The 71,618-nt window shown below is 47.7% G+C and overlaps 1 protein-coding gene across 2 annotated transcripts; it reads right to left on the bottom strand.

The window, feature by feature from the left end:
• Positions 1-38,667: 38,667 nt before the first annotated feature.
• On the bottom strand, positions 38,668-52,601 carry TMEM218 (transmembrane protein 218). Of its 2 annotated transcripts, XM_065417217.1 has the most exons (4): positions 52,557-52,601; positions 51,614-51,724; positions 50,457-50,559; positions 38,668-39,482 (listed from the first exon to the last, which is right to left on the bottom strand). In XM_065417217.1, the coding sequence occupies exons 2-4, from the start codon at positions 51,721-51,723 to the stop codon at positions 39,348-39,350; spliced, it is 348 nt and encodes a 115-aa protein (XP_065273289.1). In that variant the 5' UTR covers position 51,724; positions 52,557-52,601; the 3' UTR covers positions 38,668-39,347. The 2 variants fall into 2 exon arrangements, with proteins under 2 accessions (XP_065273289.1, XP_065273288.1); XM_065417216.1 differs by lacking the exon at positions 52,557-52,601 and having other exon boundaries at positions 51,614-51,744.
• Positions 52,602-71,618: the final 19,017 nt, after the last annotated feature.

Genomic DNA, 71,618 nt, shown 5'->3' with positions numbered 1-71,618 from the left:
AGGGGTTGTTCGCTCTTGGGACTGAGAGGGACCAGACATCAATCCAGGTTCTCCCCATCTTTCTAAACAAGTCTCTCATATTTCAAACTTGTAAGTAAAAAAGCCAGGCAAGGCGTCTTAGTTTTACTTTGTTTTCTCAACTTGTAAATGTACCTTTTACTAGAGTGGTTATTTTTGTTTGCTGTACTTTGAACCTGAGACTAGAGGGGGGTCCTCTGAGCTCTTTAAGTTTGGTTACCCTGTAAAGTTATTTTCCATACTGATTTTACAGAGATGATTTTTACCTTTTTCTTTAATTAAAAGCCTTCTTTTTAAGAACCTGATTGATTTTTCCTTGTTTTTAGATCCAAGGGAGTTGGATCTGTATTCACCAGGAGTTTGATGAAAGGAAGGAGGGGGGAAAGGTCAATTTCTCCTTGTTTTAAGATCCAAGGGGTTTGGATCTGTATTCACCAGGGAATTGGTGAAAGGTTTCTCAAAGCTTCCCAGGGAAGGGAATTAGCTTGTGGGAAATGGTGGCAGCGGACCAGATCTAAGCTGGTAGTTAAGCTTAGAAGTCTTCATGCAGGCCCCCACACTTGTACCCTAAAGTTCAAAGTGGGGATACAGCCTTGACAGGCCCTGTAAGTGTAGCCATGGTTTTAGTTTCAGTTTGCACAGTCAGTGCAAACAAGCCAGTTCTCACCCCCTTCCAGCAGCAAAAAGGGTTGTTGGTTTCTTTTGTACCTTAACTTCTACTTCCTTCTGTTGCTGGGGCAGCACAGACATCCCATCCTCGTCGCCACGTTGTTATATCCTTGGGGGCAACAATTTTAGGAAGAAATCACTGGAGACACAGAGAGCTGTAAAACTTGAAAGCAGCCATTTATTGCCACTCACTGAACTAACCAAAAACCAGCCAAAACTGGCTGGGCTATCCCCTAATAATCTAACTCAGTTGCCATAGCAACACAAGATTCTATTACCACGACAACCAAATACACAACATAAATGATCATAATGGCCCATCCTGGCCTTGATCTATAAAACCCCCACTATTCTTCCACCTGCCTTCAGACAGAGGGAAGATGGGAACGGTCCCAAGATGTCCCTGGTGAAACCTACTCAACTCCCTTGGCAGGTGTTCTGTGGAGAAGGAGGCCGAGTGGCCTTGGGTTTTCAGGCCACGGTGCCCTATGCTGTTATTTCACGGGGTCTTCAGGGAGCCCACTGGCACTGGGGAGCTTGTCAATTTGCCATCATTTCCCATTGCTCTAGCTTTTTACAAGTGAAAAGGCACCTGGGATCTTACACCCAGAGATTACAAATCCCCTGATCTCACATGAGCCTCCCTCTTCTCACCCCAAGGGAGCAGCACGAAACCCTGGGACTGTCTCAGCAGAGCTGTGGCTAGGCTGCCTGGGAACTCCAGGCAAGAATTAAATAAAGCAAAGCTAATCCCCGGTGGCCTGTGAGGGGTTTTGGCTGAAGAGCCACCACTAAGCAGCTGACACTCAGGACCCTGATCCAAGGATGGTACAGCCAATGGAAGGACACCCATTCACTGCAATGGGCTTTGGATCAGGTCCTAAGTCCTCATCCCTCCTGGCATTCCAGTGCCGGAGCACAGCAGGGACCTGGGTCGAACCACAGTCTAAGAGGAAGGCAATGCTGGCTGGCAAGGGGAGCTGTGCCCCGCTCTTGGGGTGGAAGTGGTGTGCAGTGTATTCATCTCTGCCCCTGCACCCTCAGAAACTGAATCCATCCCCTGGGACATGCAACTCACTCTCTCTGGGACTGAGCATGAAGGCCACCCAGCAACCCCAGCCAATTCAGAACCTTTCAGACAGAGTAGGCAGGTATGCACTCCTCATGCAAGCATACTACCTTTGGCTCTGGTAACCAGGCCAACCTCAGATACTATTCAAGGTCCTAAGGCCCTGAATGGACCTAGCTATCAGTGACCACCTCGCACCACACATGCCATTGTAACACTTAAGTGTGGCAGATTCACTTCAGCAGATGGTCAATTGGGTCAAAGTCGTGGGGTCCCGGCAGCTCTTTTCAGGTGAAGGCACATGGCTGTGAACTTCATTCCCCCTCCCCCCACCCCCAAAATCTGGCCTTATCACCATTGGGGCACTATGCAAGAGCCAGCTCTTTGTGTGGGCTTTGTGTAGCAGAGCTTCGCAGGCTCCCCATCAATATACTCAGGCTGCTCCCTGTCTAAGTGATGAAGATGGAGCTGCAGGAGAAGAGCAGAGAACAAGGCTCTGGCTACAGGGCTTTGGTGTAAGGTGTGCAGGTACCAACAATGCCGTAACTATAATAATAAAAGCAGTCAGAGCCAGCGACTGGGGGTCAGGACTTATGGATTCAATGCCTACCTCTGCACTTAAAGTTCCTCAGCTGAAAGTCACCCATTAGTATCAGATCTACGGAAATATCAGCAGTGACATTTGAAATTCTGTAGAGCTGAGGCTGTTACATTTTCATGAAAGTGGGTCGATTTAGTGACAAGCCTTCAAAAGTTGTGACAAAAAATCACAGCTCACCTTAATTATTGTTACATGGGTGTGATGCATAAACCTCATCCAGCCATGCTCAGTCACAAACATGGGCATAGGATTAATAAATTAAATACTCAGGGACAAATATTTTAAAAAACCTAAAAACTGCGCATGCACACACACACACACACACACACAAAGCCTCAATATCAGGTATATCCATCAGGGGCCTGTGGAAATCAGTTATGTGCACAGGGGGCATATATCCATGGAAACATGTCTTTCAGGTCTGCAGGTCATCTGCCAGGTTTTTATTGTTTGGCAAAAAGTTGTTTGTGATCCAAGTGGAGACACTGTGGAGACACATCAGGAGCAGAGCATATATCAGTGGAGACTAGATACCCCAGAAACTTTCCTAGTCCTTTTCCTTAGAGATTGGAGACATCTACAATGTAAGCCAAAAAACCAGACAGCCCCCTCTAAGGCGGACACTCAGATCAGTTTGGTATTTTTTGAGATACGGATGGGTCACTGAATTGAAGACAAATCAAACTGCCTTGTGACCTACACAGACCACTTCTCCTTGGCACCATTGTTTTAGCTGTTAAGAACATAAGAATGACCATACTGGGTAAATATCCTGTCTTCCGACACTGGCCAGTGCCAGATGCTTCAGAAGGAATAAACAGAACAGGGAAATGTATTGAATGACCCATTCCCTTTTGTCTAGTCCCAGTTTCTGGCAGCCAGAGATTTAGGGACATCCAGAGCATGGGTTTGCATCCTGACCATCTTGGCTAATAGCCATTGGTGGACCTATCCTCCATGAACTTAGCTAATTCTTTTTGAACCCAGTTATACTTTTGGCCTTCACAACATTCTCTGGCAACGAGTTCCACAGGTTGACTGGGTGTTGTGTGAAGAAATACTTTCGTATGTTTGTTTTAAACCTGCTGTCTATTATTTTCATCAAGTGACCCCTGGTTCATGTGTTATGTGCAGGAGTAAATAACACTGCATTACTCACTTTTGCCACACCATTTGTGATTTTATAGACCTCTATCATATCCCCCCTTAGTCATCTCTTTTCCAAGCTGAACAGTCCCAATCTTTTAAATCTCTCATTATATGGAAGCTGTTCCATACCCCAATCATTTTTGTTGCCCTTCTCTGTACCTTTTTCCAGTTCTAAAATATCTTTTTTGAGATGGGGCAACCACATCTGCATACAGTATTCAAGATGTGGGTGTACCATGGATTTACATAGTAGAATTATGATATTTTCTGTCTCCTTATCTATCCCTGTCCTAATCGTTCCTAACACTGTTTGCTTTTTTGACTGCCTGTGACGAACTGGGACTGTTCTTAATGTGTTCTTTGAATGCTGAGTGGGGAGTGTTGGCCTGGGAAGGTTGTAGGGGAATTTGGCTGGGACGGTCTGCATTGGGGGATGGGAGACTGGCCTTGAGGGAGGATACCTGAGCATGTAACGTGAGAACCCAGGAAGGGGGTTGGAGGCCAGGTGACACCTCTGCCCGGGGAAACTGGACAAAGGCTGGGGGAGGAGCCGGGAAGAGGCGGGGTGAGAGACGCTGGAGGGAGTTAGAGTTTCAGGAGCTGGCTGGTGTAATGGAGGGGAGCCCCGACAGGGCTCTGACCCCCAATGGGGCTGTGGTGCCCCTGGGACCCCAAGATAGACCTAACTGGGGGGGGGGTCCTGTTGTCTGTACCTGCAAGACCTGTCTTGGACTGTGTTCCTGTCGTCTAAATAAACCTGCTGCTTTACTGGCTGGCTGAGAGTCATGGTGAATCGCAGGAAGCCAGGGGTGCAGGGCCTTGTCTCCCCCCACACTCCGTGACACTGCCGCTGCACATTGAGCAGATGTTTTCAGAGAACTATCCATGATGATATCACAATTTCTTTTCTGAGTGGTAACAGCTAATTCAGACCCCACCATTTTGTATGCATAGTAGAGATTATGTTTTCCAATGTGCAGCACGTTGCAGATTTTTCATACTGAAGTGTCAGAAGGGCATCCCTGTGTCTAGGCAGTTCCTGAAACCCAAGGGATCTAGATAGTCCCACCCATCCAGAACTGACCTTAGCACCATCAACAACAGATTTTGTCAACCAGTTTTTGAAGTAAGGAGCCCATATTAGGTGGAAGGGCTGCAGAGTCAAGGACTTGCAGGCTTTACAGCTTGTGACGATGTCTCCACTACAAGCTAATCTTCATAAGGGAGTTTCTTTCTCTTTGAGAGTTGACAGTGGAGTGGTTTCTACTTTGAAATAAAGAGTAAAATCGTCCATAGTCTTTTTTCCAGATGCCCTGCTTTCCTTTCTCCTCCGTTCTCCAGGAGAATTACGGTAGCAAAATCCTTTCCACAGTTCCCAGCACGATGTCCATGTCACCTAGATGATGTATGGGATGATGATTCAGCACTGCAGTCTGCGAGTACCATACCCCAGAGACCTCCCCTTCCTTCGCTCTGATCCTTAATGCTCTGCACATCAAGCCTGGTTTCCTAAGCAGGATTTAGTGCTGCTTTCTGAGGTAACACGGTTCACGTTACTGGGCCTGCTGACAAAGAAAAGTACTTACCCCAGCACAGCTGGGCTCCTCTGCTGCAAAGCACTCAAACAACCAGGGGTGGTCTGGGCTCTCGCTGCCGCTGAAGCGGGAGCCATACAAGATGGAGCTAAGATTCTTACCCACCTTCTCATGAGCTATGTTTTACAAACTAAGGGCTTGTCTATACTTACGCGGTAGTTCGGCGGCTGGCAATCGAACTTCCGGGTTCGATTTATCCCGTCTTGTCTGGACGCGATAAATCGAACCCGGAAGTGCTCGCCGTCGACTCCAGTAATCCTGCTCCGCGAGAGCAGTACGCGGAGTCGATGGGGGAGCCTGCCTGCCTGCGTCTGGACCGCGGTAAGTTCGAACTAAGGTACGTCGACTTCAGCTACGTTATTCACGTAGCTGAAGTTGCGTACCTTAGTTCGAATTGGGGGGTTAGTGTAGACCAGGCCTAAGGTTGAGATGTGCAAAGCATTCTAGGGAATTTAGGGCCAACTTTTCAGAAGGGCTCAGGGTCAAACTTTCCAGATCTCAGCACCACACCCAGGGCCAGATACTCAAAAGAACTCAGCACCCAACATGCAGAGCTCCTTGAAAATCTAGTCGTAGTGCCTAAATCCCCTAGACTGCTGTGAAAAGCCCAAACTGACCTCTGAGACTTGATAAAGAGACAGTCATTTTGCTACATTAGAAAGTTGACTCACCTATTTAGGCACATGCGTCCATATGTAATTTTCTCTTCTACCAATAAACCTCTGATTTTTCTAGCATGGTTATTCTCCTTTTTTATGTACCTGTGCTGATATAAGCAAACCTCCAGCTGCAATCCCACAATGCAACATTCCTTTCCCAAACAATCCGTCTGGAAGCCCTTTTGAACTTCACTGCCTAGGCGTCACCGTGACCGTAAGTCCACGCTTTTAAATGCCCAGCTCGGTATTCACAGCCACGTCCATTCCAAAAACCTGCTACCTTTTTGTTGAAAGAGTGGCTCCTAGCTCCTGGCTTGTGCTGCGGCTTGGTCCCGATGGTAGGTGCTCATTGCCCTTACACTGTAGGAAGAGGGGTGTGTGAAGGCCCAACGACTGCTCTCCTGCAGGACCAAGGCTCTCTGCAGTGACTTGGCGAGACTAGGGCGCGCAGGGAGGAGTCCCAGTGCCATGCAAGGGAAAGGAGCTGAGGAAGAGACACCAGAAGGTGAAGCGGAACAATATGCATTCTAGAGCTGCCCACGTGGGGCAGGAAAGGATCCTGGCTAACTCAGGGGCCTTGTTAGATGCAGAATCAGGGCTGCTAGGTGCTAAAGCTTGGAGAGAAAGGAGGAGGTTCGTGCCTCTGGGGTGCATGGAGGGAGCAGTCCCTGGGGGAGTTTGCTGCTCAGGTTATGTGTGATACATAAGCCCCTGGGCTCTGGAAAGTCTTTCACCTTTACAAAACTCAAGCTGGCTGGAGCCATAGGCTCTCTCCTGCATTAACAGCCCCTTCGTGTTGCTCTGGTTGCACAAAGGAGCTGGAAGCTAGCTGAGAATTCCTGCAGCATGTACCCAGCCCTTGCATGACTCCCCCATGGCATAGGGGGCAGGGAGGGAGTGGGGAGGAGGTATGGCCGGAGGATGGTATTCTTCAGCGAACCTCAGCTGGCCTGCAGTCCCTTGCTGGTAGGGTCGCCAACAGTCCTGTATTACAAGGGACATCCTTATTTTTCATCTCTGTACAACAAGATCAGGAGTTGCTGAGTTACCCTGGCAAATGTCAGTGAGTACTGTATTATTGTTATTATTAATAATAATTATGATGATAACAATAATTTTGAGAGGAGGGGTGGGGTGAGGTGCTAAGAAAACAATCCCCTATTTTTGAAAAACAGTGTCGGAAGCCCTACGTGCTGGCAAAGGTTTAAGGAAGCCACATTTGGGGAAAAGACTGGGGACACTTGCTGTTGCATAAACATTTATGCAAATTAGTTCATTTGTATATTTGCAAATAATTTGGTGAGCTTGTCTGGATTCAAACTCACAATCTATAGGAGACAGGCTCAGTAGCCCATTAGCAATGCCCTGACACCGCTAAGATCCAGTGAGTGATAACCAGGGAGCCTAGAAATCCCGTTTGCCACGGAAAAATACGGAAAAACATAGAATTGGCATTTTAACAGAGAATTTTTAGTTTTTGCATTTTGTGAAAAAATAAAAACATATATTAACTATTAACTATATTTTACTGAAAGTACCAGTGTCACTTATTCAGTGCACACAACCTTCCCATCTTGGGGTTGATTTTTGAATGCACTTTAAATTTACAATGGCACCCCATTTATCTGATGCTATCCAGATCGGATAATCAAAAATTGGGACAATCAGGAGAATTGGCAAAGAGCTTTCTATCCCTTATTTTAAGATGGGTGGGGGGCCTCCGGCTGCCAGCCCCAGGCAGCTGGTCATTTGGTTAATACAGAGAGCCAGATAATGGAGGTGCGGATAAACGGGGTGCTACTGTATATCAATAAAGCATGTTCGACTGACACCTATATATATTGTGGCTAGGGAAACTAAAGTTCAGCATTTCATTTGGAAAGAGTCCAGCAGAGGGCAACAAAAATGATTAGGGGGCTGGAGTACATGACATATGAGGAGAGGCGGAGGGAACTGGGATTGTTTAGTCTGCAGAAGAGAAGAATGAGGGGGGATTTGATAGCTGCTTTCAACTATCTGAAAGGGGGTTCCAAAGGGGATGGATCTAGACTGTTCTCAGTGATACCTGATGACAGAACAAGGAGTAATGGTCTCAAGTTGCAGTGGGGGAGGTTTAGGTTGGATATTAGGAAAAACTTTTTCACTAGGAGGGTGGTGAAGCACTGGAATGGGTTACCTAGGGAGGTGGTGGAATCTCCTTCCTTAGAGGCTTTTAAGGTCAGGCTTGATAAAGCCCTGGCTGGGATGATTTAGTTGGGAATTGGTCCTGCTTTGAGCAGGGGGTTGGACTAAATGACGTCCTGAGGTCCCTTCCAACCCTGATTCTATGCTTCTATGATTTTAATCATGGAAAAACACAGATTTTTATGTTTTCTACAGGATAATTTTGGTTATTTTTAATCACGGAAAACTAGGATCCCTGGTGATAACTTAAGATGGAGTCTCCAAGACAGACAGATATAACTTAGAGAATTTTTTCACTTCAAGGTCCCAGAAACAAAGGCAAGGTTTTCATCTCGAGGCCAAAAGACCAAAAACATCAAGACACTTGATCACAGCCTTGGATAGACCAAGAGACTACCTACACTTGACCAGAGCTCATACGCACCCCCCACAAACTCTGAAAAAAAAAAGTGTTCAAAAAATATTAAGGTTGCAAAGTCAAGCGCTCAAAAGTTAGGAAATGCCAGAATGAAGGTTGCCCATGTAACCTCCGTTCAGTCCCTCTGTGCATAGGCATTATGATGCACTCTTTTATGACACCATCACATACTATTTTTAGTCCTACAGGGTGTGGACTTAGGATCTTAACATCCATAGCACCACCTTCAATTCCTACAGCGAAAAGAGAAACTGGGAGATGAGCTAGGCTGTTATCATCGGTGTGAACCAATCCTTAGTGGGGATCCAACATACAATTCGTCAGCTGGTTATACACCTGCTTGTGGAATATTGGCTATCAGCATTCCGGGGTTCTTGCCCGTTTTTGTCAGTGGGCTGTGGTCAAGTGGTAGGAACAAAGAAATTAAGAGCTAGGCAATAGTCACTGTGGCATAGCGGTTAGAATTCTATGCTCCTGAAAAATTATTGTAATGAGTCCCACAATGGGGGTCGTTTTTTATCAGCCAGAACAGAATAAACATGAGCCCAGTGCTGATGTGACAAATGTGACATCTGGAGGAGTTTGGAACAAACACAGAAACCTTAAATAAGCTTTTCAATTGAGCGCATTATGAGGACATTTGTTAAACACGGAGCCTCCCCTTTTTACTATGTCAAAGAGCTCTTCGAATAGTCACACTGCAAACCCATACTTAACAGTGTGAGGGCTTCATTTCACATGCTAATTGCTGGTTCACATTAGCCAATTGTTTCGAAGATAACATTTATGGGACACGCACAGCGTGTTTGGAATATTTATCATGCTTCATAATATTCCTCCCTCCCGAGTTCCTATAGCTCCCACAGATTTTAGTGGAGTTTAATATATATTTTCTATGGGTAATACAAATCACTGGCCTTGACAACCAGTCTTTTTATAACTTGTGTGTCTTCCCAATAGTCCTATTTGTCTGGTGGAGGCAAGGGAGAATGTGTCATACATTTTTGCAGGCGTCCTAGTGCAAGAAATGTTAGCAATATAATTTCAGCAAATTGTTCCCGGAGTCCTTGGAAGGCTTCACATTCTGCACATCCTACAGCATCGCTATCGCCTAAGGCCCTGCTCCTGCAAAGGGGCATGCCCCCATGGAGTCCTGGGGAGTTCGGTGAGGCTCCTCAGGAGCATGAGGATTCATAGATTCATAGATTCTAGGACTGGAAGGGACCTCGAGAGGTCATCGAGTCCAGTCCCCTGCCCGCATGGCAGGACCAAATACTGTCTAGACCATCCCTGATAGACATTTATCTAACCTACTCTTAAATATCTCCAGAGATGGAGATTCTACAACCTCCCTAGGCAATTTATTCCAGTGTTTAACCACCCTGACAGTTAGGAACTTTTTCCTAATGTCCAACCTAGACCTCCCTTGCTGCAGTTTAAGCCCATTGCTTCTTGTCCTATCCTCAGAGGCTAAGGTGAACAAGTTTTCTCCCTCCTCCTTATGACACCCTTTTAGATACCTGAAAACTGCTATCATGTCCCCTCTCAGTCTTCTCTTTTCCAAACTAAACAAACCCAATTCTTTCAGCCTTCCTTCATAGGTCATGTTCTCAAGACCTTTAATCATTCTTGTTGCTCTTCTCTGGACCCTTTCCAATTTCTCCACATCTTTCTTGAAATGCGGTGCCCAGAACTGGACACAATACTCCAGCTGAGGCCTAACCAGAGCAGAGTAGAGCGGAAGAATGACTTCTCGTGTCTTGCTCACAACACACCTGTTAATACATCCCAGAATCATGTTTACTTTTTTTGCAACAGCATCACACTGTTGACTCATATTTAGCTTGTGGTCCACTATAACCCCTAGATCCCTTTCTGCCGTACTCCTTCCTAGACAGTCTCTTCCCATTCTGTATGTGTGAAACTGATTTTTCCTTCCTAAGTGGAGCACTTTGCATTTGTCTTTGTTAAACTTCATCCTGTTTAACTCAGACCATTTCTCCAATTTGTCCAGATCATTTTGAATTATGACCCTGTCCTCCAAAGCAGTTGCAATCCCTCCCAGTTTGGTATCATCCGCAAACTTAATAAGGATCAGTGCTGGCAGATCTCTGCAGGCCTGCTGCCCAACACTGGATCTGCTACTTGAGTTTCAGTGGCAATCTCCAACTGCCTGCTGCCTCAGCACCCACAAGAGAAAGCAGCTCCATGAAGAGAAGAACTTAGGGCCAGTCCTGGGCTGTGTCTGAGCGGTGTTCTGTGAAGCTTTGTGGTGGAGAAGGGCAACAGCGGCCTCAAGAATCTTTTGTGCCCCCCAGTCCTGGTGCAGATGGGCTACAGGGGTGGTCCCTGGCATAGGCTGCCAACAGTCCTGAAGGGATGTTATGGCATCTGGGGTTGTCAGAGCACAAGGATGCCATGACCTCACATCCTTCCCCACTCCCATGCCCCCTGTGCTAGGGGCAGGGAAGAAGCAGGCCTACATCACCAGAGGATTTCTCCTACCCAGGATGGGGAACTCCTGTAGGCCTAGGTTGCCAAAGAAATGGCTTTTGGTTCAGCCCTTTACTTGTCCTCAGGGCTGTGGTGTTTTTTGTCTGAGGAAATGAATGGGGGGAAAAATTCTCATCCAAACCATGGAAAGGCCACAAACCTATACTGTTTGCACATGTGCCCTCAGGACCATTTGTTACCTGAGAGTCACAGCATGGTTGGAACAAGCCAGAGAAGAGGAACATCTCAGAAGCCCGTACGCTATTGGAGGCTTGGATCACAGGACTATCCTTGACAGTGTAGCAGGGTGGTCACCCGCTCCTGCCCTGAGGGGTTTAAAACAGCCCAGGAGAGGGCTGTGGCTGGGGCAAGCAGCTCCCAGGCTGATTGGGGAAGCAGGCACAGCTGGGGGCCACGCCCCAAACAGACCTCAGCTAGCCCTTATAAAAGGCTGAGCCAGAGGCTAAAAGAGAGTCTCCTCTAGCTGTGGAGGGAGATGGGTCTGGCTGCTGGGGAGTGTACCAGGGTACCTGAGGTGGAGCAGGGCTGGGGAAAGGCGGGAGGAGCTGGGGAGCTCCTGCCTGGCAACTCCCCAGGCTGCCAGCCTTGTGCAAGGCCAAATAGGTACTGGGGTTGCAGGGGCAGCCCAAGGATAGGCGGAGGCAGCAGGTCCAAACCCCCCTTGCCTGTGATGAGTGGCTTGTACACTGAAGTCTGCCCCAGTGAACGGGGGCTAGATGGTGATGGCAGGCTGCATTAGAAGAAAATGGCTTATGAATCAGCTGGTAAAAGGTGGAAGACGTGCTGCATAGAAAGGGACAATGAGAAGCCAGTAAAACTAGATGTATAGAGTTAGTCTGCACAATAGTTCAAATAACTCGGTTCAGTGTTGAGCCAGGATGGAAATGTGGATGCAGATGTTGGGAGACACGTGAAGAATACTTGGTGCAAATGGAGGGGAGTTGGTGGGAATTCTCTGTGACAGGAATATGCCAAGTAAACTAAAGACCAAAGGCCCACCATAATGGTCAGAACACTGGCCAATGAGGAAGAGAGAAGAACAATTACTCCACATAGAATAAGACGAGAGCTGATAGGCTACGCAGTGAAACAGTATGAGCCATAATGCAGGTCGCCCCACCACCGAAAATCTGAGAGAGTATCAATTGAGATTGTCGGGTCGTGTGAGATGATGAGACACCGGATATTTTGGTCTGAAAGTGCAAGATCTAGTAGTCACAGGACAAAGACCATGAGGAAGACCCAGAAAAGGTGGTTCGAGATGCTGAAGGAGAACATGAAGAACGCTGATGTCAGCTTAGAAGATGTACTGGAAAGGAGTGCTTGGAGGCAAAGAACTAGAGCCGCTGACCCCAGCTAATGGAGCAAGATGAGGAGGAAGATGAAGTCCTGGTCATCTGCAGCACACTTTTAAAAGGGAAACTGAGCCACAGAGAGGGGAATGTGACTTGTACGCAGTGATTCAGTAACAGAGATGAGAAAGAAACCCAGATCTCTTCGCTCCAAGGCCTGTCATAACTGCTGAGCAATGCTACCGTCTCCTGTCAGCATGCTATGGGAACAGAGCACCTGTGGTGTGTGGCCTTCAGGTCAAACATAGCCTCTGGAAATCATGGGTCACAGATTTTAAGGCCAGAAGGGACCGCTGGGATCATCTAGTCTGACCTTCTGTATGGCACAGGCCAGAGAACATCCCTGAATTAATTCCTGTTTGAATTAGAGCAGATCTTTTAGAGAAACATCCAATCTTGATTTTAAAATTACCAGTGATGGAGAATCCACCACAACCCTTGGTAAATTGTTCCAATGGTTAATTACTTTAACGGTTAAAAATGTACGCCTTATTTCCAGTCTGAACTTATCTAGCTTCAACTTCCAGCCACTGGATTGTGTTATACTTGTGTCTGCCACATTGGAGAGCCCATTGTCAAATTTTTGTTCTCCAGGTAGGTACATATAAATTGTGATCAAGTCACCCCTTAATCTTCTCTTTGTAAGATAAACAGATTGTCTCAAAGAGCTCAGTCACTATACACCATGTTTTCTAATCCATTAATCATTCTAGTGGCTCTTCTCTGAATCCTCTTCAATGTATCAACATCCTTCTTGAATTGTAGACTAATTTATGAGAGCCACTGTATGACAGGGTTGCTTGTGATGGTGAGGAGCAGGGCTCAACAGCCCTGGGTTTCAGCCACCCACCTGCAGTGGTCAGAGAGGGTGTATTCTCCCTCCCCCCCCCCCCCCCGCCCGTGTATTCCAAGAGGGGTTTTTTAATCTCCTTCCTCTGAAGTGTCAGGGATGGCCATGGCTGGAGATGGGACATTGGGCAGGGTGGGCCAGGGCTCTGAGGAGGGACTGAGCATTCTCTGTCTCAGGTGCTTGGCTGGCTGGTTCTTGCTCACATGCTCAGGGTCTAACTAATCACCACATGTGGGGTTGGGAAGGAATCTTCCTACAGGCCAGATTGGCAGTGACCTTGGGGTTTTTCACCCTCCTCCACAGAATGGGGTGTGGGTCACTTGGCAGGATTATCTGGTTAGATCTCACGTAATTATTTCCCTGTCCTTGGTCCCCCCTGTTGTCTGCCTGTGGCACATAATAATCTAGGCTCCTGCGGGCTCTAATATTTTGGTCTCATTTTGGTTGCTGTGTCTAATGTGAGGGTGCTGGGTGGTGTTGTGGCCTATGATACACGGGGAATCAGACTAGATGATCTGGTGGTCCCTTCTGGCCTTAAGCTCTATGACCCCATGATGCTAAGAACTGGACACAGTATTCCAGCAGCAACTGCATCAGTATCAAACATAGAGATAATATATAAAACCTCTTTACTGCCACTTGAAATGTCCCTGTTTATACGGCAAAGGATTGCATTAGCCTTTATGGCCACAGCATCACACTGGCAGATCATGTGCAGCTGATTATTCACCATGACCCCCAAGCCTTTTTCAGAGACTCTGCTTCCCGGGACAGGATTCTCCATCCTGTAAGCATGGCCTACGCTCTTTGTTCCCAGATTTATAGCTTCGCATTTGGCCACATTATATTTGCTTGCACATTGTTTGCTTGCACCCAGCTTAACAAGCTATACAGAGTGATCTGGATCAGTGACTTGTCCTCTTCATTATTTACCACCACCCCCAATTTTTGTGTCATCTGCAAACTTTGTCAGGGATGATTTTATGGTTTCTTCCAGGTAACTGGTAAAAAAGTTAAATAGCAGAAGGCCAAGAACCTCTGCCTGCAGGCCCCCACTGTAAACACACCCACTTGATGACGATTCCCTGTGTACGATCACATTTTGAGACCTATCAATTAGCCAGCATTTAATATGTGCCATGTTGATTTTATATCATTCTCATTTTTCAATCAAAAGGTTACGTCAAGTCAAATGCTTTACAGAAGGCTAAATACATCAACACTGTTACCTTTAGGGTGACCAGATAGCAACTGTGAAAAAACGGGACAGGGGGTGGGGGGTAATAGGTGCCTATATAAGAAAAAGTCCCCAAAACCAGGACTGTCCCTATAAGAACGGGACATCTGGTCACCCTACAAAAACAACAAGGAGTCTGGTGGCACCTTAAAGACTAACAGATTTATTTGGGCATAAGCTTTCGTGGGTAAAAACCTCACTTCTTCAGATGCATAGAGTGAAAGTTACAGATGCAGGCATTATATACTGACACATGGAGAGCAGGGAGTACATGGCAGAGGGGCATTGCTGGCACATGATGGCATATATAACATTAGTGGATGTGCAGGTGAATGAGCCCTTGATGGTGTGGCTGATGTGGTTGGGTCCTCTGATGGTGTCGCCAGAGTAGATATGGGGACAGAGTAGGCAACGAGGTTTGCTACAGGGATTGGTTCCTGGGTTGGTGTTTCTGTGGTGTGGTGTGTAGTTGCTGGTGAGTATTTGCTTCAGGTTGGGGGGTTGTCTGTAAGCGAGGACTGGCCTGCCTCCCAAGGTCTGTGAGAGTGAGGGATCATTTTCCAGGATAGGTTGTAGATCGTGGATAATGCGCTGGAGAGGTTTTAGCTGGGGGCTGTATGTGATGGCCAGTGGTGTTCTGATATTGTCCTTGTTGGGCCTGTCCTGTAGTAGGTGATTTCTGGGTACCCGTCTTGCTCTGTCAATCTGTTTCCTCACTTCCCCAGGTGGATATTGTAGTTTTACGAATGCTTGATAAAGATCTTGTAGGTGTTTGTCTCTGTCTGAGGGGTTGGAGCAAATTCGGTTGTATCTTAGGGCTTGGCTCTAATGGATCGTGTGATGTGTCTTGGATGGAAGCTGGAGGCATGTAGGTAAGTATAGTGGTCAGTAGGTTTCCGGTATAGGGTGGTGTTTATGTGACCATCACTTATTTGCACTGTAGTGTCCAGGAAGTGGATCTCTTGTGTGGACTGGTCCAGGCTGAGGTTGATGGTGGGGTGGAAATTGTTGAAGTCCAGGTGGAATTCTTCAAGGGCCTCCTTTCCGTGGGTCCATATGATGAAGATGTCATCATTGTAGCGCAAGTAGAGGAGGGGCACCAGGGGACGAGGGCTGAGGAAGCATTGTTCTAAGTCAGCTATAAAAATGTTGGCATACTGTGGGGCCATGCGGGTACCCATAGCAGTGCCACTGACTTGAAGGTATAAGTTGTCCCCAAATCTGAAGTGGTTGTGGGTGAGGACAAAGTCACAAAGCTCAGCCACCAGGCGTGCTGTGGCCTCATCAGGGATACTGTTCCTGACAGCTTGTAGTCCATCCTCGTGTGGAATATTGGTGTAAAGTGCTTCTACATCCATGGTGGCCAGGATGGTGTTTTCAGGAAGAACACCAATGCATTGTAGTTTCCTCAGGAAGTCGGTGGTGTCTCGAAGATAGCTGGGAGTGCTGGTAGCGTAGGGTCTGAGGAGAGAGTCCAAATAGCCAGATAATCCTGCTGTAAGAGTGCCAATGCCTGAGATGATGGGGCTTCCAGGGTTTCCGGGTTTATGGATCTTGGGTAGCAGATAGAATACCCCTAGTCGGGGTTCTGGGGGTGTGTCCATGTAGATTTGTTCCCGTACTGTAGCTGGGAATTTCTTGAGCAGATGGTGTAGTTTCTTTTGGTATTCCTCAGTGGGATCAGAGGATAGTGGCCTGTAGAATGTGGTCTTGGAGAGTTGCCTGGCAGCCTCCTGTTCATAATCCGACCTGTTCATTATGACTACAGCACCTCCTTTGTCAGCCCCTTTGATGATAATGTCAGAGTTGTTTCTGAGGCTGTGGATGGCATTGCGTTCTGTACGGCTGAAGTTATGGGACAAGTGATGTTGTTTGTCCACAATTTCAGCCTGTGCACGTCTGCGGAAGCACTCTATGTAGAGGTCCAGTCTGTCATTTCGACCGTCAGGAGGAGTCCACGCAGAGTTCTTCTTCTTGTAGTGTTGGTAGGAGGGTTCCTGTGGGTCAGTGCACTGTTCAGTGGTGCGCTGAAAATATTCCTTGAGTCGGAGACGATGAAAGTAGGCTTCCAGATCACCGCAGAACTGTATTGTGTTTGTGGGGATGGTGGGACAGAAAGAGAGTCCCCGAGATAGGACAGACTCTTCTGCTGGGCTAAGTGTGTGGTTGGAAAGATTGACAATGTTGTTAGATGAGTTGAGGGTACCACTGTTGTAGCCCCCCGTGGCAGGTAGGAGTTTAGATAACTTACTGTCCTTTTTCCTCTGTAGAGAAGTGAAGTGTGCATTGTAAATGGCTTGTCTCATTTTTTTAAAGTCCAGCCACGTGGAAGTTTGTGTGGAAGGTTGGTATTGTATGAGAGTCTCCAGTTCTGAGAGCTCATTCTTGATCTTCTCCTGTCTGCTGTACAGGATGCTGATCAGGTGGTTCCTCAGTTTCTTTGAGAGTGTGTGGCACAGTCTCTCACCATAGTCAGTGTAGTATGTTGATTGCAATGGATTTTTTACCTTCAGTCCATTTGGTATGATGTCCATCTGTTTGCATTTGGAGAGGAAGATGATGTCTGTCTGTATCTGTGCAAGTTTTTTGTTGAGGTTGATGGATTTCCACTCCATACGGATAAATTTAGTGCCTTGCATGGTGTCAAGTATCAGGGGGTAGCCGTGTTAGTCTGTATCTACAAAAACAACAAGGAGTCTGGTGGCACCTCATTGGCCAAACCGGACAGTCCCTCCGCAAAAGAATAAATGGACACAAATTGGACATCAGGAATGGTAACATACATAAGCCAGTAAGTGAACACTTCAATCTCCCTGGTCATTCTATTACAGATTTAAAAGTCACTATCATTGAACAAAAAAACTTCAGAAACAGACTTCAAAGAGAAACAGCAGAACTAAAATTCATTTGCAAATTTAACACCATTTATCTGGGCTTAAATAGGGACTGGGAGTGGCTGGCCCATTACAGAAGCAGCTTTTCCTCTCCTGGAATTGACACCTCCTCATCTATTATTGGGAGTGGACTACATCCACCCTGATTGAATTGGCCCTGTCAACACTGGTTCTCCACTTGCGAAGTAACTCCCTGCTCTCCATGTGTCAGTATATAATGCCTGCATTTGTAACTTTCACTCTATGCATCCGAAGAAGTGAGGTTTTTACCCACAAAAGCTTATGCCCAAATAAATCTGTTAGTCTTTAAGGTGCCACCAGACTCCTTGTTGTTTTTGTAGATAGAGACTAACACGGCTACCCCCTGATACTGGTCACCCTAGTTACCTTTATCCTCCAAACTTATCATCTCACCAAAAAAGCTATCAAGTGACCCAGAACAGCCCAAATGAGGCAAACGAACATCAAAGACTGTCCAAGAACTTTATCCCCCTTGTCTAGAGGGTCCGAGCTGTGGGGCAGCTCAGGCTCCAGGCCCAAGGAGCCCTGCGGACAATGCTGTCCTGCCCCTGCCATTGCATTGCTGCCAAAGGGGATTTAGTACTAGAGTCTGCCAGCCCCACTAGAGACTCCCTTTGAGTGAGATGTGTGCATGCATTTATGGGAACCCAACAGGTCTAAGGACTTGGCAGGTGAGGCCCCAGCTGCCCTTACCTCTGGAGCGGGCGTTACACCAACGTTTCTATGGCTTACATCAGGAGTCGGCAACCTCTGGCACGTGGCTAGCCAGGGTAAGCACCCTGGCGGGCTGCGCCAGTTTGTTTACCTGCCGCGTCGGCAGGTTCGGCCAATCGCGGCCCCCACTGGCCGCGGTTCGCCGTCCCAGGCCAATGGGGGCTGCGGGAAGCGGCGCAGGCCGAGGGATGTGCTGGCCGCAGCTTCCTGCCGCCCCCATTGGCCTGGGACGGCGAACCGCGGCCAGTGGGGGCCATGATTGGCCGAACCTGCCGACGCGGCAGGTAAACAAACTGGTCCAGCCCGCCAGGGTGCTTACCCTGGCTAGCCACGTGCCAGAGGTTGCCGACCCATGGCTTACATCCTGATTACAGCAGCTTGTCTGAGACCCTACAGCTTGTTCCTGGCTTTAACCACTAGATGGTGCCAGCGTCAGGATTTTCACTAAAGGGATAAAGCTCCCATTTGTCCCTCTGGTGTTCCTGTGCCCAGTGCATTGGACACAGTCAGGCCTCTCCATGGAGGTTGCTGCCCAGACAGCACCAGCGAGCTACGGAGCAGCCCTTGTGCCTTGCTTTAGTTTTCTGCAATGAAAGAACAAGAGGAGGTGAGTGAACCCCAGGGTATCCCAAGATCAGGCCCAGGGGTCAGGCCCAGGGTCAGCAGATGCCCGCTCAGGCCCAAGCAGACAGGGAGACCGTCCTTATTTTAAGGGACGTCCCTTGACCATTTTATACATTAAATTGAAGCTGATGCTAATTGCACGGTACACCTGAGGGCAGTGTGGGCAGAAATGTGCGCTTGGGAGACAAACACAGTTTGCTACAGGAACTGGGGTTTCCCTAAAGTGTTCCTTAAAATAAAGCCTGGTCCCTTAATTCCATCCAGCAAAGGTCGTCGCCCGCCGAGGGCAGCAGCAGTGGAATGCAGAGGGTTTGGAGGTGAGGAACCAGCTGCACCAGCCAAGTGGCCTGCTAGTCTCCACTGCCCAGTGTCGCACTCACCTTCTTGACTGTTGCTGGTGCCTCATCGGTCTGGGCAGCCGCTTCACGCCAGATCACGGTAACACTGAGCATCTGCCACATGCTCCACCCCCTCAGCTGTGCACTTGCCAAGCCCCCCAGCCAGAGGGCAGCCCTGGCGGCAGAGTGCATGAAGAAAGCTACATTTCTGGAGCTTTGTGAGCAGCTTTCCATGACCCTTCAGTGTAAAGATACACACATTAGGTCCCCTTTGCTGGACCAGAAGCAGGTTGCTATAACCATCTGGTAGCTGGCTACCCCAGACTGCTACAGGTCTGTTGCCAGCCAGTTTGGTGTTGGAAGAGCGACTGTGGGTAGAGTGGTGGCAGAGGTCTCGGAGGCAGTCAGTCGTATGGGTTATCCTAAGGTGACTGGAATTAAAGCTATTCCGGAGGCAATTGCTGGCTTTGAGAGAATGGGGTTTCCTAACTGTGCCAGGGCCATTGATGGGACTCATGTGCTCATAGTTTGCCCTCCTCAAGGAGCACATGAGTATATAAACCACAAAGGGTACTGCAGGTCCTCGTGGACCACAAGAGATGATTTAATGGGGGCTGCACAGGGAAAGTTCATGCTACCAGGGTTTTTTACTGATCAGCAGTCTACATTCATGGCCCAGCTGGGACACTATTCCCACCCCATGACAGTGTGAACGGAGTTACCATCCCCACCGGCATTCTGGGGGACCCTTTGTACCTAGTTTTTGCCTTGGCTCATGAAACTGTACCCTGATGTCAGAGATGGTTTAATTACACTCTCAGCAGGTGCAAAGTGGTTGCTGAATGTGCTTTTGGCAGACTGAAATCCCATTGGAGGTGTCTACAGCCCCCTTTGGATGCCAGTGTCTTCAACGCTGTCCGCATCACTGTGACTTGCTGTGCTCTTCACAATCTCTGCAAAGCCAGAGATGGGCCTTTCCCCCCTGAATGGACCTGTGACAGCGAGAGGCCGCTGGATCGGTACCTCAGCCAGAAAGTGCAGCTGCCACAGCTGGAGCTGGATGCACCCAGGCACAGAAGTCAGGGAGGCTTTGTGCTTCCACGTTATGGACTTGCATGGCCCAATGGAAGAGTGTGAATAGCACCTCTATGAATGTGCTTGTGGGGGGTGGAGATGGGGCTCATTGATTTAGTGGGGGGGGTGTTCAGTGTTTGGGGAGAGATGGGGGCTTGATTTCATGTAATGTATTTATCAATGACATGACCACTCATGAAATGGGGCATGGGGGGGGAATGATTCACAGTATCGATTCATATTAGGAAGTAACTGAAGTGCAGATTGCTGTACCTAACTGTACAGAGGACTAGTGTTTGCATACTAATTCCTAATTGTCCCTGATCATGTGTTAGCTTTATTATTTTAAATACACATTGTCTGACGTGGTGCAGTGATAGCAATACACTTTCTTGAAGACATACAAATCTTTATTTATATATGTGTTATAAAAGTACAACAGGTGCCCATTCCGAGTCGGCGAGCCACCATTACCACACCAAAACACCAGTAACAACAGAACTTTACAGGGAAAAACCACAAAAACCACTGGAAGAACAAGTGTGAACAGTGGAACCAAGTACAAGACAGAACCCCCTGCCGTGGCATGTCCCCTGGGCCCCCATTCTCCTTTCCCTTCGTTCCCCATTTGCTGAGCACTTGATGCCAGGGTAGGGGCTGGAGGCATCCACAGGGGAGGAGGTCAAGACAGAGGGCTGCATGGGGCTAAGTTGCCCTGCCCAGCCGCTCATGGGGCCTGACTGCATGGGCCACCCAGGCATGGAGTTTCTGGACTGCATCCCAGGGTACCATGCAGGTATCTCAGGCCGTGGTGTGGATAATGGAGCAACAGCTGGTACTCTTGTAGCTATTACTGAAACAGCTTCTCAGCTCTGTCCTCCCTTATACACCATTCCTGTTCCAGGAACTGCAAAGCAAGTGCCTGCTCCCACACTGAAACCCTGTCCTCAGGCTATGCAGTGAGCTGGAGCCTTTCCTCTGGTCTCCCACCAGGCCTTTCCTCTAGCCACAAGTCCCTTTGTTTGTGGTACTGGACTTGTTGGTGGCTCTCTGCAGAACTTCAACCATCAGTTCATCACAGAAACATTTCGTCTTAGAATGGTCCATGATGGGCCAGCCTTGTACTGCACTGTGGGCGAGCTGTGGAGGTTCTGCAGCCAATAGAGGGTGAGGGGCCTGGAACACGACAGGACACGAGGGTTATTGTCTCAAATACCCCCATGCAGGAGCACAGAAAAATCCTTGTGGAATTTCAAGGACATAAAATGCTACTTTTCCAAACTGAACTTCAATATATTGTGAGAGGGATGCACAGAAGCCACTTGACACAGCCTGGTTAATCACAGCGAAAGAAGTGCAGAGACAATGATAGGCTTTTTTTTTTGTCTTTTCTAAAAAACTGCAGAACTACTTGGGTTGGCTGGGGTGTGGGGGTGGGCAGGGTGCCATCAGTGGCAATGCTACAAAAGCTTTTTCTATCATTTCAGGCCTTCCACATTTTGGAGGGCAGAACAGTTCTTGTGCTGCCCGGCTGGCAGAGGGAGATGTTATTACAAGCTGCTGGTGGGAAACCTGCAGTGTGTGCAGCTGAAGTATTCGAATGTATAGAGACTGACCAGCACATTGATTAGTGGAGTGGGCTGGTCAGCTACCAAGTTGGCCCTGGGAAATACACCCTTCCCTGCAAAGTGACTACCTAGCTGGGGTTCCTGCTTTAGGAAAAGTTTCTATCAGCACCTGGGATTGGTTCAAAATTCATGAGGGAATCAACAGGATGCTCCATTAGCTTCCACATGGCTTAGCCTGTTATGGCTGCATGCAAACACACACAACTCCACAGTCCTCTCTCTTATACCCCATCCCCCATGGCACATTTCTGGATGCATTTTCAAACCCCAGGCAAATTTGGGATAACTGCTTTTGTCACCTGTAGACTGCATGGACTATCTTTACCTGAAATGGACTAGATTTGTGCCACCTCTCCCCTCCCCCACCGTTCAGTTTCCAGTGGCTCTTGATGCCACTGAGTGGTTACAGAATGGCGTACTTACAGGCATGGCAATGTATAGTTATTATTTTTAGGAAACAGGAATGGCCGGACCAAAAATCTCTGCCTTTCCAGTAAAAATTCACTTTGAGGAGTTTTTACTATTTGCATTTCCCGGTCACCATTTTGAACTCCATGTGATGGGGAAGCCACGGCACTGGGATTACAATCCGCCATGGGTGGATACATACTGTTAGCGGGGGCGTCTCATAACTTTTGCATTGGTTAACAGAGCAGAAATCCCTGCCATGCCTATATTAATAATAATAAACATTAAAACAGGGTCAGAAGCCTACCAGGCTCAGGGGCAGCTTCTGTCCCATCTGTGTCTCCTGCAGGTTCCGCAGCGAGCTGTTCCTCGCAGGGGACGACGGGACATCAAACAGCTCTTCCAAGTGTGGCCCCCAGGATGTGCTGCTGCTGTGTGGGATCAGTTTCAGTAACAGTCTCTTCACTGCCCTCATTCGGCACCTGCTCCTGGCTCCCATCAGTCCCCATGCAGGCCATCAGGGCACCATCCTGGCTAACCAGGTCGTCAACGTTGGCTCTGTGCTCGGTGCAATACCCAGCACCCAGTCAAACTCCTCAGAAAACAGGCACAATGTCGGTGAGTAGCCCAAGGTGGGGTTCTGGTCTCTGGTTTTCCAGTACTCACTCTTGAGATGCTTAATCCAGTCCCTGCACTGCAGTCAGGTCAGACCCTCGAGGCTGTTTTATTGACACACCTCTCATGTTATTGACAAACCTCCATTCATAAATGCAACACACAATTCTAAGCTGCATTAACACCACCCAGTGAACCTTTCTGCCCAGGGGAGGAGGTGACAATTCAGGAGGAGTTGGCGGCTGAGGAATTTAGCACAGAGTTTCACATAATCAGCCTTTTGTATTTCAAGGCCAGCTTGCAATGTGTGTGGTAACAATATATTTCATTCAGTTAATTAGCTTGGAACCCATTCAGGAATCCAGCTCTTTGCATGCAGGCAATAATGTGAGCTAATAGAGATGAGTCCAGCAAACACATCAGTATCATATTCTGAAAAGAGGCTAATGTACACACAGGCTGTTTCTCGGCTCTGTCAGACGTTTTGCTCCCTCCGTTGTCCTCTAGCTCCCAAGGGAGCCCAAACTTTGACTCTTGCTGTCAGCCGGAGCACACACAGAAACAGGAGCTGCTCTTGCATCAGGGACTGTCGCTGTGAAACCTCCCCTACAGGGCCAGTGAGCCCCAGCTGGAGACCAAGATCTTAGGTGGGATAGCAGTTGTCTCATCGGACTGGGGTGATTCCTGTAACATGGGTGCTGGCTCCTTTCCTCTGTGCAGCTCTCACCACAATACTGACGTAGGCCTCAGTCCTCTAAACATGTGTGAAATCAACGGGGCTGCTCACATGGTTGAAATTAAGCATCTGAGGAAGAGTTTGCAGGAGCAGGGCCTGGCTGGTCATGGCTAAGTGAGCAGGAGCGTCATAGCTCTGCACATAATGCCCAGAGCACATGATGCTCTTATTACAGGAGCTGGTTTGGGTTTGGCGGGGGGGAGGGAAGGTACAGCCTATTCAGGGTGCGCTACACCAGGGTTCCTTCCAAAGAGGCTGGAGAAGGCTGGCACCGGCCCCTCTCTTTTTGCAGCCCTTCCGTTTCTGTCTCTGCTGATCGTCCTTGGTGCGAAGTTCAGCTTCTCAGCAGAAGCCGAAGAACAAAGTATAGGCAGGAGTGCCAGGGGACCGAATCAAGTTGAATTTAATCCTTCCTCCATGGCAGAGTAATACCTCCCCTGGCCTCCCCACCCCCTGGGGGATTTCCTTCCATCCCACTAAAAGACTAAAAGACCTGAAGAATTAATCAACTTCTAACTGGATAAATAATCAGCATTTAAACTACAGGAGGAGGTGCCACTTGCCAGCAACGTCACCTGGGGCAAGGGAGAATTGGTACCAGAGATCCAGGCAAAGAGGGGTAAGGAAAACTCCGCAATTGCTATGCGTACCCAGCCTGCTGGTAGATGATGAGATGGGCATGGAAAAGGGTCCTCTTTCCAGCAGAAGGTTTCTAGCGGAAGATTAGCAATCCAGTGATCCATCCCTGCCTTTGTCTGTAGTATTATAATTCCCTTTCCCAGTGAATTTGGATTTTTCTAGCACTGCACAGGTAAAATCCTCTCTCTTAACCCAGTGCACAGGTCTGCAGGGCCTTGGCTAAGCACACCCCTCTTCTTTTAGGGCCTGAACCTCCACCCATTGGAAAGATGACTTCTCTTACTGAGTGCAGCGTGAGTTAGATCAGGCTCTTGGAGCACAATGTAGACAGCTCTTTAGAGGTGTCCTTCAATCTGAATGGCCAGTGAGTTTTCACCCTCAAAATACCTACCTGGGCCCTCAATCCCTCATAGAAGAGGGAACATGAAAATGATCCATTCACAGACAGCGATTTATTTTTCATGTTTGTTCCTTTACTAAGGTGACGGGTGCAAATGATAGATGATATGTGTATCTTCTGATGCACCCAGAAGGAAATATAGCAGCTGAAAAAAAGAGTCTTTTTAATTAGGACAATCAACACAGTGTAAATAATTAAATAAACTGACTAATTAATACTGACCCACCACTTCACATCTTCAAAATACTTCTTGTGACACTGCTACATTAGCTAGTATTATCAGAGCATCAGTGCCAGGACCCTTCCACACTGGCCCTATGGCAGGTGCCCTTGGTTTGGGACACAGCCTCATTCACTGTGCAATAGGTGGTGTGGTGAGTGAGGCAGGAGCCCACCAGTCATTGACAGTAGCTCTCCCAAGATCTCTTTAGCAAACACGAAGATGTCACACATCTGCATCTTGGGCGGTAGGAATAAAAGGCCATAGTACGTTATACAGGATTACTTGACAAAGTCTACAAAAACAACAAGGAGTCTGGTGGCACCTTAAAGACTAACAGATTTATTTGGGCATAAGCTTTCGTGGGTAAAAACCTCACTTCTTCAGATGCATCTGTTGCATCTGAAGAAGTGAGGTTTTTACCCACGAAAGCTTGTTGTTTTTGTAGATACAGACTAACACGGCTACCCCCTGATACTTGACAAAGTCTGTGACGATGGATCCCAATGGGGCCAGAGAGAAGTCTGTGAGGACGACTTTATTACTGACTCAGCACAGCAGGTTCTGCTTCACTTGAGCCACCCCCCTGGCCAGTCTGTCTCCTCAGTGCACACAAACTGCTATGCGGGGTGTGACATTACACCCCATATTCTTTGTGGAAATATGGTTATAATATGGATATGGTATAACTGAGCTATATTATATGCAAGATGGGTCTTATCATTGGAAAGGTTATAATTTACTGAATGTGATTACCCAATTTGTATCATTTCTGTATCTAAAGTTAGGAATATTGACTATGTAACAATTACAGCTGTGTGTGTATTTGGGAGACACCCACCAGACAACAGGCCACCAGCCTTGATGGGCCATTAGGAAGAAACAATAAGACTTTGAAGATACTAATCTCTCTCCTTCCTCAGAGGGGTCCTGGGACATAGCTGTGACACTACTAGGTCAGGTGGTCCTGTCACCTGGTACTAAACCCCATCTTGGACTTCTAGTAATTTTCCACTAACAGGAGAGGGAGGTCAAGACTGGGAAACAAAAGATTCCCACCTTATGTAAATCTTATTTAAGGCTGGGGAGTAAGGCAAACAGGACAATTCTCCTTTGCCTTCCTGCCCAAGAAAGACGGCTGAAAGTATTTGAAGAGACAAAGGAACTGAGCGGTGGGAAAGGCAAGGGCTGAGTCCAGACTAAGACAGGAGTCTAGTCTGTAAAGAGAAATAACTGGAACTCTAAGCTACAGAAACTCTGCAACTTGCCTAAAACAAGATTTAGGGTGAGAAATTACTTCTTGAAACCAGTCTCTTTAAGATCTTAGCTTAGTATGCGTATTTGGTTTTATTTGCTTGCTAGTCTGCTTTGTTCTGTTTCCTGTCCCTTATAATCACTTAAAATCTGCCTTGTATAGTTAATAAACTTGTTTTTGTTTATTATTAAATCCAATTTGTGCAATTTCTAACTGGGGGAGGCAAGAAGTTGTGCATATCTTCCTCCACATTGAGGGAGGGGGCAAATTTATGAGTTTACGTTGTATAGATTTCTCTACAGCGCAAGACAGTATCATTTTGGGTGTACTTTCCAGAGGGGAGCTGCACTTGAGTGCTGGGCGATTTCTTAGCTGAGTCTTCTCATAGAGAACTGTTTGCAGACTCTGTGTGATTCTACAGCTGGTGCGTTCCTACCTGTGTGTGTGTGCCTCCAGAGGCCGGAGAGCCTAATTCAGCAAAACAGGGAGAGGGAGCCCAGGCTAGTGGGACAGGCAGGCTCAGTGAATTCCCAGTACATCAGGTAACGTCCTGAACGGGGGGGTCCAACCCATCACACAGGGGTTCCCCACCCTGCTGCCTCCTGGCTTACTGCTCCTTCTGCTATTTTAAAAGCAACAATTCCCCCTCAGAACAGTCATATAAAGGTTTATGTAACTGTCTGCACGATCCATGATCTGTACTGGGAAGCTGCTGGTCAAAGCCTGTGGCATCACCATCCAAAAACACTGTGCTGCTTTTGCATCAGACCACTCATTCACTGCGATCAACAGCTCAAAGGATCTTAAGTAGTCAGATTCCAGTCTCATTTGCATGACCAGCACATCTCTTCTAGGGCAAAAGTACTTTTGCCATCTTGAAGCCACTGCTACCAGCTTTATTACTTGCTATAGAAATCCAAGGATTTATTGAATACTGCAGGTAACAACTCCAGCACACACAGGCAGGAATTGACTTCCTACTACACCCCCCAGGTCAGATACCACACAACATACAAGACAGCAGCTTAACCCTAACTACTGATGGAGGTGCTGTATACACTCATCATTACACATCTCCTGATCTGAGTCCTTAAAGGGACACTAGTGTCACAAGTGATGCCTACAATCCCTACAACTGAAAGAGTTTAGAGGAAAAAAATCTGTTTTTTCAGTGTGTTTTCTTTGTGCATCTTATAGTATTGAGTATCTGAGCAGGGTCCTGGTTCACTGGTCTGGGCAGTGAGGCCTGGAATCTGCAGCCATTTACGCAATGAGTATTGAAACCAGTTGAAGCCTTTCCCTTGATTGCAATGGTCTCTGGATCAGACTCTGAGTAACTTGCCACTGCCATAATGGGCAAAGCACTTTCTGCTCCAAAGATGGACGACTCCTGGGCCATGTGGGCTGCAGTGTTTCTTTTCGGGCACAATGAAATGGTTTGTTTTTGAGGAATTTGTTCACAGAATGAAAGATCGTTTAAACATTGTCTGATTAATGAGAAAAAAATCAACTGGATCATGTGGAAGTGAAAAGTTCCTAAAGAAATAGCAAAACCGTGGCTTTAAATTTTTCAGGCACACTTTACCAGCTGCTGCCCACTTTGACAATCAGACCTTGACTGAGAGCCCAGAGCCACCTCCTCCCATTTGAATGGACATGCTCCAACCCACCTGGGAACTTGGGATGCTCCCAGCCTCAGCCTCAATTTTGTGAGGAGCCGCCCAAGCACCTTGGCAGGTGAGCACAGGACTAATCCGGGCAGTCCTGGTTGGGAACCAGGGTACTAAACTCTGGAGAGTTTCTGTGTAAATGTACATCCCAAACCAGCCCTTCCTTGTTTGCTGTGAGACATGTCCACGTGCATAAATATTATTAAGAGGATAATTTAAATATGAATTTTGTTTCGGGCATCAATTCAAAGTCACCAAGACATTCAAGGGACTCATGTTGCATAAATGATCAGCATGTTCCTTAACATCACTGATGCCACTGAAATCCCTTTGATCTCAGCTTTAGGGTATGAGCAGGATTAGTATTTATGTAGTTGGAGTAGTTTGGATTCTCCTTTTAGCATCTACAAGGAATCCATGCAACTGGAGTTTTATCTAGACAGCGTTAAGGTTCCTACGTGCTTGAACAGTTTCTGGCCCTGGATTCATAACTGCATTATCAAACCTGAAGGTTTAAGATGATTGCTCTTTAATGCCTAGGTAGCATGAAACAACTTTCCCAACCTGTAAGCCTTTTTGAGATTTCAAAATTTTTTCCAGATTAGATGATCATGATGGACTCTTCTGGCCTTAAAAAGTCTTATGGGCTCTCTTCCCAAACTGGATTCCAAGCTGTTATGCAAACATGCAGGCCCGCTGACAGAAATTCCAGGCCCCAGGGCCAGGGCCGTCCCTAGTGGGGGCGGGGCCCAGGGCAGAAGTGATGAATCCTTTTAAATCACCCCGGCCCCTGAGCAATTGCCCCCTTTGCCCCCCCTCCGTCGGCGGGCCTGCAAACATGCTCCTGTTTTCCTCTGCATTCCAGCTGATTTTCTGATTTACAATCGATTCAGGTCTTTCTGGTTAGTCACATGCATGTTCAGCCTTCAGTTTAGCATTTTTGCTTTCTTAGAGAATCTGGACCCTCTCTTTAAAAATAGAGGAATCACGAGGAGTGTGCACCCTAATCATTTTAACACACTCTACATGTTGAAAGCCTGAGATTTTTCTTTAGCTTCACAGTACTGGCGTTTTGTTCAGGTACAAGCACAGGTCCTGTACCTCACTGCACTTATGGGAAGTTTAACAGAGTTGGCCCCTCTCACTGTTTGGAGTCTGTTATGTCACAGTGGGAATCACAGACTCTCTTCTAACACTAAATAAGGAACTTTATCAGAGTCAAGGAAACGGTCTTATTGCAAACATTGTTCCAACTCTGACTCTTCTCTACCCTTATGCTGCCACTGCAGAATATGGCACCTTCATGATAGTGGTAACTGTGTGCGGTTACTGCTCCTTTGAGGCCTGGAATATTCTGGGGGGCCGAGTTAAGAAGGCATTTCAGGTGGAGTTGGTGAGATGTGGGTTGGCCTGGTCTGCAGCGGGAATCCCAGAGACAGCCGCAGCCGGCCAGCCTGAGAGCTGCCCTCCTGTGCACAAAGGTGAGACTACGTTGATACTAACCGGCCATCAGGCAGGTCAACCCCATTGCTAGACCTGGGTGGACCTGGTGGCCGAGTGGGGACTTAGGAAATTTTCCAGCCGCCTCCCGGGGCTTGACCTGTTGTCCCGGTGGGGACTCAGAAAAGTTTACAGCCGCTTCCCGGGGCTTGACCGGTTGTCCTGAAGGCCCCCCACCCCCACCCCCACCCCCGGGCTCCTGCTCCCCTCTCCCCAGCCTCGGTGCTCCGCTCCCAGCCTCGGAGGCTGCCTCTCTGCGGCGGCTGCATCGCGTCCGAGGACGCTCACCCTCCGGAGGCTGGCTGTAAAGCCTGACACCCACCACCGCCGCCGCCCCGACTCTCCGAGGGGCGACTATGAGGCCTCCCCCGACCCCCGGACCACCCTGGAGACGACTGCTAAGCCTCCCCCACCGGACCGCCCGGGGGACGACTGCGAAGCCTCCCGCTCAGCCTGGGGGAAGACTGTTAAGCCTCCCCCCCCCCACCCACCCACACCGTCTGGGGGACGACTATTAAGCTTTCCCCCCCGGAGCGCCCGGGGGACGACTATTAAGGGCCGGTTTGATGCATACCAGTTCCATAAAGGCCAACGCACAGCCCAAACCAAGTACAGGAGAGACTCAAATGAAAAAAAAAAAACCAAGCTTTGAGAGCGACAAGAACCAAGGTACAACAAACTGCTCAACATTGCGCCAATGACTATTGGTTGCACTTATGTGAAAGCATCCAAGTAGCAGCTGATACAAGCAAAATCAGAAATATTCATGATGGGATCAAGAAAGCCTTGGGTCCAACTTCAAAGAACACAGCCCCATTGAAATCAACAAGAGAGGAAACAATCAACGACCACACCAAGCAGATGGATCGCTGGGTAGAACACCACTCTGAGCTTTACTCGTGTGAAAATATTGTTATGGACTCAGCCATCAACACCATCGAAAGCCTGCCTGTTATGAACCAACTCGACAATGAACCAACTGTCGAGGAGCTTACCCTTGCCATAGATGACCTCCCCAATGGAAAAGCCCCCATAAAAGACTGTATACTGTCAGAGGTCATAAAATGCGGAAAACCTAACCTATTGCAACACCTTCATGAGTTGCTTTGCCTGTTCTGGAAAGAAGGCGAAGTACCACAAGAAATGAGAGATGCCAACATCATCACTCTTTATAAAAACAAGGCTGACAGGAGCAACTGTAACAACTATCGTGGCATTTCCCTTCTTAGTATCATGGGGAAAAAACTTTGCCTGAGTCAACCTGAACAGACATCAGATAGCTGAGACAACTACAAGAGAAATGGAGAGAACAAAAAAAGCCCCTTTACATAGCCTTCATCAATCTCACAAAGACTTTTGACCTTGTCAGTAGAAGTGGACTACTTGCACTTCTAGAAAAGATTGGATGTCCCCCCAGGCTCTTAAGCATGATTCAGTCCTTCCATGAAAACAAGTACAGCACAGTCCAATACGACGGCTGTCTTCGAGGGGCTTTCCAGATTCATAGCGGGATCAAGCAGGGCTGTGTACTTGCATCAACTCTGGGATCTTCTTTTCCTTGCTACTGAAACAAGGTTTTGATTCATCAACTGAGGGAATCTACTTGCACATAAGATCTGATGGGAAGCTATTCAATCTTGCAAGACTCAGATCTAAAACCAAGACTCGAGAAGCCCTCGTGCAACACCTTCTCTTTGCTGATGATGCAGCAGTGTCAACCCACACAGAAGCCCATCTCCAAAACCTCATGGACAGTTTTTCCAATGCCTGCCAAGACTTTGGGCTTAATATACGCCTAAAAAGGACTGACATAATGTGCCAAGGAGTTGAGGAAGCACCCTCCATCAAGATCTGCAATTATGAACTTGAAGTGGTGAATGAGTTCACATACCTGGGGTCCTCTATCACAGTCAACCTCTCACTTGAAACGGAACTCAACATCTGCATTAGAACAGCCACCACAGCAATATCAAGACTGAGCAAGAGGGTGTCATAAATATAAAGGGAAGGGTAACAACCTTCCTGTATACAGTACTATAAAATCCCTCCTGGCCAGAGGCACAAAATCCTTTTACCTGTAAAGGGTTAAGAAGCTCAGGTAACCTAGCTGCACCTGACCAAAAGGACCAATAAGGGGACAAGATACTTTCAAATCTAGGGGTGGGGAAGGCTTTGTTTTGTCTGTTCTTTGTCTGTCTGTTCTGTGTGCTTGCCGGAGACAGATCAAAGAAGCAAGCAATCCAACTCCTATAGAGTTAGTAAGTATTTAGCAAGGAAATGCGTTAGATTATCTTTTGTTTTGGCTTGTGAATTTCTCTGTGCTGGGGGGGAATATCCCTGTTTTTTCTTTTTGTAACTTTAAGGTTTTGCCTGGAGGGAAACCCTCTGTGTTTTGAATCTGATTGCCTGTGAGATTATCTTCCATTCTAATCTTACAGAGGTACTCCTTTCACCCTTTTTCTTTCTAATAAAGTTCTGTTTTTTTAAGAATCTGATTGGGTTTTTTTAGTATCCTAAAAACCCAAGGTTGGTCTGTGCTCATCTTGTTTATTCTCAAGCCTCCCCAGGAAAGGGGGTGTAGGGCTTGGGGGAATATTAGGGGAAAGTAGGAACTCCAAGTGGTCCTTTCCCTGAGCTTTGTCTAATCACTTGGTGGTGGCAGCGTTACCTAATCCAAGGTACAAGGGAGAAATTGTGCCTTGGGGAGTTTTTAACCTAAGCTGGTAGAAATATGTGTAGGGGGTCTTTCATGCGAGTCCCCACGTCTGTACCCTAGAATTCAAAGTGGGGAGGGAACCCTGACAGAGGGTATGGCCAAACAACAAACTGACAGAACACAAAAAGTTCTGTGTGTATCATGCATATGTTATCAGCACACTTTTGTATGGGAGCGAGACATGGACCTTATACTCTCATCAGGAAGAGAGGCTCAACAGCTTTCATATACATTACCTCCTCAAATCTTTGGAATCTCCTGGAGGGGACAGTCACCAACACTGAGGTGCTCAAGTGGGCCAGTATACCCAGTATGCAAACACTCCTCAAACAAAGACAACTCCACTGGCTTGGGCATGTGTGTGCCGAATGAATGATGGGTGCATCCCAAAGGACATCCTCTATGGCAAATTGGCATCTGGAAAAAGCCCCAAAGGATGCCCAAATTGTATTTCAAGGATGTGGGCAAGCAATACCGCAAAGAAATGAATATAGATGTGGACAACTGGGCAGATCACATTCAGGACCACAGCCTTTGGAAACAAGAGCTTAACGAAGGTCTCCGGAGTTACGAGAGGAAGCCGTCCATTTTAGAGGAGAAAGGAGCTAGCAGATGGCAGAGCCAAAGGGTCGAAACATCACCTTTAAATGTGACCTATGCAGCAGATTGTCTCTCTTGAGTGGGTCTCTTCACCCACAGCCACAGCTGCACTAAAACCAACTGAGTAAATTCTTTACCTCTCAGGGGTGCATACCCATGGTCCCTCAACACTGAAGGATGTCTACTACTATATTTAACTTTCAGCATGGATCAGTCTGTTAAGTGTCTCTGAATCATACTGGTTTTCTAACTACACTACCCGAACATGCAACAACTTGGTCATCTGACTGTCCATTAGTTCCAGTGACTGTCTGTGGTCAGTTTGGAATCTTCTTATTCTGCATCCACTATCTGTAGAGTTTGCTCTATTGATTGTTCTTTCTGAGGAAAGAAACGGAAGTTGTCAACTGTTTCTGCTAAACTCTCCATTCAATCATAAGAACGGCCATACGGGGTCAGACCAAAGGTCCATCTAGCTCAGTATTCTGTCTTCCGACAGTGCCCAATGCCAGGTGCTCCAGAGGGAATGAACAGAACAGGTAATCATCAAGTGATCCAACCGCTGTTGCCTATTGCCAGCTTCTGTCAAACAGAGGCTAGGGACACCATCCCTGCCCATCCTGGCTAATAGCCATTGATGGACCTCTCCTCTAGTTCTTTTTTGAGCCTTCAAACATCCTCTGGCATAGAGTTCCACAGGTCGACTGTGTTGTGTGAAGAAATATTTCCTTTTGTTTGTTTTTAACTTGCTGCCTATTAATTTCATTTGGTGACCCCTAGTTCTTGTGTTATGAGAAGAAGTAAATAACACTTCCTTATTTACTTTCTCCACACCAGTCATGATTTTATAGACCTCCTTCCCCTTAGTCGTCTCTTTTCCAAGCTGAAAAGTCACAATCTTATTAATCTCTCATATGGAAACTGTTCCATACCCCTAAGCATTTTTGTTGCCCTTTTCTGTACCATTTTCAAGGGGCGACCACATCTGCCTGCAGTATTCAAGATGTGGGCGTACCATGGATTTATAAAGAGGCAATATATTTTCTGTGTTATTATCTGTCCCTTCTTAATGATTCCCAACATTCTGTTCGCTTTTTTCACTGCTGCTGCACATTGAGTGGATGTTTTCAGAGAACTATCCACTATGACACCAAGATCTCTTTCTTGCATGGTAACAGCTAATTTAGATCCCATCATTTTATATATATAGTTGGGATTGTTTTCCAATGTGCATTGTGACATTCTATACTTTGGGGGAGCACCCTGTAAACCCCCCCCCCCATATTCCTCATCTGTATATAATTATATTATATATAAAACATGCCTTGTAAGGGGAAAGGTTATGATCTGCTGAAATTAATTTCTCTATCTATATATTTATGTATATGAATCCTCCTGTGCTGATGATGAATCCCAACTTTGTCATCAGCAAATTTCATTAACACACTCCTGCTTTTTGTGCCTCCATCATGTACTCTCCCTGCACCTCAAGAGTGAAGTTAAACCCAGACTCAGACTGACTTCCCACCACCTCTATCTATTGTTGTTTAACAACAGTCCTTGGGTCAGTTTTCAATCCACATGGTGAAGCTGAGATTGAAGCCCATCTGAGGTGAGTTTCCATGAGACAAATGCTTTATTACAGTCCAGCTAAATCAGTGGTCTCCAACCTTTTTATGCACAAGATCACTTTTTGAATTAAGATCAATCCAGGATCTACCCCGCCTCTTCCCCGAGGCCCCATCCTGCTCACTCCATTCCCCTCTCCCTCCTTCACTCACTCTCCCCCACCCTCACTGGGCTGGAGCAGGTGGTTGGAGTGCTGGAGGGGGTGCAGGCTCTGGGCTGGGAGCGAGGGGTTTGGAGTGTGGGAGGGGGCTCTGGGCTGAGCCTGGGGCAGGGGGTGGGGTGCAGGAGTGAGGGGTGCAAGCTCTGGGAGGGAGTTTGGGTGCAGGCGTCATATGGTCACACTGCACCTAATCTCATAGAATCCACTAGACATTTCATGAATTTTACTTTTTATTAGTGTCATTTGTGGTTTATAGATCCAAAATCCTTAAAGGATTGTCACAAATCAGTGTCACATTCTCAACTGTGGAATGTGCATTGGCTGAGCCTAGAGCAGGGGGGTGGGGTGCAGGAGTGAGGGGTGCAAGCTCTGGGAGGGAGTTTGGGTGCAGGAGCAGACTCTGGGCTGGTGCAGGGGATTGGCGAGCAGGAGAGGGTGATAGGTGTGGTCTCTGGGAGGGAGTTTGGTGCGGGAGAGACCCCAGGCTGGTGCAGGGGATTGGGGTGCAGGAGGGGGTGAGGGGTCTGGGAGGGAGTTTGGGTGCAGGAGGGGGCTCCAGGCTGGTGCGCTAGATTTGGGTGCAGGAGAGGATGAGAGGTGTGGTCTCTGGGAGGGAGTTTGGTGCAGGAGGGGGCCCCAGGCTGGTGCAGGGGATTGGGGTGCAGGAGAGGGTGAGAGGTGTGGGCTCCGGGAGGGAGTTTGGGTGCAGGGGGGCTCCAGGCTGGTGCAGGGGATTGGGGTGCAGGAGAGGGTGAGAGGTGTGGGCTCCGGGAGGAAGTTTGGGTGCGGGGGGGGGCCCCAGGTTGGTGCAGGGGATTGGAGTGTGGGAGGGAGTGCAAGTTGCAAGCTCTGGCTGGGAGGCGCTTACCACAGGCGGCTCCCGGCCGGCACCGCAGGGGAGCTCAGATAGGCTGCCTGCCTGCCGTGGCCCCATGCCGCTCCCAGAAGTGGCTGGCACATCTCTGCGGCCCCTCCAAGGGAGGGAGCAGCGGGTCTCCATGCGCTGCCCGCGCCTGCAAGCTCCACCCCCGCAGCTCCCATTGGCTGGGAACTGGCCAATGGGAGCTGCGGGGACAGTGCTGGGGGTGGGGGAAGTGTGCGGAGACCCACTGCCTCCCTCCCCCCAGGGACCGCAGAGATGTGCCAGCAGCCAGCCGCTTCTGGGAGCGGCGTGGGGCCACAGCAGGCAGGCAGCCTGCCTGAGCCCCTGTGTGCCACCGGATTTTTAGCAGCCCGGAAATTGCAATTGACTTGCAGAGGCTCCAGGATCGACCAATCGATCACGATCGACAGGTTGGTGACCACTGAGTTACACTGAAGCTGTAGCATTCCTTTCATTATCATTTAAGCACCAACAATATGCTTGATGATATACAACACAGAGAATACAGACAGCCCTGCTTCCAAGAGCTTGCAGGCTGAGCTATGCAGACAGAGCAAAGACTCAGAGCAGCGAATGAGCTTACCACCGACTGACTTTTTGGCTTTGTCTACTACACCCTTGCTAACATTTTTTCAGCTGTGTGTGGTAGGAACATTCAACGCCATACCACAGAGGAGCTGCTGGATGCCACTAGTATTTTCAGCATTCTGACATCTCTTCCAACTTCTCCTGCTGACAGCAGGTCCAACCAACATGTGGTTAAAATGCTGACAGCAGACAACAACCCATCTGCACTAGGGTTCTCAATGCTGCTACCCCCAATGAGGCTGAACTGAGATAATAAAGTTTTGCAAAATGTCCTTAGTGTACACAGGGCCCTTGTGGGCATCACAGAAGTGAAGGGAACAGACGGAGGATGGTGGCTTGTTAGACTTCGCAAAGCTATGTTGCCTATTGGGGATTGTTCCACACACCCCCATTGCTTACAGACTTTGGTCCTATTGACTTACTCAAGGCTGAAGCTAGGCTTACCAGATGGTAACTGCCAGGAACACTTTTTTCCCTTTTCTGCAAGGTGGTGTCACTTTGTATTTTCCAATCTGCTGCTACATCCCCAGCTTTCCATGGTGTCAGCCAATGAATTTAAAATATTGAAGTACTATCAGGAATTTTTCCAGGCTATTTTAGTACTTCAGGATTGTTCACACCCTTTCCCCCATATTCTTCTTGTTAGAGATGAAGTTTCAGCTTAGCCAGTTTAGCATCACTTTGATTTTTGTCCCCTCCTCATTCAATGCTGGGCCAAGTACTTTTCAATGAAGTTATACAATCTAGTTAGAAGTTCATTCGCCAGAGCCCTCTCCATCTGATTTTGCGCTTTCATCAGAAGAAAGGGGTTGCTTCCCCACTTGTTCTCCGACCAAAAAAATGACAAGCTTTCTGCAGCCAATGCCAGCAAAAGGAGATCTTTCCATCCACAGGAACTAGAAATAGTCCAGGCAGGATAGACTGTGAAAACTGCAAGTGATGGAGGAACCATGGTGTAAGTAAAACCAGCAAGGCTATTTCATGGCCTGAAAGAAGTAGTTAGATACAGTCAGTGGAAAGGAGTGGCATTTAGTATTCTATTAGTAAGAACAGGCAGATATGATGCAAGTACGTAACTAAACAATAAGCAACAGAGCGTGCATTGATTGGGTGGTGGCACACTATAGCTTAGAGGCATCACAAAGACTAGTCTCACCTACCTGTGCGGTGCACCTATAGCTGAACATAGGACATATGCAAAACATTTGCATTAGAAGTTTGCCCTTTGTGAGTGTGTTGTGCTTCTGGGAACATAAAATGCTCCCTGGGCCATTCTGCTGCAGTTTGACCTGGGCAGCCCAGAAAGCGGAGTGGAATTGGCTGACTTTCCATAGACGGCTGGAGCCAGAGGTGTCAGGTGTTTATATAAACGATGTGTTTTTTCTCATGATCTATCCTACCCCATCTCCTCCCCACAAAGGAGAAGATCAAACCAACTCCTACCCTCTTGGCTACGCTGCCTGAATTATGAGCAGGAATCTCACTGGAAAGGGCCGCTTTGTACTTTTGTTTGAGTCAGTGTTTGAAAAACACACACATCTACATTGCCCCCAAAATGCCCAGAAAATGTCACAAGAGCAATATGCCCTAAATTACATGACAATTCTTACTTTCACTCATTTCTAATTTTGGAAAGAATGGTTTGTTACTTTCCCTTCTAGAACAATGGGGATGGCAGGAAGTTCCCCAAAGCACCACAGAGGGAGTTTGTCCTACTGGAACTTTTTAGTCACATCCCCTTTCAATACGGAGCAGTCTAGTGTGTCCCACTGGGAGCAGGTGCGTGGCTACATCACTGGAAAGGCCCAAGTGGCCAATACCAATATGCCTTTGGAGAGTCCAGGCCTAAAGTTGCACGCCAATCACCAGCTGGTGCACAAAAAGGCAAATTTCCAAAAGAGCATGAGTGGCACCAGAGCTCCAGCCTTCAGCTTGGCTCATAAGTGAAGGCCCCTCCGCAGTTATAGGGACTGGCACGGTCATCAAATTGCTAAAAAAACACAATCTTTATTTTGTCCTTTAGGAACTAGTCAGCCAGTGGCTTCTCAGAGGGACTCATTAGTTTCCCAGTTGCATGAAGAAGGAAGGGAGGGCAACAAATAAGCCCTTGGGGATCCATTAAATACAATTCACTAAATAAAACATAGTGCAAAGCAATACCTGCAGGAAAAGAAAGGAGCTGATGACAAAGCCTAGCCCTGAAATGAATGTGTGATTTCTTTATTAAAATGCTCTAGCTACACAATCGCTGTTTTTGCCAAGTGCCATGGGTGTTAGGGAAGTGTCTAAGGTGGCACATACATTATACAGGGCTTTGAATGCGTCTGGGAAAAAATACCCTCTGGGCTACAATTTCTCAGGCTCAATCTCAGCCCAAAGATGGTTTTTATTACAGTAGGAAGTTTGGTGCCAGGTAGCCTAGTCATGCATGGAAAGCAGCATGTCCTACAGTTTCCTCCACTGCCTCCTCCTGCAGCATTTTTCAAATGTTATGTTTTTATGCAAGCTGCTTTTCAAAACTTCACTCTTGCACTGGGCTCAGGGCCAGATCGCCTCGGCCCCCAGAAGAGCATGTGGGAGAGGTTCCCCCATCTGCTCCCACCATTCTGTCCCTAGGTGCCATCTCCAGCCTCCCTTCAAATCCCTTCAGTGATTCCACCTTCTGCATCAGGTTTCCCTCCCTGAAATGCTGGTGGGAATATCTAGTGACATGCATATTCAGCTCCCTGCACAGTGGAGCTCACAATCCCCTCCCCCTCCCCCACCCTCTCCAAGGGAACAAGGAGGAGGCAAAGTAAACCCCAGTTCAGAGCGAGCTCAAGAATGGCAACACGGATGCATTTGCTTGTGCCAGAGTGTCTCTGAAAGAGGCCCTGGATTCAGAGCTGGACATAAGCAACACATTTGAACTGCCACGTCAGTGCTTTCTAAGCCAGAGAAACTGAGAAACATTATTTAGTTCTTCCTGTTCCTGCTTCTTTATTGCCATAAAAATAGGATCTCATTTTCCCATGAGTTTACCCTCTCCACTTGCTTCTGCCTCTGAAATCATTTCTCAGGTGTTTCAAGAATGATTACGATGACAAAAAGGCAAAGTAAACCAACCCAAACTTCTGACACCCAGAGTTCAAACTGAACTGGGCTAAAGCCTCCAAGTTCAGTCCCTCTTTTTATTTATGTATTTCCACACTTCCCACTTTTAGCCAAAAGCACCAGCACAGGCCTCCATCATGGCATTCTGCACCACCTCCTATGTTGGAAAGATGTCCAGCCTGACTTTTAGACGCCAGTGGTTCAGGTAAGGTTCAGATCTTTTAGGAAGTTTCAGCCAGAACTATAACTGTAGATGAGGCATAGGAGAAGCAAGAGCAGCTGAATTTCCATAGAACAGAGATCATGGATATACCCCTGGAAACAAATACTGGAGACACATGATAAAGTCTGTAAGCAGGCCTGTCTCTGCCAGGAAACAGTTCTCAGCTTCGAAAAACACAGCAGCAGCTCTTGGTAATTATCCAGTCCAAAGCATACACATTCTCCAACTTCATTCTGGAGATGCCAGGGCCTCAGAAAGCAGATGCTGATTCTGGAAATCAGTGTAGGTATCATAACCGCACTTGAAAAAAGACTTCTGGAGAGATTTGGGGAGCATATTTTCTTTACCCAACTGGTGACTTATTGTCTGCTTTGGAGCATGGGGAATTCCCTTCGTCATAATAGCTAGTTAACTCGGAGTGGTTTAGCATACACTGGCTCCAAGATATGGTGAACCAGAACCAAGAACAGGCTTCCCAGAAACGTCACACTGAGAAGGGAGACCAGGACGTAGCGGCCAATAAAGAAGGTGTCCACGATCTGAGGAGAGTGGAAAGGTCACAAATTACACAAACAGCATTTCCTTCTTTATCACTGTTAACAAAAGCCCTACTGCAGGTACCATGTCAATTTGACCACAGTTTGTTGCGGAAGAGTAAGTAAGTGTTCTCTGTGGGCTGGAAGATGGCGTGCCAGGCAGTAGAAAATAAAACAGAATAGAACTTTTGGCCTTCCGAAAAGGAAAAGCCAGACAAGATAAAGGGGCAGCTCCATGCAGGCAGGCAGGGGGGGGGGCTACACCCCTTCCCAAATGTGCCACGTCTCAGCAGGATTTCTCTGATAAACACAGGCTGCTCTGCCTAACCCGCTGGCAGGGGTCACTGCTGAGTAACAAAGGGGGATGTCTTCTCCCTCTGGGGCTGCGTGCGCCAATTCCAAAGCAGCCTCAGCCAGGATGAAATTCTAACCCTGTTCTGCTGAATACCAACTCACAGTGCTAGCATTTGACCCACAGAGCTGCCATCCTCTTATTTTAAATTTAACAGGTTCACATGAAACACATTCATGGTAGTATTCACAATGAATTTCTCTGTTGGTTCTGATTACCGGGTAGTGGTTCTAATGCTATCACTTGCAAGTGGGTTTATATAATAGGTTCCTTCCTATTCCCTTCCTGTCTCAAGCTTAGTCCTAAAGTGAGAGTTAAGCTGAGCCATCAAGCAGCAGGTACCTACTATTTAGATGAATGAGAAAGTGTTTAGTCACTGAATGGAGCCCAATTCTGCATTCCTTGGACACAAACTTCCATAGAATTCAGTGGGAATCTTAGGTGAACGAGGAGTGCAGGATCTGACCCATGAGGTTCAAACCATGCTCAGCTCACTAGAATCACGTGGCCACAAATCATGACAGTGAGACACGAGCTGAAATCTTGTCCAGCAATTATTTCCCTGAAGTCAACCAGTTGTTTCATGAACTCCATGTCACACAGCTGCTTCTCCCAGAATACTAGTCACTGATCTTTATATTTATGGGCATTGATATCAGGCACCACTGTACTTACAGAGGATATGTGGCAGGAAAAGAATATCTCATTATTTAGTGAAGATGCTGACACGGACAGTAGACAAAGTGATAGTGAGAAACACCAACCAGAAAGCCCAGGATTATGAAATCATCCTCCGAGCTTCTGGGATTGCGTATAACAAAGGTGAGTATTATGAAACAGTGTTAACACAAGCTTGACCTTGGCTCTGCTACAGAACAAGTCTCTTGAGAGTGACATGTTTGCTCGTTCAACACTTTCACTTTTTAATTAGCCAATTAGCAGGCTTTGAGCATAGAAAGCCCAGGTCATGTATTATTGATATCGTATCGAGCCGGGCTGCTTCAGGGGCCAGTCCTGGAGATCCTGTAAATGAGCATTTTGATTCTGCTGGCTTGTCTGACATGTACACTACGTCCTATTTTGACCACGGCCCTTGATCTTGGCTCCAAGATTTACTTGGAGCAAAACAATTTACATGCAGGACAGAGGAAAAAAAATAAGAATCTCTCATACCACATTGTGACACTCTGTACCTTGGGGAAACACCCTGCACCCCCATGTTCATCCTTATAATATGATTGTGTGGTATCCAATGCAAAGTTTGTCATGTCGGGTGTCTTCGGAAGGCTCATGATGCACTGAGCATTGTTGTTATAGTAATGTTATAGGTTATAATTTCATGTATATAGTTATGAGGCTGAAAATGTATCCTCGTGGCTTCAAACAAGCCCAGGCAAAACGAGAAGTTACTAGATCACAGGCCCTGGTTCTCATGGGAGACTTCAATCACCCGGATATCTGCTGGGAGACCAATACAGTGGTGCACAGACAATCCAGGAAGTTTTTGGAAAGTATAGGGGACAATTTCCTGGTGCAAGTGCTGGAGGAACCAACTAGGGGCAGAGCTCTTCTTGACCTGCTGCTCACAAACAGGGAAGAATTAGTAGGGGAAGCAAAAGTGGATTGGAACCTGGGAGGCAGTGACCATGAGATGGTCGAGCTCAGGATCCTGACACAAGGAAGAAAGGAAAGCAGCAGAATACGGACGCTGGACTTCAGAAAAGCAGACTTTGACTCCCTCACGGAACTGATGGGCAGGATCCCCTGGGAGAACAACATGAGGGGGAAAGGAGTCCAGAAGAGCTGGCTGTATTTTAAAGAATCCTTATTGAGGTTGCAGGAACAAACCATCCCGATGTGTAGAAAGAATAGTAAATATGGCAGGCGACCAGCTTGGCTTAACAGTGAAATCCTTGCTGATCTTAAACACAAAAAAGAAGCTTACAAGACATGGAAGATTGGACAAATGAGCAGGGAGGAGTAGAAAAATATTGCTCAGGCACGCAGGAGTGAAATCAGGAAGGCCAAATCACACTTGGAGTTGCAGCTAGCAAGAGATGTTAAGAGTAACAAGAAGGGTTTCTTCAGGTATGTTAGCAACAATTAGAAAGTCAAGGAAAGTGTGGGCCCCTTACTGAATGAGGGAGGTAACCTAGTGACAGAGGATGTGGAAAAAGCTAATGTACTCAATGCTTTTTTTGCCTCTGTCTTCACAAACAAGGTCAGCTCCCAGACTACTGCACTGGACAGCACAGCATGGGAAGGGGGGACCTGCTCTCTGTGGAGAAAGAAGTGGTTCAGGACTATTTAGAAAAGCTGGACGAGCACAAGTCCATGGGGCCGGATGCACTGCATCAGAGGGTGGTAAAGGAGTTGGCAGATGTGATTGCAGAGCCATTGGCCATTATCTTTGAAAACTCATGGCAATTGGGGGAGGTCCCGGATGACTGGAAAAAGGCTAATGCAGTGCCCATCTTTAAAAAAAGGAAGGAGGATGATCCAGGGAACTACAGGCCAGTCAGCCTCACCTCCGTCCCTGGAAAAATCATGGAGCAGATCCTCAAGGAATCAATTCTGAAACACTTAGAGGAGAGGAAAATGATCAGGAACAGTCAGCATGGATTCACCAAGGGCAAGTCATGCCTGACTAACCTAATTGCCTTCTATGACGAGATTACTGGCTCTGTGGATGAGGGGAAAGCAGTGGACATGTTATTCCTTGACTTTAGCAAAGCTTTTGATACAGTCTCCCACAGTATTCTTGCCAGCAAATTAAAGAAGTATGGGCTGGATGGACTATAAGGTGGATAGAAAGCTGGCTAGATCATCGGGCTGAACGGGTAGTGATCAATGGCTCCATGTCTAGTTCGCAGCCAATATCAAGCGGAGTGCCCCAAGGGTCGGTCCTGTGGCCGGTTTTGTTCAATATCTTCATTAATGATCTGGAGCACATGATTTATGAGGAGAGGCTGAGGGAACTGGGATTATTTAGTCTGCAGAAGAGAAGAATGAGGGGGGATTTGATAGCTGCTTTCAACTACTTGAAAGGGGGTTACAAAGAGGATGGATCTAGACTGTTCTCAGTGGTAGCAGATGACAGAACAAGGAGTATTGGTCTCAAGTTGCAGTGGGGGAGGTTTAGGTTGGGTATTAGGAAAAACTTTTTCATTAGGAGGGTGGTGAAGCACTGGAATGGGTTACCTAGGGAGGTGGTGGAATCTCCTTCCTTAGAGGTTTTTATGGTCAGGCTTGACAAAGCCCTGGCTAGGATGATTTAGTTGGGGATTAGTCCTGTTTTGAGCAGGGGGTTGGACTAGATGACCTCCAGAGGTCCCTTTCAACCCTGATATTCTATGATTCTCCATGAGCAGAGGGGCAGTTCACATCTCATCAGGGCATGTATGGGACAAACCCAGCCCAGCCTCACAGGAAAAAAGGACACTGGCCTAGGCAGCAACAAAGGATCTGTTGGACTCTCAAGTGAGTCACTCCCCTTCCCTTGGTCAATTTGGGACGATGATGACGTAATCCTCACCTGACTCTGACGGTGGGGGGCAAAGCCAAGAGGGAAGAAAGGACATGATAAAAGGGAGAGACATTTGCCATGCTGGCTCCCTCTTCCAACTCCATCTACAGACATCACCACCAAGCAACTGAAGTGCTGATCAAAGGGGAGAGCCTGGCTGAAGGGCAACCAGCCTGTGATGAGAATCATCTAAGTCTGCTCTTAAATTAGGGCACTGAAAGTGTTAAGATCAGCTTATTATGTATTTTGCTTTTATTTCATTTGACCAACTCTGACGTCTTGTGCTTTGACTTATAATCACTTAAAATCTATCTTTTGTAGTTAATAAATTTGTTTGTTTGTTCTACCTGAAGCAGTGCGTTTGGTTTGAAGCCTGTCAGAGACTCCCCTTGGGATAACAAGCCTGGTACATATCCATTTCTTTGTTAAATTGACTAACTTTTATAAGCTTGCAGCATCCACCAGGCATAACTGGACACTGCAAGACGGAGATTCCTAGGGTTGTGTCTGGGACCGGAGATATTGGCGAGTGTCATTTGGTTGCACAATCCAAGCAGCGGCTGGCCAAAAGTGCTCACTCACATAGCTGGAAGCCGCTAACATGCTAGAGGCTGTGTGTGAACAGCCCGGGAGTGGGGGTTCTCAGAGTGGAGCAGAGTAAGGCTGGCTCCCAAAGTCGAGGATTGGCGTGACCTAGCAGATCACCGGTCCAGAATACACCAGGGGAACATCACACACATCACACAACTCAGTATTTAGAAAGTGAGTAACATTCCTCTGCATGCTAATAATGGAATATGGGAAAGAGCACTTTGGGTATGCAAAACCCCAAACACCTACAGAAGGGCTGGGAGATGTAGAGGAGGAATAAGACAAAACACAGAAAGCAGCATGGTGTGAGCAGGAGTCAAGAGAACCCAACATCTAAACTATGGCCAACAGAGACTAAGCTCTCAGGAAGGTGAAAGGACAGCAATCTGGCTCTGAGCCAGAAGGCAAGTGGAATTAGGGGTAAATGATTGAGAAGGGCAGTGGAAGGTTAGGCAGGGTGCTGAATGCAGGACTACTTGCCAAGTGATTATTACTCTATAATGCTCAAAAGCATGCTGGGTGCTGCAAGGAAGGCAAAGAAAGGTATGGTCCCTGAACCAAAGCATTATTAGTCTAATTTAGAAATGTGAGCAAGAAGCGATGGAGGCAGCTTGAGCTCCCAGAAACCAAGCAAAATTATTTGAGGCCAGGCAAGCTGCACTGCGCAACAAGCAAGAGACAGAGGGGTTTTGAGGCAAGCCACCTTGGAGTGCAGCACAGCCGGCTCACCACAGAACTGCCTGCCTGCATCCTCCAGTCAAACAGCCAGTGTTCTGCCAGAGGAAAACCAAGGATGAACAGAAAATTTCCCTTCGAAGGTACCTATCTTCCAACTGCAGAAGAACAGGGTGAACATTCCTCAAGCTCTGAGAGTTCCTCAAGGACACTGGGAATCAGAGTGCTAAAAAAAGGGGCTTTTTGTCACTGGGACACAGTCAGGTGTGTGATGACAAAGGAACGATAGGATCATTTGCCTACTAAGAGTCCAGCTCACAAGCCTTTTGGTGAAAACTGGTATGAGAATCTGTCAGTACCTACAAGCTAGGACACTGTAGCACAGAGGCCCTGGAAGCTAAAGGTAGATGATTAGGAAAAATTCAAACGCAATCTGCTGTAGAGGCCTATCTTCCAGCTCCATTCCCAGGCAAGCCCAGCAAAACAGGAGAACTAAGAGCTGCAGTGTGAGTGAAAAGATGGTGTAAAAAGAGTGAGGAATTTAAATCATTAGTACTGGGAACCCTTTGGCAAGAGGGAGAACAAGCACAGAAAGGGCATTCTCTGATGGACCCAAAAGGGAGCCAGATTACTGGTAATGAAGACTGAATGTTCTGATGGGTTAATCTAGATTGACTCTTCTGGAGGCAGTTGACATGCAAGTGAAACTGTATTTTAGCAGGGGTAGGATTACAATTGCCCCAGAAGAAGGGCAGTTAGGGGATACGAAGAAGCACTCTAGTAGGGAAACAGTGACAGGAGAGAGAATGAAAAAAGCTCACAGACTGAAGTGTTATGGGATTATCAAAATTAAAAATCCCATTTATAGTGCAAGAGATTTACACAGCAATTTACAGATGCAGAACAAGCCACATTTCCTGCCCTGAAGATTTTAAGCTGGGGCAAAGACCAGACACAGACAGTATGGGGAATATTAGTGGTGAGGAGGCAAATGAAATTCCAAAGAGAAGAGAGCACTGAAGTTTAGTAGATAAAATGATGAAGACTGTTCTACATGGGGCCAGAGGGCAGCCCGATGGAAGGTGAAAAGAACAAAGTTGAAGAAAGAGACAAAGGAGGAGAGAGAAAAGGTTGTGCGTTGCCGAAGGAGCACAGGAGGGAAGATGTGGCAAGAGACTAGGAGCCACAGCAGAATTAAAGTACGTACGTGAGGGTGTGTGGGGAGGGAATGTGAAACATGGCAGGAGGAGGAGGAGATGACTTTAGCAGAAGCGCTCCAAGTTCATGGAGGGTAGAAAGAGATGAGGGGAGAGGTACAGTACTCAAGGCAGGAGCCAAGCAAGGGCTCCAGGAGGGTTTGAGCAGCGAGGTGATGGTGAGGCATGGGTGGGCTCTGATTAAAAGAGTGACAAATGCCTCTACCTCATGGTTAGTTAATCAGGGAGTAAGAACTGTCCTGGCAGAATGCAAAAAACTTTCCTGCATGCCAGAAAGATGGCAGGACACTGCAGCTCCTGGCTAGAAACTATACTACGCAGACAGGCTAGGCCACCAAAGCACTGCACATAGAGTTCCAATCCTGACTAGGGACTTCCGCGGAAAGGAACTAGGGGGTAGGATCCATAGGGATGCAAATACCAGTTTGCAAGAATACAAACAGAACTGGCAAATGCAAGAATTCCAGAATACGGTAGTCTGGGTTACTCCAGATCACAACAGGGATTGAGAGTCAGGATGGAAACTATAGTAGTGATGTGCTCCCAATATCTTAACAAGGGGCTCCCACAAAGTTTTCCTTCTTGGTGTGTGATAATCCCTGCGTCCCTAGCATGTACATGCTGCAGAGATGAGAGGTAGGGGACTCAGGATGCTCATATAACCACAGCTGCAAATAGCACTCACTTCGCACTACAGATGGGCAGCAGACTGCAGCCCATCCTATTGGGCACAGATTTGGCTACAGGGATCCATGCTTTTGTGCACTTCAAGTTTGATCATTGCAGCTCACTTTACCTAGGAATGAAGCCACATACCCTGAGAAAGCTGTAGCTGATATGTAACCCTGTAGCACAGGGGTGTCTCAAAGTCCTGGCCCGCGGGCCATCTGCAGCCCAAGAACCCCCCACTGCAGCCTGCGGAAACTTTTTAAAAAGTTCTTTCATCCAGCCCTCACGGCTGCCGGCCGAGAGGGTCGGAGGGTGGGGGAGGCGGGAGGGGAGCAGGCAGGAGAGATGCAGCTATGTCAGCGGCTGTCTGCTGCAGGCACCGCCCCCCGCAGCTCCCATTGGCCAGGGAAGAGCGACAGAGATACCATCACTAGTCACCAGGCAGCATCAGCCATGGAGGCAGCATCATTAGTTGCCGGGCAGAGTCAGTCATGGAGGCAAAAAGAACAGGAGTACTTGTGGCACCTTAGCGACTAACAAATTTATTTGAGCATAAGCTTTTGTGGGCGACAGCCAACTTCACTGGATGCATAGACTGGAACATATAGTGAGGAGATCTATATACATACAGAGAACATGAAAAGGTGGGAGTTGTCCTACCAACTCTAAGAGGCTAATTAATTAAGAGAAAAAGCATCACTAGTCGCTGGGCAGAGTCAGCCAGGGCAGCATGAGGCCCAGGGAGCGAGGGAAAAGGGTGGGAAATGGGCTGGGAGGTGGCGTGACTCGTGAGGCGCCAATGACAGTGCGAGGGGGCAAGCTGCCTCCAGCTCCCCTCTCCCCGAGTGCTGACCCCGTAGCCAATGAAAGCGCCGGGGGACGGCAGTGTGCCTGGTGCCTGCAGATAAGATAAGGTGAAGATAAGATGAAAGGAAAGAGGTTCTTTCTAGCTGTTGGCACTGCAGGTCTGTGTAATGAAATGGAGCCCTTTATTTACTTTTTTAACCACTGTCCCATGTAATGTTGGTAGGTTGTGTAGGAGAGGCCATCTCAGCAGAGGCACTGAACCTGATGAGGGTATAATCCCAGACACACAGGGAGGGTTAGAACCACCCACTGCCCCATCTCTTTAGGGTAGTAGCCATGCACCTCACCCCCTGCATCTGACCAGTGGGTAGACCATGACTGTGCCTCCTCTTCAGCTGCTTTTGTGCCCAAGGAGGCCCAGCCCAGCAAGGTCCTGCTGTCAGCAAAGCATGGAGTGTGGGAAAGTGGACCGAACACAACTATCTGATGCACACCTTGCTGAAATCCTGAAGGTTTCAACTGCTCAGTCACTGAGGCCAAACATCAACAAACTGACAGAACTGAAGCATTGCCAGGTGTCTGGCAAACACTAAAAACTCTCTGGCAGGTGAAGAATTGTATAAAGTTGTATGACAGTTTTATTATTTCTAAGAAATTCAAAATAAAAAATACAATATAAATGTTTTCTTTTCTGAACACCATCTTCAGTGACATCATTGGCCTGCTGGGAGGATTTGAGGACTGGCCCTGACCCCAAGGTAAATTGAGTTTGAGACCCCTGCTGTAGCACATCTGCTCAATAACAAAGGCTACTGTGAAGACAAGGAGAGCTACTCCTGAGGGCGTTCTGTGACAAAAAATTAAAAATTCTGCAAGTTTTATTTGTCAATAAATAAATGCAGAGGCTCAAGCATGGTAGATGGAAATGATAAAATTATCAATAATAATGCAGAAAAAACAAGTATGGGGGGGGGGGGGGGGGGGGAACCAGATGATACAGTCTCATCATATGGTGATGACAACACTCTTTCCATTCCTGTAGTATTTTGGTGGATGTTAAACAGCAGCTACTAAAGTTAGACATTTTAAAATCAGCAGGTCCTGATAATTTGCATCCAAGAGTTTTGAAAGAGCCAGCGGAGCAGCTCACTAGACCATTAACATAGATTTTCAGTAAGTTTTGATGAACTGGGGAAGTTCCAGAAGACTTGAAGAAAGCAAATATTGTGCCAATTTTTAAAAAGGGTAAACAGGATGACCTGAATAGTTATAGGCCTATCAGCCTGACACTAATCCTGGGTAAGATAATGGAGCACCTCATAAGAGACTTGATTAATAAAGACCAAAAGGAATGTAATGTAATTAATGTGAATCAATGTGGGTTTATGGAAAATAGACCCCCTTTTTTTTTTTTTTTGTGAGAACACAAGTTTGCTTGATAAAAGGTAATAGTGTTGACCTAACAGACTTAGACTTCCATAAAGTTTTGGACTTGGTACTGCTCAACATTCTGATTTAAAAAATTAGAATATAAAATTAATATGGCACTCATTAAATGGATTAAAAACTGCCTAACTGCAAACTGTTAACTATAACTGCAAACAGGGAATTGTCACGAACAGGTTTGTTTCCAGTGGGGTCCTGCAGGGCTCAGTTCTTGGTCCTATGCTATTTAACATTTTTATCAATGACCTGGAAGAAAGCAAAATCATCCCTGATAAAGTTTGCAGATGACACAAAAATTGGGAGTGTGCTAAAAAATGAGGAGTACAAGTCACGGATTCAGAGCTATCTGGATCGCTTGGTAAAATGGGCATAGGCAAACAATATGCATTCAATACAGCTAAATGTAAATGTATACGTCTAGGAACAAAGAATGTAGGCCATACTTACAGGATGGGGGACTCAATCCTGGGAACCAGTGACTCTGAAAAAGATTTGGGGGTTGTAGTGGATAGTTAACTGAACATGAACTCCCAGTGTGGCATTATGGCCAAAAGAGCTAATGAGACCCTTGGATGCATAAACAGGGGAAACTCGAATAGGAGTAGAGAGGTTATTTTACCTCTGTACTTGGCATTGATGTGACTGATGCTGGAATACTATGTCCAGTTCTGGTGTCCACAATTCAAGAAGGATGTTGATAAATCGGAAAGGGTTCAGAGAAGAGCCACAAGAATGATTAAAGGATTAGAAAACATACTGTATGGTGATAAACTCAAGGAGCTCAATCTGTTTAGTTTAACAAAGAGAAGGTGGAGGGGTGACTTGATTACAGTCTAGAAGTACCTACATGGGGAACAAATACTTAATAAAGGACTCCTCTTCTATCTAGCTGAGAAAGGTATAACATGATTCAATGGCTGAAAGTTAAAGCTAGATAAATTCAGACTGTGCGAGTAATTTCACTGTGCGAGTAATTAACCATTGGAACAGTGTACCAAGGGTCATGGTATACTCTCCATGATGACAATTTTAAAATCAAGATTGGATTTTTTTATTATTTTTTTTAAAAAGACCAGCTCTAGGAATTATCTGGGGGAAGTTCTATGGCCTGTGCTATACAGGAGGTTAGATTAGATAATCATAATGATCCCTTCTGGTCTTAGAATCTGTGAACTCCCATTCATCCATGTCAGAAAATGACTCACTGAGGACAGCAGGCTGCTCACCTCTGGGCAGTGGCAGGACCCAGCTGACTCCACCCATAGAGAAGCCCTTGGCATCATGGAACAGACCAGGGGGTCCTAACCACCCCACTCTACTTGTGCCTCTTGTTCTGGCTCCAAAGGACTTAAAATATGTGGGGGTGCAACCAGCCAGGTATCCGGGGCAGGGCAGCAGCGGGGAGAGCTGGCAGTGAGTCACCAGTGGTCAAAGAAGGGAGGAGAGGGAAGGCAGCAAGTTGCTGCTGAGGCTGAGCTGAGCTTCCATCCCCCGCATCTGAATGCAAGGGACTCCCTGCACACACTCTCCATTGCTATCCTGCCCTGTCCTGGACACCTGGTCAGCCACAGCCCCACGTCCCCTGACAACCTCATTTCACCCCCACCCCATTTGAAAGCCAACGGCCTAGATTGAACAAGGTGCAACAGCCAGGACAGAGAGGCTGAAATGGGGAAAATAAATCATGAGTTTACCTTCATTTCTGTAGCTGGTGCTGGGAACTCACTGGCACGAGGGAAAAGTAACAGAACCAATATAACGATCACAGCAGAGAAGAAAACCATAATGACAGAGAATCTGGGGAAAGAATCGGACAGGAAGAATCCCACTGTTAGGTCTCCCAGCGACACAGCTCCTTTTATAAATGAGACATTAACACTGCTCATATTTTGTCCATACCACATTAAACAAACCAACATCCCCATATCCCCCTTCTCGGCCTAACCCCAGCCCAGGTATTTAGTGCAGCCACAGGTCTCCAAAAAAAGCAGCTGTCACAAATTCAAAGGAATTCTACTCTTCTTTTGTCTTTCCCATTAAGATATAAAGGAAAGTGCCAACATCCTGAAATGAAAGATAGTCACTCCCCATAAATCAGAGACACTGGTAGTGAAGCAGTACACAGAAAATCTGATTTTCAAAACCGCTTAGCGCAACTGGTCACACAATTTCCACTTTAACCCCTAGGTAGCATTGAAAATCTCAGCCTTGCAGAGTAAGGTTTGACTTGGATGTTTTGCTGGAGCCTGATATTGGATAGTCTCTGTACTGCCTACCCATAAGAGCACTGGGCAATAGTTACGTTTGCTTGAATCAATAATTTTAATTATTTACTCGACTTTCATGGGGGTGAATCTTGGCTCAGTGAGCAAAGACTTAAAAAACAGATGAGTCTCTTAGTCAATCAGCATCCTGTCCCAGAACCACACAAGGGCTTTTAGAGTGACAAGCTCCTGAAGTGATTTAATCTTCACTGCTGCAGCAAAAAGACAAATGGGAAAGGCCAAGTCCTGGAAAAGTGCCTTTAGGAATGAAATATATATGACAGTTCACACCCCAAATCTGCCAATAATCCTTCCCACCCTACTTGGTATGTACAGGTACTCTACACACTACAGCACTCTACGGAGAGAGGACAGACTGCAAATGAGCTGGCTAGTGTTTATGGACTCAATCTAACTCCCACTGAAGTTAATGAGAGTCTGCTATTAACAGGAGATTAAAATGGATCCTATTCAAGCTGTGAGGAATTAAAGAAACAGTGCCCTAAAATCCAGATGTATTAGGACAGTCAGGCATTTCACCTCTAATAACTTTAGCTTTCTTTATCCAGAAGGCTACATCTCCTTACCTTGCAAGACCGGAAGTCCTGGATAACAGCATGCAGAGCAGCAACATCAAGACACAGAGCAGCGCTATGATAAATACTCCTGGCCCCACCCCAAGCACAGTGCCAGCCATTCTGGAGAAGAGAGAAAGCATCAGCAAACCTGCTTCAGCTGGCCTCCTCTATCACAGAGAATAGATTTTCTCTGCAGGTTCCATTTTTCCTTCCTTTAAAACATGTAATTATTCAAAAATAAAAACAAATACTTTAACATTAACAATCTAAGTGCAAAGAACATCCTGGGAAACTAACTACTATCTCAAGCTAGTAATTTCATCTGGCAATTATTCTTCAGGTAATGCTATGTGATGACACTGGAAGTGTAAGAACAAGATTTTTGTTTTAGGACTAGTTGTTAACTATATTCTATTTACCCAAATTCCAGCTTCATATGGACTTTTTAAAAACTAAATTCCTATTCTACACTGTTATGTAGTGTTGTGTGTACTATTAAATGCATTCCACCCAAGAGGAATGAAGTGATCCTAGTGTGTAGTTTGTGTATCATTTGCTAAATATGTAGACCATTTTGGGAGCCAGCTAGATGAAAGGTGCTACATAAATAAAGGTTATTATTACAAAAGAATCGATGCTCAGTACATCAGCCAAATACACTAAGAGAGTTTAGCATACTGTGTATTTTATGACAGGTGTCAGAATGGTAACCGTGTTAGTCTGTATCAGCAAAAACAACATTTTGGGTTTTAGCCCACGAAAGCTTATGCCCAAATAAATGTGTTAGTCTCTAAGGTGCTATAAGGACTCCTCGTTTTTGTGTATTTTATATATGCTTTCAAATTTATGTGAATTTCCTTTCACTGATGATGTCTGGCATTTGGTATGATTAATGTTTAAATATCTATTAACCTCTTCTACTACAAGCTGGGACAATACATTTTTCACTCACCAATGAAAGCTACTAATGGGTTACGTTCACCCACAGTCCATCTGCATGGTAGGAAAACAGTTCTGGTCATTTCCCCCCGCACAGAAATAATCTGGAGTTTCCAGGAAGTTCATCACCTAGAAGTGGTCCGACTGGCACCCCACAGGCCGGATCCAGCCCTTGGGACGATTCTGTCCAGACCGGCAGCATTTTGCTCTACACAATGGGGTCCTCCACGTGGGTGTGACTTTGCAGGTACTGCAAGGTCCCACCACGTGGCCGGCCCGACACCATTTTGTTTCTGTGTTGCCTAAAGCAGTGCCGCACAACTAGGTGTGAGGCCCAGGTCCCTGAGGGATAGGAGCACCCAACTGTCTGCTGTTGTGCCACTGGCACCCATCTGAGAGGGGGGATGGCCATGCTGAGAGGACCCATAAGAACCATACTGGCAGATTTCCTGGGTCGGAGGCCCAGACGGGGCACAGGAACAGTCTTTACAGTGGGGGCGCTGAGAGAGCCATGGAGCCGAACTGTAACCCCTGGATATGATGGGAACCACTTCCAGCCAGGGGGTGCTGCAGCACCTATGGGCGGATCCGCACAGGTATTTCGGCTCCCAACTGCCACTGACCTCAACTCACCTCCAGGCTCGGGGGAGGGGCGTGTCCCACAGTGGCCGGGCGCAGCCTCAGCCGCCCTGGGGGACGTTATGCGCGGACCCCGCCAGGGACCCCGGGCGCGAGAACGGGAGGCGGCCTGGAGCGCTCACGCCAGCGAGCCTGCCGAGTTCGGGAAGCGACACCCGCCCGTGCAGCTCCCCGCAGCCGGCCTGCCCTGCCGGAGCCAGCGCCTCAGAGCCGGCCGCGCGCGGGGACCCGGGCCGGCTGGAGGGAGCGGGGCGCGCGGGCACCGGGGCCTGGGCGCGAGCTCGCGTCACGGACACTCGAGTTGCCGGAGAAGCCCCGGTCTGGCCCTGGGGTCGGTCTCGCGGATAGGGCGGCACCAGCCGGACCCGGGCCAAAGGCGTCAGCTCCTACCTGCGCCCGGGCCCGGGCCCCGACACTCGCGGGCTTCGCTTAGCGCTTTCCTCCGGCTGCTCGAGCTCAAACGACGGGGCGCCAAAGAGAGCCAATCGCAGATAAGCTTCTATTCCGGGCTGTGGATATGCACCAGTCAGCATCCCCCTCTCATCAGCACCTCTCTCTCCTCTTGTCGGCTCTTTGCGGCCGGTTTCCCCGGGCAACCAGCAGGCCCGCACGTGTTGAAATTTGCCATCTGATTGGTTAATGCGCACCGTTGAACGCCAATCAATGAGGCCCGCTCCGCTATTCCGCACCGCTATTGGTTAAAACGCCCTGCTCCGTCCACGGCCGAGCAACTCTCGGCCCCTGCACGTGACAGGCGGTCTGCGGCTGAGGGAAGAGAACAGCGGCTTGGCTCGCGGCGATCCGGGAGGGAGAGCCCAGCGCGGCCCCGCCCCCAGCCGTGGCCGCGCACGGTCTGGGTGCCCAGTTCCTCACCCCGGAGCGATTTGACCCCTTGCGGGCGAGGCTCGTGCAACATCCCATCAGCCACACAGGCAGAGCAGGCCACGCGCCACGCCACGGGGAAACGTGGCCACCGCTCCCTGCCCCAGGAATCCCCTCGTGCTGCGGGCCATGTTCTGTGAAGCTTCCCTCTGCCTCAGGCTGCAGTGACTCCTGAGGAGCCCTGCAGGCTCTGGGGATGGAGGGCCACATGGGCAATGTGTCCTGCCCTGCCCCCTTCCTGTGCATGGATCCCCTCCCCTCTCCTCTGAGATCTGCCCTTCCCTAGGGTTACCATACGTCCGGATTTTCCTGGACATGTCCGGCTTTTTGGGCCTCAAATGCCCGTCCGGGAGGAAATCCCATTTAGCCGGACATGTCTGGGAAAATAGGGAGGTAGGGGTCGTGGTGCGCCGCTGGGGCCGGCGGTGCTCGGCCGGGGCCAGGGCAGGCTGGAGCCGCTCGGCCGGAACCAGGGCCAGCGCCCCAGGGCCCGAGCCAGGCAGGAGGTGCCGGGGCCAGAGCCTCTTGGCCTGGGCCAGCCGGCCCGCCGAGAGAGCTGCTGGGCCCCGCCCTATCTTACCTGGTGCCTCCCTGTTTCAGGCTTCCCGCGAACATTTGATTCGCGGGAAGCAGGGGAGGGGGAGGAGCAGGGGGCGGAGCGTTCAGGGGAGGGGGCAGAGTTGGGGCGGGGACTTTGGGGAAGGGGCGGGGCTGGGGCCCTGTGGAGTGTCCTCCTTTTTTAAAATTAAAATATGGTAACCCTACCTTCCCGGCCCTTTGCCTGAGTCTCATGCCAACCCCAAGGCTAGTTCAGCTGGGTCCCTTTGCTTTCACGGATACTAAACTCCCTAGGTCCCAGCCATTTCACTCACTGCCCCTGGACTCCTGCACCACAGGCCTCTGTTGTGTTTGGGTTTAGCCAGATCTCATATCAAACAGGCAGAGGGATCAGCTTGTCCTCTGTGCCTCAGTGAGGCTGAAGAAGTCCCACCAGTCCCTGTGTCTAGCCCTCAGACAGCTCCATAAAATGTGGGTGACCACCCCACTAGAGACAACCCCTCACATGTCTGACTCCCTCCAAGTCTATCAGCTCTCCTTTATGTGTGTGACCCCCTGACTGAAGGAACACCCTCCAACCAGCCAGCCCCCTCCACGTGTGTGAATCCTGCAAATGAGGGAGCCCCCTCTCTTGTTTGATACCATATAGACTGAGGAATCTTCTCCCCCTGGCCCCCTATACCACCAGCCTGTTTGGAAAACTCTCCTGAGCAACAGTTTTGACATGTTAAATCCCCCTCCCCATCCCACCGCACCTCTCCTCCTCCATTAGGCCCCACCTCTACATGCCCCCAAATTCTTCTTTTCACCTCCTTGAAGACCCTTCCCTCTGCTCTCATCTTGTTCTTAAAAGGATACTCCTGCTAACCAAATTACAAACGCTAAAAATATAATAAAATGGTTACAAACACATCAAAACTCATTTATAAATGTTTTACCATAAAGACATTTGAACAATTCCTTTTTAATCTTTATACTTACTGTTCTACAACTATTTTCATAGAGGTTATTATCAGGGGCTGAACTTACAATTGTCAAAGCTATAATAGTGGGCTTAACCACCACAGCCATAGGAACAGCCAGTAAGGAGAAGCTACTGTGTAGCCTGCTATGTGGAGCAGCCCAACAGGGTGATGACAGAGAACATCTTGCTTTTATTTTTTCAGTTCAAGTACTGAGGCTTGGTGGAGGCCGTGGGGTGGTGACTGGAGATGTCTGTGGGGTTGAGAATTTGAGGAAGTTGTTGGATCTCCACTGATGGGAGGGGGAGGAAATCTTGGAACATGTCTCTTCCTTGACATCAACTCTGTCACTTTCATGAGGTAAAGGAAAGTTTAATCAGTATAAATATTAACTGGAGGCAAAAAGGTGATCAAAGGATGTTCTGATTAATAGAAACTGGATTTGACAAAAATAGCAAATTGCATTGTTTCTGTCTGTTGGGCAAGCAGCTCCTGAAGCCAACCAGGAAGATGCAAACAATTCTACTGTGTGATATTGGAAGCTCCATTCTTGTTCCTTGTCATTTAATAAACGTCTTTCCGTAGTAAATTATTAAGTCAGGATTTTCTCTGGTCTGGGCCTGACGAAGTGAGATGAGAGGACAGGAAATCAAACAAACAAGCCTTCCATTGGCATCACTGTCTCATTGTGTTTCATGAAAGGTGTCACTCTTCACAATTTTTTTTAAAGTGGGCTCTCTTTGATAGCTGTGCTCAGCAACTCTCAAACAAGGGCTCTCTGCTGTTATTCACAGACATGATTAATTTGCTGTTTCCATCAATCAGAAGATCCCTGCACTGACAGAATACAACTGGGTATTTGAATAGATTCCTGCCTTAGGTTTTCTATGGTCAGATCAAGGATGGCCTGAACCAGCCCAGCCCACTCAACTTTAGGGAAATTTGGATCACACTCTGAACTCTGTGGCTCAGGGCTCTCCCTGGTTACATTCAGGGATAAAACTTGGTTCTTTTAGTATCTGTAACATTTTCTGAAAAGGCAATAGGGAAATTTGCTCTGAAAAGTCACTCTGTACAAATGCCTGCATGCAGCCCCATGTTTAGGATCACTCAAATAGGGAAAATATGTTCAGTTTAAGTAACAGTTAGATGTTTTTTGTAACTGCCAGCCTTGCAGATTCCACCTGGGATCTGAGAACCAGGCTGGGCTCTTCACCGTTACGTATTATCCTCATTAATAAAGATCCTGCAAAACCAGATTATGCCCGGAGTGATACCTGTGAAATCCCCATTGCCTACAATGGATCTGCACAGGTGTAACTGACTGAAACTGGGTAAACAATTCTGTTGCTGATGCACAAGGAATAGACTCCTGCTTCTTCATCTATAGCTGTGTTGGCTCTAATAGGAGGAAAGATCAGAAAAATGTATCCCTGTTACTAAAGTCAGCAAGCAGGTCTGTGTCTGCATATACACAGGGAGTAGGTTTAATAAGTAAGATGTTATTTTAAACTTGATCACTTTTTAGAGCAGAACTACAATTTAAGCTTCCAAATCCTCCAACACCTCTGTGCATGCTCTGCTCAGGTCACACCTGGGTAACGGCCTGTGTAATGGGGCCTACAAAACCCATACCAAGCTTAAACAGAGGAGAGAAGAAAACCTCTCCTGTTTACAAGCAAGCAGCTTGGTTACACCCCCATGCAGCTGTCAGAGCTACCAATCATGGAGACAAGTACCCACAGCTGCAACCAATGGGGAAACAAGGAGGGAGTACAGAGATGGAAGGGGAGGTGGTGTAGGACAACAAAGGGGTGACAGCCATGCACCAGGCTGCCTCCAAGAAAGTAACCAAGCGACTGAAGCAAACTGAAAGCTGTAAAATTAAAGGACTGCTAGCCTTAATTAGAGGTGAAGGTCCAGGTATTGACCTTACTGAAGACAGGCTAAGGATGGTCATCCCGGAGAAGCTGGGGCCCCTCAAAAGACCATACCAAGAGACTGTGAGAGCCTGAAATAGCTCTCACCAAGATAATAAGTGGGAGGCATTGACCTTCCTTTGCTCCTTAGGGAGGAAAATCTCAAGATCTTGGAATGAAAGGCTAAGTCTACACTGCCCAGTTAGCCTGGGTAATTCACACCGGGGTTAGCCTAGCCCAGGTATGAGCAACCCCCAAATGGGTTACTAATTCTACTGGTGTTACTGTGTTATAACTGTTGCTGTTCTTACCCCTGTGTGTCTGGGGGGTGCATCCCATGGCTCTGTGTGCGGAAGACATTCTATGATTCTTTCCCAGTCAACCGTGTTAATTAAGGGAGAACCTATATGTCCTTTGTGGGAGATCCTATTGGGATCCAGGAAGGCATCACAGGACTATCAGCACTTGAGTGATTTTGCCTGTGGGTTTCAGCCTGAGGGCTTGTCTACACTTACAGTGCTGCAGCTGTGCCATTGTAGTGCTTAGTGAAGATGCTACCTACACCAATGTAAGGTGTAGGTGCTCCACCTCCCTGAGAGGCCATAGCTATGTTGATGGGAGAAGCCTTCTATGATGCGATAGATCAGGCCCTGTGGCCCCCTGCTGGAGGCCTCGTGGCCCTGCCATAGCCTGCCCCAGAAAAGGGCAGTGGAGAGGGTCCTCCAAGCTGCCTAGAGTGACTATATGGGACATGGCCAATCAGAAAGGGACTGCTGGGAACAGCCGATCAGGGCCCAGTAGGCTAGTATAAGAAGAGCTGCAGGGCCAGAGTGAGATCAGTTGCTGCCTGAAGCTGGAGGTGGGAGGACTGGGTGCATAGCTGACTGGCTGGAAGAGCTGCAGGACTGTGCCTAGGGAAGACTACCAAAGACCAGGTGCCTGGCTGGCTGGAAGAGCAGCAGGACCATGGACAGGTCAGTGTGGGCAGGCTGACCTGAGGGGACTGAGCCCAGAACCTAGCCAGACTAGCCGAGTGTATTGTGATGTGCCCTCCTGGTCTGGTTGAAGACTGAGCCCAAGGGAGGGCTACCAAAAGGACACCAATCGAGGGTACTGAGATGGGCCCCTGTTGGGCTGTTAAAGAAGGCAATTTCTCTGGGGAGGAAGCTTTGGTGCTACAGCCCCATACCAGGGCCGTGAGAAAGAACAAGAGACAGTATACCCTGGAAGTGGGGACAGTGTTTGAGACTTGGCCGGAGGGCTGAGTCACAGAAGACCTGCTGAAAGAACGAGCAGCTGAGGGGAGGGGGGTGCTCGCAAAAGGCAGGTGCCGCCCTGTTGTAAGAACTGAAAGAAATGCAGGCTCACACCTGCCCAGAAAGGAGGTGCCCATGAGAGATGGGTGCTGATCCCGTTACACCCTTCCATCAATATAGTGCTATCTACACTGGGGGTTAGGTTGGCAATAATTTCATCATTCAGGGGTGTGGATTTTCAATATGCCTGAGCCATGCAGTTATACTGACATAAGTTGGTAGTGTAGGCGAAGCTTGGGTTAAAGCTGAGCCCAAGCTGTAACCCACACCTCAAGCCAGCTAAACTATCCTGGGCTTAAAGCATCTTCAAACCAGGCCAACGGTTCTTTTCTGTGTGGAGGATGGGGTGGGGTAAAACTAAAATCCAGGTAAGAATCTGGGTTAACTCTGCGGTGTAAACTTACCCTAAGTGAAGCAACTCAAGTTAAATTATATCTTATTTGTTATGCACATAGTGCAGCTAACTACAGGCAACTGCCCCGGTACTTCCCCTCAGGGGCCCAGCAAGGGCATCCACTCTCAGGCTTCCCACTCCCCAGCTGTTGCCTTTTTGGATGGAGACCCGCATGTCTCTCCCTTTTGACTAGTGTATTTCCCAGCCACACTGTTCCCTGCCTTCACTGTTGTCAGGGTTCCCTCCCCACTCTGAACTCTGGGGTACAGATGTGGGGACCTGCATGAAAGACCCCCCCCTAAGCTTATATTCTACCAGCTTAGGTTAAAACTTCCCCAAGGTACAATTCGTTTCCTTGTCCTTGGATGGTATTGCTGCCACCACCAAGTAATTTACACAAAAATTCAGGAAAAGTGTCACTTGGTGCCCCTGTTCCCCAAAAATATTCCCCCAAGCCCCTTCACCTCCTTTCCTGGGGAGGCTTGAGAATAATATGAGTAGTGACCAGACCCTTTGTCTCTAGGACACTGAAGATCAAACAGGTTCTTAAAGGAAGAACTTTAAAGAAAAAGTAAAAGAATCACACCTGAAAAATCAGGATGGAAGGTAACTTTACAGGGTAATAAAAAGATTTAAACACAGAGGATTCCCCTCTAGGCTCAGTGTCAAGGCTGTATCCCCACTTTGAACTTTAGGGTACAAGTGTGGGGGCCTGCATGAGGACTTCTAAGCTTAATTACCAGCTTAGTTCTGGTCCGCTGCCACCATTCCCTTCCCTGGGAAGCTTTGAGAAACTTTTCACCAATTCCCTGGTGAATACAGATCCAAACTCCTTGGATCTTAAAACAAGGAGAAATTGACCCTTCCCCCCTCCTTCCTGTCACCAACTCCTGGTGAATACAGATCCAAACTCCTTGGATCTAAAAACAAGGAAAAATCAATCAGGTTCTTAAAAAGAAGGCTTTTAATTAAAGAAAAAGGTAAAAATCATCTCTGTAAAATCAGTATGGAAAATAACTTTACAGGGTAATCAAACTTAAAGAGCTCAGAGGACCCCCCTCTGTCTTAGGTTCAAAGTACAGCAAACAAAGATAAACACTCTAGTAAAAGGTACATTTACAAGTTGAGAAAACAAAGTAAAACTAAGACGCCTTGCCTGGCTTTTTACTTACAAGTTTGAAATATGAGAGACTTGTTTAGAAAGATGGGGAGAACCTGGATTGATGTCTGGTCCCTCTCAGTCCCAAGAGCGAACAACCCCTTAAACAAAGAGCACACCAAAGCCTCCCCCCCCCCCAAGATCTGAAAGTATCTTGTCCCCTTATTGGTCCTTTGGGTCAGGTGTCAGCCAGGTTACCCGAGCTTCTTAACCCTTTACAGGTAAAAGGATTTTGGAGTCTCTGGCCAGGAGGCATTTTATAGTACTGTACACAGGAGAGCTGTTACCCTTCCCTTTATAGTTATGACACTCAGCTTCAAAGTTACAAAAAAAGGAATAAAATTTTCTCTTGGCATAGGGAAAATTCAGAAGCTAAAACAAAAGATAAGCTAATGCATTTCCTTGCCCTTTCTTACAATTTCTGTAATTTTAGATGTATCTTTTCAGGAGATGTTTTACCTGCCTGGTCTCTCTCTCCGTCCAGAGAGGGAACAAACAAAGAGAGCACAAACAAAACCTCCCCCGCCCCCCACACCCAGATTTGAAAGTCTCTTCTTTCCTTATTGGTCCGTTTGGTCAAGTGCCAACCAGGTTATTTGAGCTTCTTAACCCCCTTAGTACATCTGGCCAGGAGGCATTTTATGCTACTGCATACATAAAGGTTGTTACCCTTCCCTTTATATTTATGACAGCTGTGTTATTCCCAGCATAGGCAGGTTGACAAGCACACCCGCTCGCTTTCTCTTCAGTGACTGACAGAGTGATTGTCAACAGTTATATGGTGCCACACAGCTCTTTCTATGCAAGCCTATTTTATTCTTATGGTAATAACACTATGGAGAAAACATATTTGCTGACAGAGCAAGGAGTAATGGCCTCAAGTTGCAGTGGGGGAGGTTTAGGTTGGATATTAGGAAAAACTTTTTCACTAGGAGGGTGGTGAAGCACTGGAATGGGTTACCTAGGGAGGTGGTGGAATCTCCTTCCTTAGAGGTTTTTAAGGTCAGGCTTGACAAAGCCCTGGCTGGGATGATTTAGTTCGGATTAGGTCCTGCTTTGAGCAGATGACTAGATGACCTCCTGAGGTCCCTTCCAACCCTGATATTCTATGATATTAAAAATAATAAAAGAACCCACATGAATGCTCATAAGCTTACCCAGATTCATCCCAACCCTAACCACTTCTGATGGGGCAGTCCTTCAAATCCCCACCCAAGGTGATTCCTTGTGGTTACATGTTCATCACAGCTCAGAACAAGCACCCAGTGTGACCCTAAGAGCACCTCAATGCTCACTGGCAAAGGGTTCGCTGCCATGTAACAGCAACTCCTATCAAGCCTAACAAATTCACTCCACCTAACACTTTGCTGTCATGATATTCATCTCTAAAGAATGTCATGTAAGCGATCAAATGAAAGCTGGTGATACACTGGTCGTTAATATCATTGTGAAAATGTATTCACACCCTATGAGGAGTTATGGATACTTACTGATATTATGCTTTAAAGTCTGTGATCAAACAAATGGGGAACAGGTTCTCTTCCAGACAAGCAGGAGCATCGTTATCTCCCTAGGTCTAATGTAAATTGAGCATAGTGATATTAGAGATTTGCATCTGCGGTAAACTCTAATTACCAGGATGATGAAGAAACAACATGGCATCAGCACACTAGAGGACACACCAGAGTCTGAACGTCAGGGGTTCATCCTGACACTGGTGACAAAGACAATAAACTTTGGGGCGTATAAGAAGAAGCAAAAAGATTTTTTGATTATCCATCAATTAGGCAACAAAGAGGCCGGCAATCTCTGTATCTTTGAACGGTGGATCCCCTACCATGTGGGTGGGTGATGTTGAAAGGTTGCTTTAGGTAAGAAACTTACCTTAGACAAGGATTGTAGTGTGTTAAGTTCTAGTCACTAGAAAGCATGTTTATGCTTTTGTTTTATTTGTGACCATTTTCTATGATGATTGCTTAGTATCACTAAAATCTCTGTTCTTTATTAATAAATGTATATTTGTTTTATTATAAATTCATCTCAGTGCTGTTATATTAAAAAGTGATGTGTGCATCCTCAGCTGAGTCAACAGGCTGGACCTTGCAGGGAGCCACTTCTGGAGAGTGTGGGAACTGAAGTACACCAAGGGTTAACCTGCATGGTAAAGTTAGGACTGGTGAACTCTTGAGAACTCTGTGGCTGGCTAACAAACTAGGGGGGAAAGGAGTTGTCACTCAGTTTAGCATCAGCAGACCCTTTTATGCTGAGGTAGAGAGGTAACAGGGTGACTTACAGTTTTGACACCCTGGAAAGCATCACACCCAGTCATATGGGGCCTCACTAGGCCCAGTCGTTCCAACCCTAACCCAAAGATTGGGGCTCTCCTAATCCTAGTATATGTGAACCTTTCCAGGGGATGGCTTCAAAGGATTGATAACAGAGAAAGTACATTAGCATCCCCCTTGCTAACAGAGAAGGTACATACAATGCCACAGTAACACATACACAATTGCATTTTTAATACAATGTACCCCAAAGGTATTAATTCAATAAAGTTTAAGTTAATTCAGTACAGTTTATCGTCATTCCATAAAGTTTGTTCACAATATTGTCAGTCTGTCACAATGTTAATTTCCACCTATTTACATTACAGAAGCAAATGGGTTACTAATGCTCTTTAAACTATTTACATGTAACCAAGAAATAAAATAATCTGGCTATTAAGTAGGAATCCTCAACACTATAACACACATCAAAAATGCTGTAAAATCAACTATGGGATGAAGCTGTGACAGATTTGTTACCAATCTGCCTGAGGTGTCAGGTGATCAGGCTGAGGCTGCAGGGTCGTTAGGGGAGGAGATGACGGAGCACACCAAGTGACTGAGTTTTAAAGCTTTATTAATAAAATAACAGCGGAGAGTGCTGGGGGTTCCCCACGTCACTCAGAGGAAGGAAGAAGGCGTTAGTGCCCCAAGCCCTAACCCACTTTCATACTCACACCTGCACTATACAGGGCTGGCCAAGCCTGGGTGTAACGTACGAAGAAGGGGGGGGAAGAGGTGGACGGGAGTTCGTCTGGGGTCCGCTGTTGATCTCCGAGTTGCTTTAGCTCCCAGGAGGGTTTTAAGTCCTCGGGTCTCTTGGGGGCGTCTCGTTCAGGGACCTCTGTCCCCCATGCTCTAAACCAGCCTTCTGTGGCTTCCTCAGCTTTCCCAAAACACACCGGCTTCAGGGACGCCAAAACTGTTGTTTTCCCCCTCGCTGGCCTTCACTGTCTTCCTCGTTTTCGCAGCCCCTGCAGGTCTGTTCAGCTGAAGCCTCCTTTGTCACGGCTGGTCGGGGTTAGAATCCAGGCCCCTGTCTGTCTTGGCAGGCAGCCGAGAGTCAGTTGCGTGCTGTGGCCTTGGGCTAGAGTCAGCGTCTTATCTCTGCTGGACCTAGCTGGAGCGTCGAGTTAACCCATTCCTGTCTCTCTCTTCCTCCCCCTTCGGCCTCTCACAACCTGCAAAGGAATATTGCACTCCACACTCACACCTTTAACCCTTCCCAAAATGCCTTGCAATGCCTGCAACAGCGTTAGCAACATACAATGCTGATCTGCCTCCCTAGGAGACCCCCTGAGGGAGGGGGCCATTGGGGTGTGACAAAACTCAAGCATGGATATGAACAGCTGCACTAGATGTACTGGTAGCCAGATGGTTTGGATGAGTTGGTGGAGCCACCAGTATAGCCACTGTGCTGCTGTGCGGATCCTGGTAGAGGAAGATGAAATTGAGCAAGTACTTCTGCAGGGAATTCTCATTCCGCGGAATGTCGCTTCTGGGCTTGGCCACCCAGCAGTGCCCAGCTGACAGGACAATGCTGCAGAACTGGGATGCCGAGCAGTGGAGGCAGAACTTCAGGATGTGAAAAGCTGCTTCCCTGGAAATCTGTGCAAAGCCCATCCTGGAGCTGCAGCAGGAGAACAGGAAAGTTCCATCAGGAGAGTTCCCCTTAGCATGGAGAAGCATGTGGCTATCGCCATCTGGCAGCTCATTGGCCCCGTTTGTTACTGGTCAGCATGTAATCCCCCTTTCTTCTTCTTATTTCCTGGTGTTTAGCCAAACACACTGACTGCTGGGATTCTAGCTGCTGTTTCTACTTGTTCTGAGTTGATATGGAAACATTGCCAGACGAGGGGGCAGTGACTGCGAAGAAGTAGTAGCTGTTTCCGCACACTGGAGGGAGTGCAGAACGTTGTTAACCATGCTCAGTAGCTGTTTTGAAGCTGGTGTAGAAGGCTTTGTTAAGGGCAGTCATTGCTGCATGCACACACATAGCCCCTTAGTGAGAGGCTGGAAGCTCCTGGCCAGTCAGCAGTGAGTGCTATCAGGGGTACAAAACTGGCAACCACATAGAGCCCCAGTCAGATCCAGCCCTGCCCTGCAGGAGGGAGATAGAGCTGCCAGCGATAACCCAGGCTGAGCGCTGGGGTAGATCTCAATGCAGTTTCCCAGTGGGATTGAGACTGGGAAAAAGCATAGAGGAGGGATCGCAGGTAGGAGGCCAAATGTCTCCCGGAGGTACACTGTAACAGACACTGTGTGAGCCTCACAGCTACAGACATTGCCAAGTTGTTTTCTTTCTTATTTGAAGTTGTGTATGCGCTCAATAGTGTGGATGCTGAAACACCTGGTTATGTAGGACAGCTGAACGTTTTATTTCACTGTTAGTGCATTACCAAGGGTGAGCTTACATGAAAGCAGAAGATTTCACCAGGACATTGCAACAATGGAGAAACGCTATCAGGGCAAATGGAGCCCATCAATGCTTGCAGACTATTGCTGGACAGTGACAAGAGATGCTCCATTTAATGAATACAAGAGACAAGCCAAGAAGCGCCGAGTAGACACTGAATAGGACTAAACTATGTACATAATAGTTTTTTGCCTTTTGTTTCATAATAAATTTTATTTATATAACCCTTTTGCTGATTTTTAAAGTGTTACATAAACAGGACAGGTGAAATATTATCATGTAAAGCAACCATAAACACATGAAAAGACCTAGGTTTACAATTTATGTTTAAAACTCTACTATCTACACAATATACATAGACCTAAAATGTAAAAACTTAAATATCTTAGAAACAGTAGCCAATCAGTTGTTTTAATTGTCATATTTGAATTCAGCACATCAAAATACATAATAAATAGCACATTTTATCTCTGAAGCAGACGACTTCTCAAAAATTGTAGACCAGTGTTATTTCCACTTTTAATATTTAAAGGGTTCCTATAGAAAATCCAACTGTAGCCTCTTGCAAGAATAGGGATTCATGGTCTGTGCAAATATTTTGCCAGAGGAATTCTGTAGCACAGAATTGGTAAGTGAATTGACTTACCTCCCCTCTACATAGATTACAAGCAGCTAACCACTTTGGATCAACTGTCAGGGCTGCTGTCATGGAGGTTAGAGCTGCTAGTGAAACAGTGTTGCCCTCACCTCCCATCTAGGCACCAGACCCACTGGAGCTTCACTCTTCACAATTCCCTGGAGCAAACACATCAATCTTCTCTGCTAGTGTCTGCCCATAGATTTGTAATTGCCAAGAGACCTGTTTGCCAGGAGGTGTCAGTGGCTTGTGCTGTGACAGGAGCCTGCGTCTCTCTTGCCACATGTAAGAGAAGATACTGCATGTGACCTGCTGCTTGCAGCTTCATGCTCAGTGGATGCACCCCTGCCTGATCGTAGGCACACTCCATAATCTCTGCTGTCCAATATTCTCTGGTGATTTTTGCTCCCATGAAAGCATCTGCCCAGTGGACTGGGAATCTGCATAGATAACCCAGGCAACTCCGAGAAAGAATGTTCTGAAGCTTCCCTAACACACAATGATGTTTGAAAGAAAGAAAAAATAAATCAGATAAAGGCAGGTGGCACCTGAAACTCCTGCACAGATGTGCGGCAACCATCGGTACTGAAAAGCCTCATGAGAAAGTGCAGCACTTACCACCCAGAGGGCATGCTGTGGTTGCTTTCTTATTCACCTTTTTTGGGGGGTGTAGAAAACAGGAGCATTAACTAGGTGCTCAACAAGCTAGGAGCCAGGATCCAAACAACTTATAAAGCACAAGTCAGAAAGCAATTAAAGCATACATCCACTAATGAAGGCATCCTAAAGACAAGCCCATCATCACCCTGCCTCTTCTGAAGCACCAAACCCAGCCTCCACATGCAGGGCCGGCCCCAGGCACCAGCTGAGCAAGTTTTTGCTTTGCCGTTCTGGCCACCCCGTTTTTTTGTTTTTTGTTTTGCTTGGGGCGGCCAAAAAGCCAGAGCCGGCCCTGTCCACATGTCCTCAGTTTCAGCCTGTTTGCTGGAAAATCTTGTTGGGGAGCACCTAGCAGGCATTACTCGAACTCTCCTGTGTCCAATAGAGCAGATGTACAATATCTAGGGCCAGGTCTACACTACCGCGGTAGTTCGACAGCTGGCAATCGAACTTCCGGGTTCGATTTATCGCGTCTGGTCTGGACGCGATAAATCGATCCCGGAAGCGCTCGCCGTCGACTGCGGTACTCCAGCTCGGCGAGAGGAGTACCGCGGAGTCGACGGGGAGCCTGCCTGCCGCGTGTGGACCGCGTCTGAACCGCGATAAGTTCGAACTAAGGTATGTCGACTTCAGCTACGTTATTCACGTAGCTGAAGTTGCGTACCTTAGTTCGAATTTGGGGGTTAGTGTAGACCAGGCCTTAGATTCCTTTCACAAACCCTGGCCTGTGTTACAACTTGCCACGTGGAGTGGATGCAATTTAAGTTTCTGTCTCTTTAAACCTCATTATCACTAGTGCTGTACATTATAAAATATCACCCAAGTTCTCACCTGCTGTTGACTTCGTGGAGTTAGCTGGTGTAAATCAGTGTAAGGAGCTGGTCCCATATACCTGTCCCAGATGCATATTAAACAACATCACTGAGTAGTGCCCTGCCCAATTTCCTGTTTTAAATCTAAACAGTGACAGGGAAGTAAAAATTCATTAAGAAGCACGCTCTTTCTCTTCTTCTGACACAACTGTGCTTCAGAAACAGCCGCACAAGGCTTTGTAAAAACAAAACTATTTACGCTTGGGGTGAGACGTTGCAAACTGAGCTTCACATTTGACCTGAAAACAGCATTCCCAGTAATTTCAAACAAACCAACCCCTGCAGAGCTCCTTAATTAAAAGGATTGTAAGATAGTGGGCACTGCTATGTGTACACACAGTCAGTGTAGATTAATGTGATAAATGAATCACAGGCCCTGGTCAGGGTGTTTATTATTCACTTTGTACTGCATCACCTGTATTCTACCCACTAACTCATCTCCTAGGAACTTCCAGAATGGATCAGACCCATGGCCCATCTACCCAGGATCCAGTCTCTGACAGTGGCCAGTACCAGATGTTTCAGACGGAGGAGCAAGAAGCCCTGCAAAAGGCAGTTACAGGACAACCTTCCCCCAGGGAAGTTTCCTTCTAACCCCATCCCATTAAACCTTGGGCCTCGGGTACTGTGAAGGGGCACATGCTCACTCTCATGGAGCGGAGCCTTAGGAGCTCTTCTGGGCTCCTTCAGCACAAATGAGGAGCACCTGGAAGGCTTGTGCTGCCTGGGGAGAGGTGAAGTTTAGAAGGGAAAATCCCCCCCAGGAAGGGGTGGTGAACAGGAAGAAGAATGCTACACCACAGAGATTGCTGACTACAAAGACTGATCAGCCAAGAGAGAGACTGTTGCAGGCCTTGCTGTCCCTGAAACTGTATGGACCAACTGCCAACAGGGTCAGTGCCAGGCTTACAGTGGCTCCATGGAGCCAGGCCTATGCTCAGAAGGAGCCCCGGCCTGCTCCGCTTGCACTGCGCCCCGAGACCCCGCTGGCTCCCCTCAGCCCCCGCTTGCTTCTCTCGGCTGGCCGAAGGCTCCTCTCCACCCCCTCACCCCATGCCCTGCTCCTCTCAGCCCCCTGGCAGGACCCCAGTGCACCTCCGGCTCCAGGCAGTCTCTGCTTCCCACCACCTGTGGGGCCCCGCCTGTTTCCCTGGAGCTGAGCCACCTGGGACTGGTGCAGAAGCCTGGCCAGTCTCGGCCAGGTGTGTGTGTGGGGGGAGAAACAGTGTGGATGGCTTGGCTGGGCCCCTCCAGGCAAGTGCGTCTTGAGGGACCCCGGCCGGGGCAGGTCCTGGCCTGGCTGATTGTGCCACTTCCAAGGGGCTGGAGTGATTCCCGGCCCTGGGACCAGCCCTGGCTGCGCTGCCAGCTCAGCCCGGCAGACAGTCGCCTCCCAGCAAGGCCAGTGAGTGCGGCCAGGAGGCAGGGCTTGGGGGAGTGGGTCCGTGGGGAGTCAGGATGGGTGCTGGACTGTGAAGATGTGTGTGTGTGTGTGTGTGTGTGTGTTGGAGCATTAGGGAGTGGGGATTCTGTGTGGGGGGTGCTGAGCAGTTGTGGTGGGGCTGTGGGCAGGGGTGGTGTTGTGCAAGGCGCTGTGCATTTGTGGATAGGAGCTGGGAATAGTGGGTCTGGGGGGCCTCTATCCATAGGGAGTCAGGGGGTGTTGGGCAGGGGGGCTGTGTGGCATGGCATGGGCCCATCCCCAAGGGGAATGGGCCCATCCCCAAGGGGAATGGGCCCATCCCCAAGGGGAATGGGCCCATCCCCAAGGGGAATGGGCCCATCCCCAAGGGGAATGGGCCCATCCCCAAGGGGAATGGGCCCATCCCCAAGGGGAATGGGCCCATCCCCAAGGGGAATGGGCCCATCCCCAAGGGGAATGGGCCCATCCCCAAGGGGAATGGGCCCATCCCCAAGGGGAATGGGCCCATCCCCAAGGGGAATGGGCATGCTGACAGCACAGGGCCGGGCAGGCCATTGTGCATCTGGCAACTGTCGATTTGTAAATAGTGCCCTCGCATTGGGTGGAGCGGGGCTTCCCCTGCCATGCCATGCCCCATAGCCTCTGGCTGGCCCGGCGGTCTGGGGACTGACCTTAGGGTGACCAGATGTCCTGATTTTATAGGGACAGTCCCGATTTTGTGGGCTTTTTCTTATATAGGCACCTATTAGCCTACCCCCACCCCCATCACGATTTTTCACACTTGCCCTCTGGTCACCCTAACTGACCTCCCTGCACCATGCTCCATTGCCTCCATGGGGGCCCACAAATATTGGGGCCGGGCCCACAAAAGGTTAATCTGACCCTGAACAGGGTGCCCCAAGAGGAGGGGCTGGAGGTGGTAAAGGCAGTAGGGGCCAGCTGATAAGCCAAGCCCCAAAGCGCTGGCCCCAGAAAGGCTGCGTAAGAGACAGACCCCCCCCCCTGAGCCTTTCTTCTCTTTTACTCTGATTCCTCTCTCTTGCAAGGGAAAGAGAAAGAAAAGGATGTTTGTTTTGTTTGGAGTACCCCTTGTGTGCTACAGACAGGGGAGGATATTATAAATAACTTGAATTGGGGTCTGGTGGGGACTCAGGGGAACTCCAGCCCCCCACTGATGCCCTATAGCAATGAGTTCCAGTGGGTAGTTTGCCTTATGTGTAAAAAAAAAAAAAAAAAAAAAAAAATTGGTTTTGAATTTACCACTTTTCAATTTCATTGAGTGCCCTCCTTTTTTGTGTTCTGAGGTACAGTGAACAAAAGTTCTTGATCTAACTTCTCTAGGCCAGTCAATATTTGACAGACTTTTATCGTGTCCTCTCCTATTCATCAAATTTCAAAAGTAACAATCCTACCTTTTCCATTTCTCTTCATATGAGAATTTTCCCAAGCTATTTCAGGTATTTTACATTTGTTAGTTTTAATTTTTCTTGCCTTCTGAGTTGGATTCATGGTAACTAAGGGTCTGGGATTTTCAGGTAGAATGATCAAAAAAATAGTCCCAATAAACTCTAAAAGAGTGGTTTTCAACCTGTGGTCCAAGGACCCCTGGGGGTCAGCACACTATGTCTAGGATTTCCAAAGGGGTCCACACCTCCATTTGAAATTTTTTAGGGGTCTGCAAATGCAAAAAGATTGAAGGCCCCCGCTCTAAACCATTCCTAACATAGTTTCCCCACTCCAACGTATGTGACTGTCATGGGTTTGGGATGTGCAAATGGCAATCCATGAATGAGTAATGCAGACTCTCTCAGATGAAAACCACCTTTGAAAACCAGCACCATCATGTCATCCTCCACCAGGTTAGCTCCGTTCCATGTTTAAAAATCCTGAGTGGGACCTGCTCCCACTTCCTTGGAAAACTGTGCTCCAGCCACACTCTCAGGAAGCATTTCTTGACATGCAGCCAAAATTTCTTTTTCTTTATTTCATCTTGTTGCTCCCAGTTATAACCCCTTTAATCAACCTGCACAATTTTTCTCCCCTTGGTGTTTATACTCTTCAAGTATCTAGATGGTTAGCATGGACCCCTTTAGTTATTACTCAGCCAAGCTATACATTGAACTCTTTAATCTTTCCTTATTAGTCAGATCCTTAATCAGTTCTGAGCTTTCCAGTGTTGAGACTTCCCATCATCAGAAATGTCTTATCACTGGGAGATGCTCCCACTCTAGTAACCCAGCCCTGCAAGGTGCTGAGTACCCTTCGCTCCCATTAACAGGCCTTAACAGGTACAGAGAAGGGCTACTAGGATGATCCGAGGAATGGAAAACCTGTCTTATGAAAGGAGACACAAAGAGCTTGGCTTGTTTAGCCTAACCAAAAGAAGGCTGAGGGGAGATATGATTGCTTTCTATAAATATACCAGAGGAATAAATACCAGGGAGGGAGAGGAATTATTTAAGCTCAGTACCAATGTGGACACAAGAACAAATGGATATAAACTGGCCATCAGGAAGTTTAGACTTGAAATTAGACAAAGGTTTCTAACCATCAGAGGAGTGAAGTTCTGGAACAGCCTTCCAAGGGGAGCAGAGGGGGCAAAATACATATCTGGCTTCAAGACTAAGCTTGATAAGTTTATGGAGGGGATGATATAATGGAATAGCCTAATTTTGGCAATTAATTGGTCTTTGACTATTAGTGGTAAATATGCCCAATGGCCTGTGATGGGATGTTAGATGGGGTGGGATCTGAGTTACTACAGAGAATTCTTTCCTGGGTGTCTGGCTGGTGAGTCTTGCACACATGCTCAGGGTTTAGCTGATTGCCATATTTGGGGTCGGGAAGGAATTTTCCTCCAGGGCAGATTGGCAGAGGCCCTGGGGTTTTTTTGCCTTCCTCTGTAGCGTGGGGC

Source organism: Emys orbicularis, chromosome 15 (assembly GCF_028017835.1).
Source record: "Emys orbicularis isolate rEmyOrb1 chromosome 15, rEmyOrb1.hap1, whole genome shotgun sequence".
Lineage (NCBI taxonomy): Eukaryota > Metazoa > Chordata > Testudines > Emydidae > Emys > Emys orbicularis.
The sequence above is the reverse complement of the archived record's forward strand: the minus strand, read 5'-3'. Positions and strand labels throughout refer to the sequence as shown.

Bases quoted from the DNA above. Each gene is read 5' to 3' on its own strand.
- TMEM218 (XM_065417216.1), bottom strand. From the start codon at position 51,744: ATGCTTTCTCTCTTCTCCAGAATGGCTGGCACTGTGCTTGGGGTGGGG. The intron at 50,560-51,613 runs GTAAGGAGATGT...TTCTTTCCCCAG, and splicing joins AGGACTTCCGGTCTTGCAAG to ATTCTCTGTCATTATGGTTT. The intron at 39,483-50,456 runs GTAAACTCATGA...CACTCTCCTCAG, and splicing joins CACCAGCTACAGAAATGAAG to ATCGTGGACACCTTCTTTAT.